The 72,089-nt window shown below is 34.5% G+C and overlaps 4 protein-coding genes across 4 annotated transcripts; 2 read left to right on the top strand and 2 right to left on the bottom strand.

The window, feature by feature from the left end:
• Positions 1-9,372: 9,372 nt before the first annotated feature.
• On the top strand, positions 9,373-14,331 carry LOC120637545. The gene is made up of 6 exons (XM_039909370.1): positions 9,373-9,397; positions 10,336-10,493; positions 10,928-11,050; positions 12,439-12,593; positions 13,159-13,215; positions 14,319-14,331. The coding sequence occupies exons 2-6, from the start codon at positions 10,356-10,358 to the stop codon at positions 14,329-14,331; spliced, it is 486 nt and encodes a 161-aa protein (XP_039765304.1). The 5' UTR covers positions 9,373-9,397; positions 10,336-10,355.
• A 4,527-nt stretch (positions 14,332-18,858) lies between these two features.
• LOC120637546 (gustatory receptor for sugar taste 64e-like) lies at positions 18,859-35,633 on the bottom strand. Its single transcript, XM_039909371.1, has 9 exons — positions 35,539-35,633; positions 34,570-34,688; positions 33,659-33,774; positions 26,242-26,367; positions 25,509-25,631; positions 23,977-24,125; positions 22,308-22,470; positions 21,735-21,821; positions 18,859-18,933 (listed from the first exon to the last, which is right to left on the bottom strand). The coding sequence occupies exons 1-9, from the start codon at positions 35,631-35,633 to the stop codon at positions 18,859-18,861; spliced, it is 1,053 nt and encodes a 350-aa protein (XP_039765305.1).
• Positions 35,634-38,830: 3,197 nt separating this feature from the next.
• On the bottom strand, positions 38,831-47,645 carry LOC120637547 (gustatory receptor for sugar taste 64a-like). The gene is made up of 9 exons (XM_039909372.1): positions 47,529-47,645; positions 45,613-45,799; positions 45,071-45,283; positions 43,339-43,443; positions 42,546-42,730; positions 41,089-41,252; positions 40,291-40,459; positions 39,447-39,536; positions 38,831-38,911 (listed from the first exon to the last, which is right to left on the bottom strand). The coding sequence occupies exons 1-9, from the start codon at positions 47,643-47,645 to the stop codon at positions 38,831-38,833; spliced, it is 1,311 nt and encodes a 436-aa protein (XP_039765306.1).
• Positions 47,646-53,128: 5,483 nt separating this feature from the next.
• On the top strand, positions 53,129-60,109 carry LOC120623271 (gustatory receptor for sugar taste 64a-like). The gene is made up of 8 exons (XM_039889192.1): positions 53,129-53,213; positions 53,579-53,782; positions 54,573-54,677; positions 56,413-56,597; positions 56,980-57,149; positions 57,842-58,007; positions 59,403-59,492; positions 60,056-60,109. The coding sequence occupies exons 1-8, from the start codon at positions 53,129-53,131 to the stop codon at positions 60,107-60,109; spliced, it is 1,059 nt and encodes a 352-aa protein (XP_039745126.1).
• Positions 60,110-72,089: the final 11,980 nt, after the last annotated feature.

The raw sequence follows: 72,089 nt of genomic DNA on the forward strand, positions 1-72,089 counted from the left end.
ATGATGAAAATCACAAAGATTTTTTTGTTATACAGACAAGGAATTTTTATTATTAATATTATACAAGGAATATACACATTTACTATGTAATAATATCCTTTTTAATGTACCCGAATATTTGATTAGTCGATGTAAACGACAAAATATGCGTGAAACACATAATGTTAACATCTATATATAAGTTTTCAGCTTCCATTTTCCCCAGTACCTACAATATGAGTACCACAAATCAAGAATAAATAGGCATCTTCTAGGCAAGGCGCTCCTTCTATGGATGCATCATCTCTAACCATCGGGCGTGATTGCAAAAATCAAAAAAATTCTCCTAATCGTAAAATAGCGGAAAGACATTTGGTCAAAAATATGGTCGTTGTGACAAACTCCACAGCTCAATAACATTTCAATGCACATTTACCATTAAAATGTTTGCCTCATAAAATATGTTTCGTATCCTTGCCGCTTCCAGAAGTTGTTAATCACAGGCGCAAATGTTATAATTTGAAAAAATAATTCGTGCTACTACAATATAATTGTACCTCCATTGTTCACTTTTTCTTTAATACTCTTTTGTCATATCAAGACATTTATCAAACAAAATGATTTTTCACATAAGTTTAAGTAATATCCATTTATATCTACTAATGTAAATACGATACGGTAATAAATTGCCGTGTGGTGACGGCAGATGAGAATACAGTTGTCACCACCCCTCTTCATCCCGCGGGTGTCGTACGAGGCGACTAAGAGAATATAATGGAGAGCGGGCAGCAGCGTCCTCTGTGCTACTACAACGATTTACTGCGATCACCATCCCGCCTGCCCAACATGGTGATTTTTTGCAAATCCTCTAGTTGGGAGAGGCCTTTAATCCAGCAGTGAACTGTGATAGAATTATGATGCGCATACCTACTAATATTATACCTATAAAATAAGTGTTTAAGGGGTAACAGGTAGGCGAGTTATAATTTTCCGATGATGTTTTTAATGTTAAACACACTTTTAGTTCGGAATCACTTTACTTCTAGATTTACAATATTGTTTAGAGCCGATAAGAAATACATTCGTTTTACATTGAGCGACACGACTGGTGCAAGAAATAATAGCAAACTGCAGGCGATTAGTGTGCCGGCTACCTACAAGCCAACGACGATGTCGTAAAACCAGTCGGGATATGTGCGTTTCAACGGCGAGATCGTTAGGTATGGACTATGGTTGAATTACACCGGTAGGTACGATCGTAAATGTAAGTTCGTGAATGTTGATATGTAATATGTATGTTCAAATTGTTATTGGTAAATTAAAATGAGGTGTTAAGTTATATAAGTATGTAAAGTATTTAGATTAATTATTAATATAATATAAGTATTTTGTTTATATATTGTTATCAGACCCTACAGTTGTAAGTACTTACCATCTTCAAAGCTATGCTGGGAGTAAGTATCATTCAGAAGAACTAGAGTTACCAACATTGCTCAAAGCGTCGCGAAGCTGAAGTAGCAATGGTGAGCACATAGCTCAAAGAACCGGGGTCCCAAGCACACTTGCATGGTAAGCGTTGGTCGACTCGCAATAATGTGGATTGATGTCCTCAAATGTGTCACTGGGTGCTGTTGGAAGCAAGCGATCCAGGACCGTGGATTGTTGGACACTACGAAAGACCTATGTCCAGCAAAGAAGTAGATATAATGGTGAAGAAAGTTTTTATTTGTGTCTTCTCCTATTATATAGTTTCAAAGGTAGCCAATTTAGTAGCAAACTCAACATTATTGCGACTGGATGGACTATATTAAATTCCCCTGCAAAATTCACCAGGTAAAGCAACGAACTCGGAAATGTTTAGTAATAAACCTACAAAGTAACCTAACTACAGCTCATAACTTGATAAAAGATTAAACTCTACAATGTTGCCTCGAGTAGGAAATTGCGCAGCGCGAATCATCCTGTTTCACAGATAACAAAAGGTTTTATAGTGAAATATTGTTACCTTACGTCACAGATTATAAAAATGTGCAGTGCATGTATCAGTAGGTGCAAGTTTGTGAGCTTACACACCCCGTAGCTTTTAGAGCCAGTATATTCTAGCACACATTTTTCTATAAAGGTCACAACCTTTACAAATATAACTGAACGTGTATGTTGGAGTACTAGTTTTAGCTAAGGACGTTTTATGGACTGGTGAGTGTATTATATTACTATTCCGGATACGTCACGGTCCGTTTTTGATACACCAAAGATGCAGTAAGTGTTGCGTTGTGGTCTTATAAGTGGCAATTACTTCGACACGGGTAATTTGGGAAGTTATAAATTTTGAGTTTTTTCTGGTCTGGCCTGGTGGAAGGCTTCGGCCATGACTCAAGCATCGATTAGGGATTAGCAAGGACTTGCTGCCAGGCGATTGTGCGTTCTGGTCCGTATTAACCGATTAGGGGTGTTATAACTATCTTATCCCTAATCGATTAGCTCGCTACCATCTGAGGCTGCATGATCAATTACCAGTTGAGGGCAAACTCGTAGTTAAATTAAACAAAAAAATTAAAAAAAAATCCCTTACACTGTGAGAATAAAAGCTTTTTACTGAATGTATATGTGCGGTAGGTACTGATAAAAAACAATTTCAAAAATGTTTGTCTATCTTTCCTATTAAAAGTTTTATTATTATTATTATTATTTAACTCTTTATTTGTACACCACAATGAAGTTAGGAAAATAAAAAAACAAAAGAAATACAAAGACAGAAGTAGAATACAAAAGGCGACCTTATCGCTAAATAGTAGTTTTATGTAGCAGTTCTAAGATTAAGGTTTGCACTGTTAAAAAAAAAATATAATTCGAGGTGTTTTTTTAAAACTTCCGCAAGGGTTGGAACGATTAGTGATAAACATTTCTATGGTAAAATTTACACGGACAAAGTCTTCAGCAACCAGTACTACTGATTAATAATGCAAGATGTTGGAAACATCATGAACTAAAAAGGTTAATTGAAACAAAATCATAAATATACCATTACTATTCCCACCTCTCATATCACAATATCAAAAATATTATCCTTTAATTACAACGTGATACAAAGGTGAAAGGCCCCTATCTTTTTCTTTCTCGAAATGATTTACAAACAAGTGTTACCCAGTGACATGAGATATCGCCGGACGACTTGTTTTATGTTAACTGTCATCAACTCACAAAAAACTCATCTCACCTTGGCACGAAAGGATAAAGATTTCCGAGGCTTATTCTAACAAATTGCTGTAAGGTTTTAAGAAAACCTCTGTCATATGTACCAATTTCTTCAACGCCAGACCAATTTAATGAAGGGGGAAGATAATCATGTTAATTTATGTGGAAGGACAAAGAAGCAGAAGAGGCTTTGTACTCATAAAGCAGGGTCGCTGCCCACTGCGCCAATTGGCCATACAAAACTAAGATCGGAAAAAAAAACTTTTTTTTTTATTTTGGAAAAAACTTTTTCTGTCTTTATTATTTGAAGCGGTAAGAATACACGTTCTGTGAAAATTTCAAACATCAATCAATTACAGTGCAGATACAGATAGGTAGACATTCTAAATAGTATTCAAAGGTATAACCCAGTTATTAAATACAAAGAGATTAATTTAAGTTCAAAGAACAATAAAATAATAATTATTAATAACATGAAATATATTGCAAATATATATGTATAGTAGGTATATTTTAGTGGTCGATATATAATATCGTATTTATGTTATATATCATATTTTGTGTGGTCAAGTAGCGTGATACAATAAATTTACTCAAATGCTATTAAACTGATCGTAAATGTCACGATTAAGTTGTAGTTATTTCTATTGTGAAGTATTTCTTCCAATATCTCGATAAATTTGAGTCATAAGAGCTCAAATGAATCTAAACTATATACTATAATATATAAACTGAATATTATATTGGAATAAACAAAACGCACAGTTTTTATAACATTTTGGACTCTCAGGCATGCCATGCATTTGCCTTCACCGTTACTAATTGTTTAAAAAGTTAGAACCGCGTTCTAGGATTCAAACTCGGTCTCCCGAAAGTAAAGCCGAAGTCCTAAGCACTAAGAAACGCACGAAGTCCTGGGCTATGTTTGTTGTGGGCTCTTCTTAGACCAGGGCGCGTTTGGAACCCTCGTAACTTTACGTTTGAGTTGGCGAATGAAGTTGATAACGTTCCATATGATAAAATTTTTATCTTGTTACGCCAAAGAAATACAACTTCTAACACGTGTACACAAGTACAAAAACGTGTGTGTACTTACCAATTTTATATACTCCTAATAGCGTGGCATCGTATCGAAACGCTTAACATTGTTTGGCGATACTTCTTAATCAGCCAAGAAAAGTCCATAGGAAATCCTAAAATTACAATGTCCAGTCCCAATTGCCCCTATCGAGCATCAAACTTGAGACCTCTCACATCTAAGACCGCAGCACTCACCACTGAACCAGTAAGGTTACGCTGAGTTTCTGGTGTAGCTGTGGAAATCATTAATTAGGACAGAGATTGGCTTATTCTAAAAAAAATATATTAAAGCATTGTTAAACTCGATGTAAGATAAATCAACCTGGAGAACGTGAGAAGAATTTTGAATGAGGGAGATCAAACAAATGAAGTCTTAAACTTTTAGACAGCTTAATTGAATTTTTAAAGTTAACTAGGTTCATAAAGAACGCCGGTGACCGAGGTCGAAGATTCTTAAATCCAGCGATTTAAGCAGGGACATATTTGAGCCCTGGGATTTGTAGAAGAGTGAACGATCTGAACCTTGTTTCGATTAAAGGTGACATTTTTTTCCAATAAACGGGCTTTCAATATCAAAACGAAATGGTTCACATGCCTATTTGCTATGTTCTGGTCTGAAGGGCGTGGTTACCTGTGTAATTACAGCATAACACCTATGCCTCAGCTGAACTAGTTTGGGCAGGAGACATTTTTCTACAAAGTGATAGGGTAACATTTTTATTCCCTAACAGTTTTACCAGCTGTTTTGCCTCGCGAGAGAAAAGGAGAAGTATCAAAAACTGACGGCCAACCTTCACTAGTTGGAGAGGCACCTAAATAGGAAGAAGTTTTACCTACTCTCCGAGCTGAAATAATGTACCTACTGACAAATGTCAAACGAGTGTCTTCTTTTCCTAATGGCCGTGCTTTCGCTTTTTGGTGGAGAAGTTAATTTTATCCCGTGTGAGTGGATATAATCCGCTAGCCGTGCAGGTTGATGGACACACGATGAACGGTAATATTATAATGGATCATGTCTACACTGTACCTTCTACATATCAAACATATTATTATTACACATACATAACATATATTATTATTATTTACTTTACAAATCTGATAAAATAAATAATAATAATTATAAATATACTACGACAATACACACATCGCCAGCTAGCCCCAAAGAAATAGTAGCTTGTGCTATGGGTACTAAGATTACTGATTTTTTTTTAATGAATAATATACAGAAATACTTATAATATACAGATAAACAGCCAGAAACTGAATAACATTCATGTAAATCACACTTACATTTTCCAGTTGTGAAAATCGAGCCCACAGCCTCAGAAAGCAGGGCCGCTGCTCACTACGCCAATTGGCCGTCAACAGTTCCTCGTAGAGTACCTCGTACTTAATAATTGAAAGAATTCTTTTAAAAAGGTACACCTGATTTTTTAAATTTTATTTACATCTTTTAAACTTCCGTTAACTTCTAAATTAAAATGTCCAATTGGAATTAATTAAAAAGTAATTTTTACTATACAAATACTTTGGATAATAAAACAACGTAATTGAATAATAATTAATAATGCGATACCAATGTAACCCTATTTTGTTTCTACCAGCAATCTAATACAATTTTTGAACACAAAATCTGCAACGTTATTTACGTTACTAGATATATTTCTGAGCAGACTTTTTAGTACTTTGTTTGACGATGCGTACTTTAATCATGTGATACTAATTATTAAGCATCATCAATAGTTTTCTCAGCGCACGCAAAATAATGGATTTTTAGACAAAATTTGGCTATATTGGATGACATTATTGCAATTTTCTTATGGATCACAAATTTATTGAAAATAAATTATAGCCAAGCTTCTTGATAGTTTAGCTCTCTTTTGGCGAAGAAATGGTTAAAATAGGTCTAATACGTACTTTCGGAGCCTATTACCCAATAATTCTGTTCCCAAGACAAATCTTTCCATTTTATATTATTACAAAAGATATAAAAGTATACATATACTTTGTATAGATATAGATTATGTTTGGATATGTCATATCTTTGGGGACTTAACGAAAAATTAACACGAAACCATTAAATAATCAAATCACTTTTGACGGACATAAATGTTGGCCACGTCCATATGATTTGTGTTTATTTAATAAGGTAAACCAAATATTGACCTACTTGTATATCGATAAACGGAGTCATTAGTCACACATCATAACTCACTGGTGACGTGTTATTTTCGAAAAGATAAACGGACTTTAGTTTAATTTCTGAAACTGTAATTTTTAAACGAAGGAAAGAGTTGAACTAAATGTATGTATTTTTACGTATTTTTTTGTTCAATATCTAAACTGATACACGCAATGAATCTGTGGCGGAGGCGATACGGGTTTAGCAATTATCGTGATACTTTTTGTAAATTATAGATTGAGATGGCATATTTCCCGCAGTATACTACCGCGGAGCGTCGGTAGTCAAAATAGTTTTCGAAATAGAGTAGAGTTAGAATAATCACAAATAGATCAATCCGATTATTGGGAGTCTTGTTGATATACGCACTGTCACTTGTTTTTCCACTTCATAGACAATGATCCTTCTACAAGCCATGACTCGCTATCCCACGACGGAACGGGACTCAACTCCACCCCAGATCATAGCAACGAACCTTGAAATCTATGTGTCTATTATGAGTAATACTTAATACTTTTAATTTCAGTTATGTAACAAAATGAGTGGTAAAGAAGTCCAGGAATTCTACGGCATCTTAAGGAAAACTTTCTTTGCCTCGAGATTGATTGGAGTTTTCCCTATAACTGGATTGTTAAACAGAAATGGAGAACTAACCAGGTACCTTTATTCCTGCAGTGGACTGTTATAGGATGCATGACTTGTTGTAGAGATAAGCGCGTTTCATTAAAGTAACAAAATCCTTTTCACCTTTATTGTTAATACAGTTTTTCTACATTTACTTTAAGATATTATTTTAAGCTTCAATTCAATATGTAATCCTACATAGTAGAAAACAAAGTCACTTTCTGCGTCTGTCTGTCTATCCGCAACATATTTTGATGCGGTTTTCACCATCACTTAAATATGTTATCATTAAGAGCTTACGTATATTTTGTTTTTTTGTAAGTAGAAACAAATAACGTTCATCAAAACAAGTTGACGAAAAATAAATCTACGTGGCAGTAACAGTTTCCGTCTCGTGAAGGGCTTTGGCCATGGCTAGGTACCACCCTACCTACAATGACGTGCCGCTAAGTAGTAAGCGTTCCGGTACGATTAAATAAGACGTATGGGTTTGATATATCTGCCGTACCCCTAATAGGGTAGCTCGTTACCATCTTAGACTGCTACCAGCAAGTGAGATTGCTGGTAGCTAAGCTAGCTAAGCTAAGTAACTAGTAAATAAAAAAAAACTTTTTTCTAATTAAGAACCGTGCGCAGCCGGGGCCCGGGTTACCAGTACCAAATAACAGCGCCTTTGTTTCAGATGCAGTTGGTTTACACCGTACACTCTGTACTACGTGGTAACAATAACATCAATAACTTGGTGTACTTTGGTACACTTGTACGATGCCATTACTTCTAATCGTGGATACAAACAGTACGGTAAGTTCAAAGCTTTTGTTTATTGAAACATAAAACGAATGACTTTACGAAAGATTATATTATGCTTTTGACAACACTTGATGAAAATTTAGGTATATATGATGGTACATACAATTTTTGGAATTATAAATTGGCAGGTAGAAAAGATGTTACCACCACAACTTCCCCTTTGACTGCAATCTCACCTGATGGTAAGGATGGTTCAGTCTATGGTGGTGCTAAAAGTACAAAACTTCAAACATACTTTTGCAATTTAAAATATTACGAAAGCATTGGTTTAAAGAAGGGATGAATTCATCAGAATTTTTAGATTTATTGAATTATATATGAATTGGTCTCTTACTAACGGGCGATGGAGGAAAAAAAGAAAGAAAGAAAAATTATTTTTACATTGCGCCACACATTACAATATTAACGACACCACGTATGGTATGTGTGGCACAGCCTAGAAAAAAGGTGCCAGCTCTGCATTGTGCTGCACCAGTTGGAGCATACAGCGCTGATTTTCAGTTGGCATGGCATTTTAATATTTTAATTTAATAATAAACTAAGCGAAAGTTATATAAGGAACAAAAAACACGCGAAGAAAAAACAAAAATTAAAAAAAAACAGCAATAAAACGAATACCACTAAACTAAATAAACCCACAACTATAAAAACAATAAATTGAAACTGACATATATTTATATAAACTTGAAAATAAAAACGTACATATATCAATAACTAATTAAGACACACAGTGTAAAAGGTAGATACATAATTTAAACGCACTACAGCTATATATATAATATTAAAATTAAATGTAATGTTTACATACTTTATCTAGAGAAAAGATGACTCCGCCACATGTTCTTAGAATTCCACCTGTTTGGCCAACAAATATTTTTTAATTTGGTTCTTTAACCCAAACTTGCTTTTAAAGATCTTGATTGGCGGAGTAATTATTCCAACATTTCGTGGCGGAGTACGTGAACGAGCCCGATGGAGATTGTAATGCCTGGAGTTTCACTACGTCATCAAATTAGGAATGAGGAGGTCCGTAGAAGAACCAGAGTTACCGATATTAGCTCAGAAAGTCGCGAAGCTGAAGTGGCAATGGGCGAGGCACATAGCACAGAGAACCGCTGGACGTTGGGGTGGGTTTTTGCAGCTGAAGCGACGGGGTGTGAAATATGTCCATTCTCTTTATGCCCCGAGTACTATAGGGCCTGTGCACCACGAGAAAATTATGTCGACCCATTATCTCGTCTATCTCTAAAAGACAAAAATGAGTTATGCATACTGATAATTATCTCGGAGCACGCATGCTCGCCTTACTGGTCGTTTATATATTCTGAATGTTTTTTACAGGTGGACTAATATTACAATGTATTGTAACTGTAGCTCTGATATATATCTTGAGATTAGCCTTACACTGGAGAAATATGATAAGCAGAATCAACCAACTGGAAAAACTGTTGCCACCTTTTAAGAATATTAACTTAGTTATGAACAACATTAACCGTCTAATGTTATATGTTACTATATTTGCAATACGTAAGCATATTTTTTTTATCAAAATTTACTATTAGAAAAATATTTTTTTTTACTTTTTTTATTTAATTTATTAGTAGACCATTTCAAACTCCAGCTGCAACGAAGAAATAAAGAAATAAGAAGAATTCGAACTACATCCTCATCATCATCTTCAAATTGAAGTTTCCCAATCTGAGACGTCCTAAACATGTCATTTACAATCCAAACGATCAAATCACGACCAACAATGTTCTTTAGTTAGTTAACAAACACGCAATGCCTGCACAGTGTCTTCGCCGGCGAAGAAGAATGCCCCGAAAATTACGTCGATCACGGGGGCGCGGCGTTCGGACTTAATTCTGGTCCTAATAGCCGTATTCTTCCAAGCATCGACCGAAGCTGCGGTCGACGTTTGGACGAGTGCGGTTGACACGAGGCACCCTTACGTTGACATCCCTCAACTCCTGTCGAGCTTTCGCGCTTGCTTCCTTCCCCCGGTGACAGTCCCGTGCCACCAGCGTTAAGGTCATTCTGTTCATATCTGCTACGATTTACCATACGTAGATGTCCAGCCTAACCAATATTATATGCGAAAGTGTGTATGTTTGTTAGTCCTTCTTTGACTAAGCAACCAGTCAGTTCGATTTTTGGCATAGAGTCAGTTGAAAGGACAGAGAATGACATAGGTAGCCATTTTTATCCCAGCACACCCTGTCTAAACAATCAATCAACTCATTTTCTTGGCATAGTGTCATGACTTCCTGATAGGTTAGCCCACTAATGCTGCATCTTAGACTGCATCAAAACAAAAAGATGGTGAAGACTTATTTATCCTAGAATAATATTTTCTGTTAGACCGCAATTACTAGTTAATTTCTAGGTTCGCCTTGCAATATATCTGGTGGAAAGCTTGCCTTGCAATAGCTTTTATTATAATACTAAAATGTTTTATGTTGCAGTGGAATATGCTATTTTATGCATGTTCACGTCTCGTGTCTCGTACTTGTGCTATAAAAAAAGAAATAAAGAGCTGACCATTGAAAAATACTTTCATGTTTTCTTCGGATGTTACATAGACATACTAAGTTTTAATTACTTCACGGCACTGTGGTTACTGGTAAATACTTATATTATATAAACAATACAATTTTTCATCATAATCATCATATCCCATTCATTGCCCCAATCGGCCGGCTATATGGGATACCCACCATATAGCCGGCCGATTGGGGCAGTGGGCACCGACCCTGCTTTGATCCAAGGCTGTGGTTTCGATTCCCACAACTGGAAAATGTTGTGTGATGAAAATAAATGTTATTCGGTGTCTGGGTGTTTATCTATATATTATAAGTGTTTTTGTATATTATTTATAAAAATATTCATCGGTCATTTTAGCACCCATAATCTACGCTTACTTCTAGCCTATCATCAGGCGGGATTTGTGTGTTGTCGTTATAATAAGTTTAAAAAGAATGACTGTCAGCGGAGCTCCCCAAACGATCTGCCGAGATAGCTCCAGCAGGGATATATTAAGAATGTTTCCATTTTTAGATAACGAAGTTTCAAGTGACGTTAGTGTCTTATAACATTGATGCCATGATCATCGCAGTTGCCCTTTATTTAATATACAGATTTCGGAACTTCAATCGGCTACTGAGGCTTAAAATTAAAAAGGTAAGGTAATAGTTGAGGATTGGCGATACAAAAGATCCAGTATTAAAAAATATAAAAAATTTAAAATTATGAATAAGCAAAGCATTTAAATACATTCGGTTAAAACAGCTAATTTTTTATTCTTCTTCTTCTTTTGATTTATGGCTTTTCGTAGTGCCAAAACAGCGCGATGTACTTTGCCAGTTTCAAGTAGCCAGGTTATATACAGCCTCTTTAGATTGTCGTTATACCAAAAAAATAAAAAACAGATAATGACAGTAATAAAAGATGTGAGATTGTTTATTTCGTCACTGCTAACTTGTTTCTTCTCATGTTGCTTTAATAATTTATTAGTCTTAAGACAATCTTTACATTGAGTGATAAAACTATTAACTTACTTTTAAATTTATGGAATATGACAATTATTTTATGTGGAGAGAAGAGCTTTTTAGAAAGACAAGCTGTTTTTATTTAACAGTTTTCTAATGGCCATTTACAATATTCAATCTATTCGTAATCTATAAATTTTTGACTTGGCAACGTTTTTATTTTCAAAATGAGTCCATTTATCAAATAATTACGTTCGTAAGCAACTTGTCAACATATTATAGATACATTGGATATAGAAAATGGATGTCAGACAAGTACAATAATGATACAAACCTTTGATAAATTATATCTGTTTTTCTTTTATTTTTTTATATTTGATATCAATAATTAATAAACTGTATAAGTCATGTCCGCGTGAAATAGTGCTAAGAATGCTAGCATATCTGATTAGGGAAGCATTGGTTAAAAACTAGATGAAAATATATAAGTAGCAAGGGCACTATTTATATTGTTACTATCGTAATGTGGGGTGAACCTTAGCTCAATAGACTGATAACCTATAGAAGGTGGCAGAAAGTTATGATAGTTGGGAACCGTGTTGAACGATGGAAGGCTTACATTTTAAAAGCTGGGATGTTTAAATCTGTGAATGTATATAATTAGGATTAGCGATTCTCTTATATAATTACAGTGAAATCAAAATGCATCCACGGATTTAAAGATCCTAGATTTAAAAAGCTATGATGTTTAAATCTGTGAATGTATAGAATTAGGATTAATGATTTTCTTTTATAATTACAGTGAAATCAAATTTTTATTAGTGTTTTTACCTACACTTGGAGGAATTATCAATGTTATAAATTTAAAATGCATATAAAATTTTTATTTTAATTTCGGCATCGACGGAAGCCGTAGCTTAATTGGAGAAAGCATAGAATCAGGCTCAATGATTTTCTTATATATTAACAGTATATTCAAAATGCATCGACAGGTGCAAACATCCTGCATTTTAGAAGCTGGGATGTTTAAATCTATGGATTCATAGAATCAGGCTTAATGATTTTCTTTTATAATTACAGTGTAATCAAAATACAAAATGGTCGGATTTACAAGCTCATTACACTCGCTTGACACGATTAGTAAAAATTATCGACGATGATATGAACCCTTTCGTCTTTGTTTCTTTCTCTTCGAGTCTAGTGTTTAATTGTAAGATGATATACGACTTTATACAGTAAGTTCTTACATTTTATGATACGTTGTAATATGATATACAAATGCAAGATAAGATTGTAAGATGATATACATTTTTATGCAGTAAGTTCTTCATTTTTTATATGCGTTGCCATATACGTTTTTATACAGTAATTTCTTTTTTTTTTTGTACGTACGACTTTACAACATCTAATTTTTCGCAGTCTGTGTCTCAACACAATACTAAAGTTTATCGCTATTGGATTACGGTGGTTATTTTTGTATCAAGACAGGTGCTGTCTTGATACAAAAATAACCACGAAATTTATAACTATATTGTAGACACATCTGATTGTATAATATTTAACTTTTTAGAGGATTCCTAATATTTTGTTTGTAATTTTTTTATGATATACGATTTTATATTTATACTGTATAAGTCGTGCCCGCGTGAAATAGTGCTAAGAATGCTAGCATATCTGATTAGGGAAGCATTGGTTAAAAAAAGATGAAAATATATAAGTAGCAAGGGCACTATTTATATTGTAATCAAAATACAAAATGGTCGGATTGTATTTTATATTTTTTTATTTGTTCTATTTCAGACGTCAAAAAAATTACACTGCCAACTCAAATAACCAAGATTGCGACATTGCGAACAGGTTTTTCTATGAATTATTTGTATTTTTTATATTCTTAAAATTCTTAAACTAATATCTTATACTAATATTTAGTCTTTGCAAAGATTACAAATAACATTATTTATTAGACATTATGAGCGTTATTGCCCCTTTGAATTGCTAGACTTAGCCGTTAAGCTAAATAAGCGCCAGCTCTTGGGTTCCCAGACGTAAGGACCAATTTTTGGGACACGTTAATAAAATTTTTCGTGTCCGAAGACCACGGGCCCAGAGTCTCAAACGCAAGCTCCGCAGAAACGTAGTCATTTCAAATAACGGAGTACATACGGCGCTTAAGCATTTGAGCAGATAAAACAGTATTAAACGCGAGCCACAGAGTAAATAAAAAGCTAATGTGTTCCAGCACCGACATTGTATCAATCATACATGGCATAAGTACTGCCATTTTTCGAGTGTTCAGAGCGCTGTCCGTTTCTATGCTGAGCTCACATCTCCACACTTTGAGCCGTGAACCTTTAAACGCCCTTCACTCTTTGCCTGCTTCGTCCTATAATTTGGAGGTTAGTGCATTATTTGTAACTTTAATAATAATAATTCTCATTGATAAAATATATTCTATATTACTTCTAATACAAATGTGTACAAAGTTTCATGAGGATCGGTTTAGTAGTTTTTGCGTGAAAGCGTAACAAACAAACTTACATTGACTGTTAGGGATAGGGATTTGTGAATGTAAGCAGTTTCGCAATGACCCGTTTTCATTTTCCTCGTCATAGTTTTCACGTCATTGGGTCAAACAAAAGCCAAAAACATTTGTTCATCCTGCGTCCACGGTGGCGTTCATTACAGCCGACAGCCAATAACAAGACGCGCAAGACTTGTGGTTGGTCGAAAGCAGAACGCAGCTCGTCAATGCGGTTATGCTCGTTAGGTTAGGTTAGGTTAGTTGGACAAACGTATTCTTTTCGTTTATTAGTTAAAGAAATTCACGTAGGCGTTTGTAGTGGCCAAAATTCTGTTCAATCGTAGATGAAAAAACGCAAGTATTTAGATATTTTTTTATGATTCTATGTAAGGGCACCTTTGCTGTAGAGTTTTTAAATGTGTGGTCTTATTTGTTCCAGTTCCAACGTTTAATGGATCAGGTGTATTATTCTAAAATATGTCTGAGTGGTCTTCAGTTCTTCTATGTCACTCGAGGAACTATTCTTACTGTAAGTTATATAATTTTCTACCTTCGCCTATATACTTAACACCTTTTTTTTTTATTTATAGGTAAGCGATGATGCAGCCTAAGGTGGAGCGCGCTTGCCTAGAAGATGCCTATTCACTCTTGATTTGAAGGTACTAATGTTGTAAGAACTGGGGAAAATGGAAGCTGGAAGAGCATTCCAGATCCCAGCGGTGCGAACCAGAAACGAAGATGCGAAGCGCTTCGTACGCGTCCGCGGTATATCGACCACGTAGGGATGCAGATCCTTCCGGTGCCTCGCGGTTCGATGGTAAAAAGGCGAGGGGGGAACTAGATCAAATAGTTCTTGAGCACACTCTCCGAAATATATCCTATAGAATACCGAAAGGCAGGCAACCTTGCGACGATGTTCCAAACTCTTAAGTTTTTTATTGGCTAGGTCACCGATGAGCCTTCTAGCACGGCGATCCACCGAATCCAGGGCATCAAGCTGATACTTGGCAGAGCCATCCCATAAATGGGAACAGTACTCATTGCACAAGTGCCTCCCTGTACCCTGACTTAACTTTAACTGAGGCGTAGGTGTTACGCCTCAGCATTACCTACCCTAAAATCTATTTATAATATATAACTCTTGAAAGAGGAGGATTTTGCCGTTTTATGCAATTTTCCTGCTGTATCCATACCCTGGTAAGAAACACAGTGCACGCCACTGCTTATAGACCCTGTTAAAATATTAAATCATAAGAAGCATATTTATTTAACCATACAAACTAATTCAAAACATTCGATTTGTTTACTTTAGACGACCCTATTAAAGACAAAATACCGACATGTGTATAGTTCCCACACTACGCGACGCGTACTTAATAAAGTGACAGGTGTCACTTGATTTAAATTTTTGCATTTATTACAATTAGGGTTAGGTTAGGGCTGTATCTGCTTTATTTCAGTAAAAACTAGGGCAGTGGTTTAAATAAACTATTCGCGTTTATTTATTTATTTAAACTCTTTATTTGAACACCACTACACAGTTAGGGAAATAAAGAACACAAAAACTGGAGTAGAATACAAAAGGCGGCCTTATCGCTTAAAAGCGATCTCTGCCAGGCAACCTTAGGATTAGGAGACAACAAGAGCGAGAAAAAATAGGTGGTGTAAAATTATTATAAACCTACATTCAAATAACTACATACGAATACATAAACAAAATAAACACAAATAAAAACATAAAATTATATAATAAAAACATAAAATTATATATATATATATATATATATATTCATATATATATATATTTATTAAATAAATATAAAAATAATAAACTAATATATATTATGAAAAGCTATATTAATGAATAGATGATATAAAAATAACGTTTCGGTTTTACAGATAAGTCTTAGAGACAGTAAATAATGTACCTCTAAAGCCTGTGAAGTATTACTTCGGTTTTTATTGACACGTTGTATTTAAACACGGCAAAAGCAATAAAAATAATTAGTTGGTAATTAAATTGACGGCTGATTAAAATCAAACACTATTTCTACTGTTACAGATGCTTTCAACTATAATCACCTACGAGCTCGTTTTGCTTCAGTTGCCAGTTATTTACTAATATTCATATTTGTGGGATGCCATCTTTAAAATGAAGTTAGACGGCCAGCATGCGAAAATCCTTCCTTTTTTTGATTGGTCTTACACTAGAAAGTAGATCTTGCACAGGTGTATCATTTGTGTCTTACTGCTATCCTTCTCCACGGTGAACATTGTGAAAAGGAAAGCATTACTTTAAGATCTGCCTGTTTATGAGGTTTTTAGAAGAAAAATTATTAGCACTTAGGTTTATTATTTAGAAATTATCGTAGCATAAATGTTGAATTTTAGCTACGATAATTTCTAAAGCCATCGCGAAGCTAAAGTGGCAATGAGCGGGGACTATAGCTCGGAGAACCGATGGACGTTGGGGTTCCAAGGTGTTAAAGTGGAAAACCCGCACCGCGTAGCGCAGCGTTGGTCGATCCCCAACCAGGTGGACAAACGACATCAAACGAGTCGCGGGAAGCCGAATCGTGGAGTCGGAGAAACGTCCTACAAAAGACCTATGTCCAGCAGTGGACGTCAGTCGATTGATGATGATGATGAACTTATAAAGCACTGTGCTGTGTGTTGATAGCAGGTCAGACCCTCCTCTGCCCACCAGTAGAACGGACGACCGGCGAAGTGGGCAGCAACCCTGCTTTCTGATTCCATGGCCGTGGGTTCGATTCCCACAACTGGGACATATTCGTGTGATGAACATGAATATTTTTCAGTGTATGGGTGTTTATCTGTATATTATAAGTATTTATGTATATTATTCATAATAACATTCATCAGGCATCTTAGTAACCATAACACAAGCTACGCTTAATTTGGGGCTTGATGGCGATGTGTGTATTGTCGTAGTATATTTATTATCTATTATTATTAGTGGCGATACGAGACAACTAAATAAATATAACGGAGAACTGCAGGTCCTTTGTGCTACTATGACCACCTTTTGCGATCACCCGTCTGCCCGGCGAGGCAATATTGGCTAACCCTTCCTATTGGAGAGATGTTTAGCTGTGGGCTGTTAGAGGCTATTGATGATTGTAAAACTATTATTGGAGGAATAGTCACGAGACATCATCGTGGAGGGGACGACGCGTAGTGGTGTTGTAGAGGCTATAAAAGGCGGTGTGCATTACACTCAGATTAACGTCGAACCGAGCCGAGGTCCGAGCCCTCGCAGGAGGCACCCTCGGGTCGACGTCTCCCACTCTCCCCCCGATGTCGTCGAGCCCTGGGGCTCTTCTCATGGCGAGCTTTCGCGCTCGCCCCACTCCCCCGGTGACGCCGTAGCAACCCCTCAGGTGGTTATCGGCAAGTGTCCATCCGAAAATCGAAATCCATTCGAGAGATTCTTCGGGTACCGTCAACTAGTTTAAGGGGAACCCCTGTCCGTTTGGAAAGTTAACCTGCGCATTTTGTTTTTTTTTGTAAATTAGATTTATAAATTGAATTTCTCTAAATAAGTAATCTGTTGAGTATTTTATTAGTTCTGTATAAATTCTTTCTTTAATTTCTATTAAAAATAAATAAGTGTGTGTAGTCGTGATTGTTTGTTTTTTTATTAAAATTTCACCTGTGGTTCCTAAAACTATTTATTTCTTTATTAAAAACCAGTTTACGTTGTGAAATAAAAGGTTTAATCATCACGAATACCAGCATAGAAGACGATCCGATTAGCTTTTTATGCACAAGAATAAAACAGTATAATTTAAAAATAACTTGGTTACGAACCAATCCCTATCCCTACTAATATTATAAATATCAATGTAAGTTTGTTTGTTACGCTTTCACGCAAAAACTACTTAACCTGATCCTTCTGTAACTTTGTACACATATTCTCAGAAGTGTTACAAGTATTATAGGATACTTTTTATCCCGACATTAAGCTCGGTGCCTTTGGGAGAGGGGATGACTGTTTGACGATTTTACACCATAACTCCAACAAATTATAACCGATTAAAATAATTATTTTCGTACTATAGAGGTTATAATATGTTTTTTATTTTGCCCAAACTTCGGTTGGAGATAGAGGATAGAACTCCTGAGCGGACAGCAGCAAACTTATCATTTAAGGCTTAGCGATACTGAATACTTAAATTTTTTTAGATCTACAACTAAATTTAATGCCACATCAAAAAACAAAATCAAACGCAAACAGAGTCGCAGGCAACAGCTAGTTTAATATAAAATTATCCTAATGTTTTAGTCCTTACGTAGTGTTTGTGGCTTTGTAGCTCTAAATTGTATTTATAGTTTCTTTGATGTCCAAATTACGTTTACGTAATTGAAGAAGAAGAAGAAGAAGAAACACTTTATTGCACGTATAACATACAGGAAAAGAAACAGTAAGGAGTATACAGTACACAATGTAGACATGCAAAGGCGGCCTTATTGCTAATTGAATTGCTAATTGAATTGTTGAATGGTATTGTTTTAGATCTTTTTTAGTGTTTGTAGAGTAGCTCTAAATTGTATTCATATTTAAATTATATTACACGTAATTTAAATGTTGAATGGTAATTTTTTGCCCATTGTTTAAAAATACTGCTTGATACTAATGATTGTTTTCTTTTACATCCATACTACCTGATATAACAAATGTGTATAACAAAAGTGTATGTTTGTTTATTTGTTTGTCGGTTACCAGCTCAACTTCTGCAACTATCTTGATGATGTTGGAAAAATACAACTTGCCGATTTCAGTAACACTCACGTTTCGTCTGGGATTTTATAAAAGGGGAAAAATAGGAGTGAATTTCTGCAAATTCTGAATGCAAATGGTGAATTTGCTGAATTTTACAGTTTAACAGCCATTTTCAGATAGTGCTTAATATTAACACACGGTGACTAAATAAAATAGAATGCATGACAGTTATAGTTTATTCAATTGCTTCATATGTTTTAACACTGAACTGCAATAGTACAAGCTCGTACTTTACTATGGTGCCGATGACCTGAAAGTAAATAATTTACGATTTAATTATTTAGGACTTTAGAAAACGATTTTATACATTCTTATATAAGAACTATTCTAATATAATAAAAAACGGTAATAGCCTAGTGGCTTGGGGCTTCGGCATCAATTTCTAGGGGGCGAGTTTGAATCCCAACACCTAACCTAAGCATTAGCTCGCACCACAGAATTAAGAACATACAGAATCCTCATTCAGCAATTATTGCAGTGCAGTACAGTGTCCAAAAACAGTAGACGCCCCTAGAACGTCTCACGTCACACCCGCGATATGTTGCTAGCTCAAAAACTTTCCCGTTTTCCTCATTTTATGGTAAACGTTTAGAATATTAGAAGTAAAATCACTACTGTCAACAGCTAAATTAATGAAAAGACTAACCACCTGTTTGAGAAACACTAGTGGTAGTGGAGTGGTTTTTGATACATGTTCTTAATTCTGTGGTTTGCACATGGCAATAAAATATCACTTGCTGTAACGGTGAAGGAATATAATATATATAAATTCTCCAAGCGTGTGAAGCCCACTAATCCGCACTGGGCTCCAGCGTTCTGGACTGCGGTTTAAACCCTTCTCATTCTGGTAGGAGACCCGTGGCCTGTAATAGGTTGATATGATGATGAATATTTTCTACTTTCTAGAAAACAATTTATTGATTAATATATAACCCTTTCCGTAAGGTAGGTAGGTTTGCAAAGGTACTATTTTATACTGCGAAACGGGAATACGTAAAATTTCCACTCGTAAGTTCGTAGTTACCTAGGTGTTTAAAAAAAGGATAACAAACAACTACAATAGATTAGAAAGAGTCCGCTAAGACCGTATATCCCTCGAGTGCATCTGCGTTGATTGCACGGAACACGATTGAGGGATTACGGCATCCTGCAGAGTGTTCGATTGGAAAACTCTTTTTATTTGTTTTTCTTATATCATTTATTTTTCTTCACTATACAGGATAATTTTGAAACCACTACGGATTTTTTTTTTGTGGTTCAGTATCGATAATATAACATATTTCCACAAAATTTTTCATATATTTTTTTCTACCATGTCCGAGCATTAAATAAGCAAATCATGTCTACTCGTAATAAGTCTACCTAAATTAATAATAGCCCACTACCATCTTAGGCTACATCATCACTTACCACCAGGTGAGATTGCAGTTATGGGCTACTTGTAGTGGATTAAAAAGAAAACCATCGTAATGTGTGGCATGGTAAGTAATGGGTTTTCCAATTTTAATTGTTTAAGTTATTATAATGCTCTTTTTTATGGAATGACCGCTGCGACAATAGGACCGAGTGCGAGAACGTTGATCGCAAGTTAACAGCTGAAAGCTATTGTAGGGTACCCATAATTATCTTTTCCGGGGACTAATCTTTTGTAACCAGTAATTTCAGTATTGTTAAGTTAAACATCCTGAAAAAAAGTATCCTGTATGAACCAATTAATGCCCAATGCTTAACATAGGTTTGTAGTAAAGATTTCCAATTCCATAGGGTTGTACATACGCTTGCATTCAGTGACTCCCTTTGACTCCATTAAATGGTGGGGTCTGGCAACGCTGCGATTTCCGTAGTAGGTAGAAGTCATTAGTCTAGAACCTTACGTTCGTTGAAAAACTAATTTCCAGAGATTCTCAGAGCTATGTTTCTCTGCCTTTGTCTGTTTCACATCAAAAAAGTAAAAGCAGCTTCTAGTTTTGCGTGACAACGCTTTTCTTTGTCAGGTCGGTTAGTGTAATAATAACCAGAAGAATACACGAAAAAGCGAGCGAATAATTACTATGGCAAACCACCTACAATTTATTAATAAAACTAATAAATGTACTTTCCCTTAAAGACTCGGTGACAGAGATTAACGTAAAACGCATTCTAAAAAAAATTGCCATGAATTAGACCTTACATAAAATATGTACACGCAGTGATATTGGAATACCTGTATAATGTATGCATTCGGAACAACGCCAAACCCCTCACAGTGCAGAATGACCTACATTGTATTAATTAGTGTGATACCTTTATTTCTACTGCTTTTTATAAGTTGAAATGATTTGTATAATGTGCGTTAATGTATTAATATTATTTAAACTAATTAGATATTAGGAATATACAGCATCCAAACAAACTGAGGTGAGTTTCAGGATCCGAAAAATATTAATTTTTAGTCGTTTGTGTATTAATAATAAAATATATATATAACGTGTAACAGAATTACGAAATAATATTGAAGGATGCATAGATATATTTCATAAGGAAATATTAAATCAAGTGAAACATATTTATATTTCCAAACGAATGTAAGTGCTTACTTATGGCAACCCTATTAAAGATAAAGGACCGACACGCGCATTGTACCTACGCTATTATTTCGGCGCGTACCCAATAAAGTGACGCGAGTCAAATGATTTTAATTTTGCATGTGATGTTAGGATTGTATCTGATTTCTTTCAGTAAAAACTTTGGCAGAGGTTTACTCAAAAACTATTAGCATTTCGGTTTCACAGATAAGTCTCAGAGACAGTACATAATATACCTCTAAAGCCTGTCAAGTATTATTTAAGTTTTCATTAACACGTTTTATATAAGAAGAAGCTGAAAAGCCATTATTAACCATTGATTGTTCGCCAGAGCCTAGGTTACACAGCATAACAGTTGCAGTTGGCAATTTAGAAGGCTGTTACTGTCTCTTTATAACCTCTACCCTCACCTATTTTCCTAAGCAAGTCTCAGTTCTAGATACATTTAGAATAGAGCAGATAATATTTCAAGAAAATAAAATATTACCGTCAGAATCATTCCTCTGGTTACATCAAAAAATAGTCCACTTAGAGCTGTCGTTGTGTATTTAGTTTGACGGATAAATCTTTGTACCTGAAAAAAAACAAAAAAAAAAAAACTATCTTAGTACTCATAGCCGCTTAATTTGGGGCTAGATGGCGATGTGTGTATTGTCATTGTATATTATTATATATTATCACTGTGATAAGCATGATTTTCTTTCCAGAAGTGTCGGCTATATAACAGACTTAACTCCGTAAATTTATGTGTGTGTGTGTGTGTATTGTCGTAGTATATTTAATTATTATATTATTTTTACCCTAATCGAGGAGTACTTACAGACTATACTAATTGCAGAATCAAGTTAAGGTTAATAAAGGTATTTTCATAATATCATTAAAATAATGTATTTGTATGCCAAATTAATGAAAATAAAACACAATTGATGAACCTTAAATGACCTAAGAGATTATTTACACATTAAAATATTAATAAAAAAACCAATTTCAATCCACCAATTAACGTTGTGGCCAATCAAGGCAAAAAAATCACCATGATGGATACCATGATAATACTCACCTCAATTGTATAGTCTGAAGTTGGTACATGTTGCAAAATGTAAAATGGTTTCAGAGCCACAGTATTCACGTTTGCAGCTAGTAGAGAAGTTAGAGTCGCCCTCACGAATAGGAACAAAGATGAGTAGCAATAGTAAAAGTAATATGGCAGGCTTTTATGTGCTCTAAAAGAAATACAATAGCAATTGAGGTATAAAATTTATATGAAATGAGTCCATTGTGCTGGGTAGGTGACGTCCGAGGTTAACTACAAGTTAGTATAAGAAAGATATCTCTATTACGGCTTACTGCGGTATTCTACCAGGATTGAATTTTTATTTATAATTACTAAAAAGCGTGATTTGTTCCCAGGTTTGACTAAGGCGTCTCCCAACATAAAGGTTTGGCCATAATCCTCACGCTGGGCAGACGGATTGGTGATCGGAGTAGATGGTATTTAAAGAAGAGATGACGGGATAAAGCAGTAGCTTGATCTGCGCTATTTTCCCTTAGTCGCCTCGTAGCACGACATCCGCGGGAAAAGGGAGGTGGTGACAATATTGTGTGTCTGTTGAAACCCATTTTTGATCTTTCATCAAGCCAATACAAAACGATTTATAGGTCCTAATAGGAAAATGTTAAAGTACGAAATATCTAACTGTCTCTTTTTTCAAAGGGCAAACATGTACGAGTATAAGTGAAATATGCGAGTTTAAAAGTTATTTTTTTTTTAATTTTTTTATTCTAAATTCTAACTAATTCAAATTAATTAGAGCATTTTTTTTTATTGTAGTTATTGTACTACTTTGTTTGATTTATTATCAATAAGGTTATAGTAGTCATATAATTCCATACATCGTCTTACTGGGCTCACTTTAAAAGCATGCAAAATACTATAAACAATATTGTACGAGTATAAGTAAGTAATGGCGTTGTACTAACATTTTTACTTTTTCGTGATGACAGTCCATAAGGCTAGGATTATTGCAGCTGAAATAATAAATGTAATTATTACTGATAATTACAGTAGCCAGTAGAATAAAACAAAAAAAGACTTGAATATACTCTATTAGTGGATTAAAAATATACTGATTGCAAATTATTATTTTTTTTATTGCCAAGTTACATCTTCAAAGTTATAAATTGTTTTCCGTTAAAATACGTCACTATAGTTTGTCTCGAAAAAAATGCATAGGGATATAAGAATTCTAGCTTTCATCCGCGGCTTTGCTCGCGTGTTAATACTTTGCCAGGAGGAATTAGACACCGACTATGAATACAGAGTAGTGCACTAAGGACGTTTGTGTAAAATATATTTTTTTCTATTAACCGGTAAGTACAAGAACAAAGTAAAAGTACAAGTAAAGGCTGTCTATATGCGAAAAATCAAGTCAATTGGTCGTAAAAATTAGAATATTCTTGTAAACCAATCTGCGAGTTTGATGTTTTTCAGAACCAAAAGTAACTTGTGTTACTCACCGTCCTTTCAATTAACTCTGCCAAAAATCAAGTCGATTGGTTACTTAAAATTAGGGCGCAAAGGAAGGGCAAACAAACAAACAAGAATATTTTCGTATTTAAAATATTATTTAGGATTTCTTTATTACTCCATAATATATAAACTATAGGTTCAAATATCAAGAAAAAGACCGCACGTAAAGGAGTAAAAAAATTCTAAAGAATAAACTTACTTGAGAAGAGAAAACAGTTGTACACATATAAAAAAGACGTTGGTGAAAAACGAGAGAAGTATTAAATAGCACATCTTAGAATCAACAGTCTGCACGAGTTGGACTAAATCTGAGTAATACAATCGTATTTCTTCCCATCGAATGATTTTCTGAAAAACAACAAAGACAAATTTATAAAAGTACAACCCTCACCTCCCACAATGTGAAGCGGTTTAGGCAGTAGTCCACCACGCTAGCCCAGTGCGGATTGGTGGACTCCACACACCTTTGAGAACATTATGGGAACTGGGTTTCGTTGACCGTTGAAGCAAGTGATATTTTAATTGCTTGAAAAGCACATAACTTCGAAAAGTTAGAAGTGCGTGCTGGGATTTGAACTCGTCCCCCCGAAAGTGAAGTCAAAGTCCTATCCATTTTGGGCTATCACCGTTTCGTACATAGTAAAATTTCTAATTTATATAAGTATTTATCAATTGTCTTCTTCGCAGTTTTATTATAGGGTTATATAACTCTAGTTTTTTGAAAAATTAAAGCCGATTTTCTTTATTTACTGTGTGGTGATGGTTTGGCCGATTTTCATCACGTTTTAATAAGTGGAGTAACTATTTAATCAAATTGAAATTAACTTTAATTAACTTTTACACTACACCGAACCCTTTTAAGCTTATTAAAAACAATAATGAACGTTCACTCCTAATGCAATAAACAGGGTGGCATTGCTGAGTTTCTTGCCGGATTCTTCTCGGTAGCATCTGCTTTCCGAACCGGTGGTAGAGTCACTACACACAGACAGACTTGACGTTTCAAAAGTGCTTATATTAAGCCTACTTGAAATAAATGAATTTTTAATTTTTAATTTTGAGGGTTAAAGAGATATACGTCATTAAAGTAAAGCTCTAGCTCTCACAGGATCCGTTTACAATGCTTATGCAAAAGTGTTTAGTTTCAAATCCGTGCCCATCAACTTGAGGCATTAATCCTCATGTGAAGTCATGTGCCTGTAATAACAAGAGATTTATGTCTTTATAGTATAATAGGACATTAGCTCTCACAGGATCTTTTTACAATGCTTATGCAAAAGTGTTTAGTTTCAAATCCGTGTCCATCAACTTGAGGTATCCGTACCGGTAACACCGGGTACCACGCCTTTTAGAAATAAGCTTGGCGGTAGTAGGTCCGTCCCAGGACGAGCTCTGTCACGAAAAGGTCTACTATACCATGTTTTACCAACCTACCCTCGTTTTTATGTTTATTTCTTGTTATGGAAGAGCGGTGTCTTCTGACACAGGGCTAGTAATACTGCGCTTAAAAGAAGGCTCCAGCTATTAGTAACAGTAATTTTATTTACCCAAATAAAATATTTTTTATTTTTTACTACTTCCAAGATGATATACTTATCGCTAACTTCGTGAAATACTTCCCTCCAATTTTACTATACTGATGGAATAGTTGTTATTTTGTACTCGGGCATGTGACATCTATATTACTTAAATATTATAATATAATAATAACAAATTATTATCGCAAGTTACCAGTCTTTGTTGATTTTCAATAAGTTTGTTTAAGTCTCTGAAGTACGAAGTCAAGTATAAGCTGACGCACATGGTCATAGCGTCCGTGAAGTTCCATAGAAATGTTGATTGAATGTTCATCACCTATTTAAATGAAACAATATTAATATCATCAATATTATCAGCTTATTAACTTCCTACTGATGGGCACGCCTCTTTTATAGGATTAGTGGTTTTATAATTTGAATTAGTGTTTTTACCTTTACTTGGAGGAATTATCAATTTGATAAATTTAAAATGCATATAAAAATTTTCGGAACCGACAGGATTTGAACCTGCGACTCTCTGGCAATCGCGGCCTAATTGCTTTCTCCAATTAAAGCCGGAGAGCTGTAGCTTAATCTTTTATTTATCTTAAGATTTATTTATCTTTTTTATATATTTTTTATTCTACTACATTAGCCTACTAAAATTAGCCTCTGACTGCAATCTGACCAGTTGTTAAGTGATGATGCAGTTCAACATGGTATTATGCATGGTAGTGTGCTAAGCTTTTAGGAAAATAGCTTTTGTATAAACACGATGTTAGCTCAAATATTTGACTTGACTTGACTTGACTGTTTCCGTAGTCACCTCGTACGACACCCGCGGGTACAGGTGACGTCACCATACAGCACCAAGAAACCTATTAAATTACTGAAAATATACATTAACGGAGAAGATACAAACAACACAAAACGAGTAGGTACTTTACCTCATACAGTATAGCTTTCCAATGGCTGTATGGTGTGAGTTCGAACACGAATGAGGCTGTTGATACAAAGTAGTGCTCCAACAAATTCAAGCTTAATTCATTATTTTCGTGACAGTTCATTATGAGCTGCATTTTGAAAACTAATGATGAAATGTGTTCCGCTGAAAAATAGAATTACTATAGGGATTCCATTATTCCAAAGATTTTTAAACTCCTCCATACAATTTAGTAATGCCATAAACTTACTATATTACAAATTTTACGGAGTTAGTTCTGTTATACAACGTGTAAATGAAAACCGACATTATTTACTATCTCTGAGGCTTATCTGTGCAAAAAAAGAAATCAGATAAAGCCCTATGTATAAATATAGAGCTTTATCTGATTTCTCTGGGCACATAACATGCAAAAGCAAAATCAAGTGACTCCTGTCCTTTATTAGGTGCGCATCGCGCACTATGCGCGTTGCAGTCTTTTAACTTCAATAGGTTTGTCACAAGTAAACACTTCGAATGTTTTGATTTAGTTTGTATGGAAATATAAATATTTCCATACAAACTAAATACTTTTGATTTAATATTTTTAGGTGATTCCATATATAGTTATGCACCCTTCAACAATATTTCGTAATTCCGTTACACGTTGTATAGCCGACACTTCTGGAAAGAAAATCATGCCACCTTACGCATGTTAAAAATTCATGTGAAAAGGGAGAGTAGTTGAGAGAGATTAAAACAGATGGATGGATTCTGTTAAAGAATTACAGTGATCAAAAACTGGTTGTTTTCGGCCGAAATAACTTGCAGTTCACCAATATTTAGTACGTGTTCAATTGTCTACTTGGAATGAGTAGATTTAAATATCTACTTATTCTACCACACCATTTGTACGGAATTAAAACAGCGCTATCTAGTGACAATACCGATTTTCATTATTGTCAGTTAGCGCTCTTTCAATTCCCTACAAATCGTGCGATAAAATAAGTCCGATCCTATATTTTACTGCACAATATACCCCGACCCCTCTTGTTACTTCCTTTGCTATACTTTTAAGGGTCGTTGTATTATTTTAAATAGCTTAATAGGTATTCTATCATAGCCAAGAATCACTATTGGAGGAGCCACCAGGAGTAATTTGAAAGATAGCTTTTCTCGAAAATTTATCAAATATTTTTTTCTTTCTTTTGAATGAATGAATGAATGAATACACTTTTATTGTACACCACAGAGAAAATTTACAGAGATACAAATACAACTGATCAATAAGGTAGAACGTACAATTTGGCGGCCTTATCGCTAAATAGCGATCTCTTCCAGGCAACCAAAGGCATACAAGAAAATGTTATAAGAAATAAGTAGGTGGTACAACGAACATAATTAAATATTAGGATTTAAAACTAAATTAACATAAAAAAACATAAAACATAGTATATACTAAACATAACATATTAAAGATATGTACAATAATATAAAATATATTCCATACATGTATACAAACATATAAACATACAAATACGCTACAATAAATACTTAATTAAAAAATAAATAAAAAAATAAAAATAAATAAATAAAATAAAAGAACCCTCAAATATATGTAGAAACCGAAATAAACAAAAAAGAATACAGTGATCATTCCCATCAATGCTTTTTAATTTAATTTAATATTTTCAATATGCCAATTCACTTTTGTGTTTCAATGTGGTTCCGGTTTCGTTATATAGAAATACTATATCCTTGTTGAATAAACCTTTTTACGCATAGGTCAGGAGTTTTTATTTTATTCTATAATGACTCGATTTTCTTTGTTAAAAAAATTGTAATGAAAACTGGATAAAATATTAAATTTCATTACAGTCGCTCGGCTGTTAAAACACGGACGTTCATCTCCTTTAATTAATTACAAAGTAGACTGAGGTGATAATGTTTAAAAGCTATTTATTACGTTGGAAAAATTAAGCTATATTATGGATATTAAAGTATGACACTTTCAATTTCAATGTGTCAATAGTGACCTTTCTTGTTTGAATCTGATCCGGCACATCAAGTTTAACAACTGACACCCCTGAAGCCAAGAATTTATCTCAAAGCTTTTTCCAGTCTTAAATCGAAGCTGGGATGCGTCATGGATGGATCTCTTTCTTGGAAGCCGTTTACGCGAATACGTAATCAATGTCTTACTAATTTTTAAAATTTGCAAGGTTTTGTTCCGGGCGGTTAATTCCCCTGCTGGCACGCCACAATTGCTGAACCAGCTTACAACAGTAATAATAATAATAATGAAAAAATATACTACGACGTTACACACGTCGCCATCTAGCCCCAAAGTAAGCGTAGCGTGTTATGGTTACTAAGACGACTGATTAATATTTTTATGAATAATACGAGTATACATAAATACTTAGAATATAACACCCAGACACTGAAAAACATTCATGCTCATCACACAGACATTTTCCAGTATCGAACCCACAATCGAGCCTTGGGCTCAGAAAGCAGGGTCGCTGCAAACTGCGCCAATCGGCCGTTAAAGTGCATAGACTATGAGCCCTACTACTAAGAGAAGAATCGAAGTTAGTTGATTCGTATGGTAAAGGTTAACCAAGAAAATTCAAAAAATTTTAGTTTAATCCTAGAAATGAAGTCCTCAAATATATGGCAACACTTAAGGTATTCAGTATCGTTAAGCCTTAAGTGAGGGGTTTTCTGCTGTCCGCTGAGGAGTTCTGTCGCCTATCTCCAACCAATTTCATCAGATCCACACGAAATTTAGACAATATTAAAATGATAGTATAACTTGTCCAGTTCAAACAGAATTATATAAATCAGAAAACATTTGACGGGGTTAGGGGGTAAAACCGTCAAACCTATTCCTATTATGAATTGTTACCTAAACCACTCAGTGACAAATATATGTACACCGGGGGCTAGTTTTGATTGTGTCATTAATAGCCTAAATGAAAAAAATCTAGATAGGCATACAAATGTTGTCTTATTGTTAGGGGACAGTTTAAATGTCAAAAAGCATCAGATTATAAGATGCATTGAAAAATTACTGCTTTTAAATAACAAAACTAAATGTAAGTTTGTAATGTGTGCCTTTCCTTATTGTGGCACTCTAAACTCAAAACAAAATGAACATATTTATAAATTAAACTTATTTTGACATTAATAAATTCACGTCATTATTTGTAATGACAAGAGATAAATTGTATCTGCCTAAAAAGTGTAAGCAGCAGATAGCGTTTTTACTAGCTTATAATTTAAATGATACTGTTACAACTGTTGTAACAAAGTCTATTGACACTTTTACAAATTGTACTTCAAGTACTTCTATTTCTATTACTGACGCTAGTACTATTAAGAAATTTTATAATGATTTAAACTAGTTAATAAGACAACGGAGGAGCTCTGCCATATGAACATTGTACACCAAAATATACAGAGCTTCACCGGCAAAGAATTAGAAATAGAGCTGTTTGTGGAGAAACTCAATGTACATATTCTGTGTATAACTGAGCACTGGCTCACTGCTTGTGTAAGTAGCAGTAAACATCGATAACTTTATATTGTCAAGTGCGTTCTTCAGAAGGACTGCAATTCACGGTGGATCTTTAATTTTTGTATGTAATAATATAATTTGTAAAGAACGAAAAGACATAGTTGGTCTTTCTGTTGAACGCATTGCAGAACTGTCTTGTGTGGAGCTGGAGCGATTTATAATAGTGAGTGTATACCGACCCCCTTCAGGTGATTTAAGCGATTTCGAGAATGTCATGGAGGATGTACTAAAGCGTTTGTGTCTTTCTACTAAAAATGTAATTGTATGTGGCGATTTCAATGTCGACATTTTACTAGAAAATGCAACAACTGCTAGATTGCCTAACTTATTTAAATGTTTTAATTTGTGTCACACTTTTAGTGAACCTACTAGAGTAACTGCAACTTCAGCATCCTGCTTAGATAATATTTTTTTCAATTGTGATATTTTAGATAAAAGAATAATTAATAATTTAAGGTCAGATCATTGTGGTCAACTTATTACTGTTTTAAATACTATCAATAAAAGCAGACAAATTATAAAGTGTAGGCCAATAACTAAGACTAAATTAATGCGATTCAAACGTGAAATTACTGCGAAAATCCCTGGTATTGCGTGCGAACATTTTCATCCGGACAGTCTTTATAGTGCACTATTTAATACTATAAACAACGAATTTAATAGAGTATTCAACTTTAAGCACATCAATGTCAGTAATAAATTAAAATTTAGTGACTGGGCTACTGTAGGTATATATAAAAGTAGGGAGAAGTTGTATGAGCTGTATGATGAAAAACAGTTTAATCATACTCCAACTTTCGTAGAACACGTAAAAAAATACTCTAAAATATTTAAGAATGTTTGCACTAATGCGAAATCGCTACACATTAAATATAGTATAATGAAATCTGATAACAAAATACAAACAACCTGGAAAATAGTTAATTACGAGTCAGGAAAAACTAAATCTCGTGATGTGGATTTTGAAATTATTGTTGATAACAATAAAGTGACGTCTGACAGGGAGGTTGCTAATACTTTCGAAAACTTCTTTCAGAATGTTCCCATTTTGTTAACAGATTCTCTAAGCTCTTCACCAATAGCAGCTCAGCGTATATTGAGAGATAATGTTAAAGAGTGCAATGTTTTATTTAATTTTAAACATATATCTGCAATAGATATTGTAAAGAATTTCAGGTTATTAAAGTTGAAAAAAACCGGTGATCTGTGGGGTATGTCGGTGATGGTCATTTCTAACATTATTGACGTTATTGCCCCTTATTTAGCTGTAATTTTTAATGAATGTGTTGATATGGGTATTTTTCCGAACCTAATGAAATGTAGTAAATTAATACCCCTTTTTAAATCCGGTCATAAAAATGACCTTAACAATTACAGGCCTATTTCAATCTTGCCAACTCTTAGTAAGGTCTTTGAAAAAATTATACTTTATCAACTTTTAAATCATTTTAATGTAAATAACTTACTTCATCCGGAGCAGTACGGCTTCACTAAAGGTCGTAGTACAACGGATGCAGGCGCAAGACTCATAAAGCATATTTACGATGCCTGGGAACGTTCGCAGAATGCCATTGGTGTTTTCTGTGATCTGTCCAAAGCATTCGATTGCGTTGAACTCAAAACGTTGTTATTAAAACTAAGCCACTATGGCATCAAAAACGTTGCACTCAATTTAATTGCCTCTTATCTAAGTGATAGAGTTCAAAGGGTATGCGTAAAAGACATAAAGTCTAAGGGATCATCTGCCTTAATGGGTGTCCCACAAGGCTCAATTTTGGGTCCCTTATTCTTATTTCTGGTGTATATAAATGATCTGCCACACCATGTCAGGGGCACTTGTGAGATTGTACTGTTCGCAGATGATACATCTCTCATTTTTAAGACTGATACAGAGATAATTTTGACGATGACGAGAAACAAAGATAATTTTGACGACGTAAACCGTGCTTTGTCACATGTGTCAGACTGGTTTACTGTTAATAACTTACTTTTAAATGCAAAAAAAAACCAAGTGTTTGGAATTTGTTTTGCCTAACGTAAAAAAAATTGATAAAAACATCATAATAAATGGAGAAACACTTGAAATAGAAAACTCCACTGTTTTTCTAGGAGTGACCTTAGATTGTAAGCTACAGTGGGGTACCCATATAGAAAGCCTAGCGAGTAAACTCAGCTCAGCTGCATATGCAATCAGGAAAATTAGACAGCTTACCGATGTTGAAACAGCTAGCCTTTTTTATTTCGCATACTTTCACAGTATTATGTCCTATGGGATCTTGCTGTGGGGAAAAGCTGCAGATATTGAAAGTATATTTATACTACAGAAAAGAGCCGTACGATCAATATATAAACTTGGATCACGCGAATTGCTTCGTGAAAAATTTAAACAAATAGGTTTTCTTACAGTAGCTTCGCAATACATTTATAATAATATAGTCTTTGTGAGGCAAAATATTACTCTTTATAAATCAAAAGCTGAAATTAACAATCGACTTACCAGAAACGGTCATAAATTAGTGATATCTGCATATCGTCTGCGAAAGGTGCAGAATTCCTTTGTGGGGTTGAGTATACGCTTTTACAACATGATTCCTAAGGAAATTCTTGACCTACCAATGCATACATTTAAAAAATGTGTAAAAACGCATCTAGTACAGCGAGGTTACTATACATTTGATGAATGCCTCAATGACAAGGTAGAATGGAAGCAGCCAGCCTCGCTCTCATCTCCCGCAAGATAGCAAAATGATTGTAAATGTTGATGTTGGAAAAGAGCAACTACTGAGTTTCTTGCCGGCTCTTCTCGGTAGAATCTGCTTTCCGAACCGGTGGTAGAGTCACACAAACATGCATACTTGACGTTTCAAAAGTGCTTATAAAGTAGGCCTACTTGAAATAAATGAATTTGAATTTGAAACACTTTCATCCCCGCTCCCTAATGAACTGAGCTGAATTTCAGGATAAAAGTAATCTTACGTTCTACCTCCCAGTATGAACTCAAATAAAACTTTGCACGATTTGTGCAAAGTTTTATTTGAATTCATTCAGTAAAAATCAGTAAAAATCTCTTTCTTTCGAAATTAGAGACACTGGAATTAGCGTTTAGGTTAGTAGTTATAAATAAAAAATTTAATATTTTTTATTATATAATATCATATATATCAACGTTTTTTTGGATATCACCTTTAAAGGGTGGTAAAATAAGGGAGGAAAGTTTTAATGTTTTTTTAAATTGAAAAATTTAGTAAAAAGGTTTATTTTAAAGCATTTATAAACGAATTAATCGTCCTATGTTTTTTAAATTAAAGACTCCGAAATGTGTTTATTGTAATACACCGCAATATATTAGTAGATATGAGTATAAACGCCAAGGTGAATTTTTCTGTCTACCGTATAAACTATTGAACCGATCTTAAGGAAATTTGCCTGTCTTTCTGGAGAAGGACATACGCACCAGTGGAAATCTTCTCAAGGTCACGGGATAACAGGAATTCTACGCAGACAAAGCCTCGGGCATCCTTGAATCCTTGAGGTACACACTACTAAATTTTAGGAGTTTTGAACAGTATTTTTTAAATTTTTGCTTTTATAAATCAGTTGTAATAGAATGAACTTGACAGTTTACATTTCTGTCTGATTTTGACCTGATAACGTTTAAATCATGGGACCGATTTTAAGGTTCTGGTGGACATAGGCGTATGCGAGCCCGGTTTTTTTTAATTTCAGGGCCAATCAATATTTCATCGCGGATGAGCAACAGCTATAGGTAAATAAGAAGGAAATACTTGCCTAATGAAAAAATCAACACCATATAAGCTATTCTGGTATACTTCTCAGGGCCATTGCTAGCTGAGCTTACATGAGTGACACGTTTTTCAATATATCCGGCTCGTTGAATAAGAGTAGGCCAATTTGAAGCAAGTTTCATTATGAAGAACGCAGTAACCATAGTGGTTGTGTAGAATACGAGGTCTTCTGGAAATAAATTTACGTTTATAATTTATTATTTCATTGGTTTAGATGAATACTAGTCCGTAGTGTATTTCAGGATAAAAATGTGGTGGAAGACCAGTGTATGAGATAAAGTTACCCAAATCCAATATCAATTGCATCAGTAGTTTTTGCGTGATGCGTGAACTGAGAAACAGACGGACAAAAAGTCAAAGACAAATAGTTTTGTCTCTCTATTTATATTATACACTTTTTAAATAAAGCGGTATGCTTTCCCAAGTGCTTTTTGGGGATAAAAATTTCTCATGTCCATTTTTTGTTTTCAAAAAATATTTTAATACATAACGTAATACTTGTGCTGTTGTACACTAATTTACTTGAGATAATCGTTGACACTAACAGTTTACCAATATTTAAAAACATGTTATTGAACATCTTCCTTATAAAACGATCTGTATTATCGCTCACTAACTTTTTCTTTAACCACCCGCAGAAATTTTTCTTTTGTATTTACTAATTCTAAAATGTTATTGAATTCTCGATGTAAGTGAATTATTGTGTTCTTTTTGAGAAATAAATAGATGTCTTTAAGCGGAATACTTTACGCCATCCTTACAAGATGCAAACGATTTTGGTATTAAATAGCATTAAGGTCGGTGCAGCAGTTGAACCGAATACAGGTAATAAGCAAACAGACACACAGAATTTAACATTTATACTTTTAGTACAGAGGGTTGCTACTCATAAAATTTCTTCGGCGTTTTCCCGTATAATATTTGTAATGTGAGCGAATTAAAAGACACTAAATATACAACTTACTCAAATGGTTGAAGCTTAAATCGTATGTGAAGAAGTGATAAGCGCTCGAAGCGGTCAACAAGAATTGCCCCAGAAGCGATATGCAATGGTAAATGGTGTATGTCGAGTTTAAATTGAACCTAGAATAAAAATAAGTGTTTCTTGAAGTTCATATATATATATATTTATAAGGGGACGACTGCCATTGCCAGACGGGTGATCAGTCATCTGTTAGGACCATTCCACCCTGTTCTCCATGTTTGAAACACAGGTCTACTGCTGTCCCAGTAGCATCCCCCTGAAACCTACCAGTCTTTGGTGAACCTAGCGATATCCCCTATAGATAGGTTTGTTAGGTCTTCTTCACTTATTCTATCCTTACCTTGTAGTCCCCATCTTACCAGCGCGTACATGGGGTACTCAGCTATGAAGTGAAAACTGGTTTCCACCTCACCGCACACTGGCACTCCTTGGAATAAGGTTTAGTCAAGTTATAGTTAAGAATACTGCTTTAGCTTTAAACAAGCCCTTTAAAATTGTCTCAAGGATTCAGGGAGAATTCTGTAACTACGTCATTTATAAGTCTATTAAGCTGGTTATAAAACATACATTGAAGTAAATATGTGGGTGACTGACTTTAGAGATCCTTTGTTGAGTCAACTCCTCTAACGTATTGGTAAATGTTGTGGTATCATTAGTGGGAGACGCTGAGCATGATTTCCAGCAGGAGAAATTTGAGATTAAGGGAATTTTCGTTGTTCAACCTTGAGCCGCACTGAAAGCTATCGTAGTTAAAGTGTGGTTAAAAATCTTTAGATCGCCAAATCGCATTCAATCAATCTCTCTCTCTCTCTCTCTCTCTTCTACATGGCGATTAAAGGTAACTTAACGTGCCAGACATATCTACGTGCAGTAGCTATGTTACTGGAAATAGCGTCACGTTAACCTTAGTAATGTTAATCTACGTTACTTTAACCTACGTCACGTTACCTTAATTCTGAACAACTTTTCTTATCCAGCCCTTCGACTGGAAACACTCCAGCCCAGCGACAAAGCCTCATCGGCTGACGAAGGCAGGCATGCATCTTGCATGCTGGCTCGTTTTTAACAATGTGTACCCTCATTTCTACAGAATTATATTAAAATTATACAAAGATACGCAAATTTAAACATTATGAACTAATATTATCATCATCATTTCAACCAATTGACGTCCACTGCTGGACATAGGTCTTTTATAGTGAGTTCCAAAATCAACGGTTTTGGGCCGCTTGCCTCCAGCGGCTCCTGCCTCACGTCATCTATTCACCTCGTTCAGGGCCGACCTACGCTGGTTACGCACCTTAAGACCCCATCGTCCTTGTTTCTCCGAGCTATGTGCCCTGCCAATTACCACTTCAGCTTCGCGACTCGCTTTCATCTCATAGAGATACTCACACTCCTAGCATAGCTCTTCCCAGCCAACTAATATAATATCGGGATATATTTCGGAGAGTGTGCTCAAGAACTATTTGATCTGGTACTTCCATCACCTTTCTACTTTCGAACTGCGAGGCACCGGGAGGCTCTGTCCCTAAGTGTTTGATGTTCCTTGGACTCATACGAAGCACTTCGCTTCTTTGTTTCTGAATACCGTAAAGATCTAGTATGTCTTTCCGGATTACTCATTTCCTACTACCTATAATATGAGTTCCTTACAATAAGGTGTGAAAAGACATTTTTTTATGCACGTTCCACTTTTCAAGTTTTTTCTGATTAAATACAGATATTTTTATTATTACTTAGGCCCATCAGATCTGGTTGTAGTCAAGTTCTAGTCTATATACGTATAAGCAGACGTTCCTATTTGAAAAAGCTTCTTCTTCTTCTAATGACATTCCTGACGCAGCGATGAGTGGATTCAATTGGGAGTTCCTGGGTTCAATCCCATGCGGAGGAAGTTTGGAAATTTGTAGTTCCATAATTTTCTCTGGTGTGGTCTAGTTGAAGGCTTTGTCCGTGGCTAGTTTCCACCTACCGACAAAGACGTGCCACCAAGCCATTTAGTGTTCCGGTGCGATGTCACTGCCGGGAATCGAACCAGGGACCTCCTACTTAAATTCACAGCGCTCACCATTGCGCCAGGGAGGTCGTCAAAATATATCTGTTATACGGTGTATGGTATAAGTGTATGGTGGTTATATTAAAATACAGGTTAGCCCGTTACCATATCAGACTACATAATCACTTACGAGCAAGTTATGCATTGAAGGGCTAACTTGTAGTGGAGTTAAACAAAATAGGCAAACTTGAACGTACCTTACACATCCAAGGGAAAGTGTTAGAATGTGTGAAATTATACTTACCATGTGAACGTAAATAGCCCTTTAACCTCTGCCACTTGTCAAGTACATTACAATGGTAAATATTTACATTTAATTTAATATCAAAAGTTGGCAAGATTTACACCGTACTTTAAATTACCAACCTTATCGCATTTGACTATAAGGTTCATTTCCATTCAATATCGTTTCACACTTCAGTAGATTAATTATTAATAAAACGGATTTCGATTGTAAATATCGAAGAATATTTGTCATCATCATCATTACACATGTCATCGGAGCGCTTAGCATAATGTTTCTTTAATATATAAAGTAAATAAAATAAAGTCATTACATTAATATAATTGGTTTATGCTGAGTTTCAGTAAATTTTAGGTTAGGAAAATTTTATTCTCATTTTTTTTTATACACTTTATTTGTACACAAAAAAAGAAAAAAAAATTTACATTTAAAAAGTAAGATACAAAAGGCGGCCTTATCACTTAATAACGATCTCTTCCAGGCAACCTTAAGATTAGAAAAACAAATAGAATCCGATGGGTGTATTATTATTAGGTACATACATACTTACGAATAATTACACTCTAATACTTATCCAGATTACACACATAAAATAATAATAATAATAATAAATATACAAAATTAACTTAAATATACAATATATACTATACCATACCATACATACTACTACTTAATACTTCTTTCTATTCTAAATCCTTTTGAGTTGAAGCTGCTGATGGAAGCGGCTATGGAACTCTCTCCCCTTTCAAATTAGGCGCGCGCAGTCACTACCGATTTTCAAGAAACTTCCTAAAAAACAATTTATGCCACCCTAATTAGTATTTTTTTTTTCTTCTGAGTATTTTTTCTTTGTGTAGGCTTATACTTTGTTTGATATAATTTATATATATAATATATATTTTATTTTATAAATCTTGTGTACAACCTAAAGACTGTGTTTTTTTTCCCTTTCCTTTGTTGGGTTGCCTGGCAGAGTTCGCTTTTTAGCGATAAGGCTGACCATGGTACCTTTGTTTTATTTAGTGTTCTTTTTGTTTATAATTTCATTTCATTTTCATTTTCATGACATACTTAAATATACCATAAATACTCGTATCTACTCAAGTAATAATAAATCACCTATTGTCGTCTTTATTGTTTAATGACCTTGACTGTCGTGTGCATATTGGAAGTGCATTCCACAGTTCAGTAGCTTGAACGAATGCCAATGCTTATAAAACTTTGTTTTATGAAACGGCATGCTCAAAGTCAGTGTACAACAAGAACGTAAAACTGAGTACACTCCAAGAAATTTAAATTTCTCGTTTAGGTAAGAAGGTGTTTTGGGGTTAAAAAACAGAGAACAGAAGAAGAGAACATTATATATCGGTGTGGAATATAACAAAGTGTGTACAGTTGCGTGCATAGAGGATATGCACAGGGTATGCAGATGATATAAAATGAAGAAAATCTCCAGTACAAGTTATAAAAAACTTAAGGATAGGCATTGTAAGAGTTATAAAAAGCCTACTGTGCATTCTCTCTATGCACGCCACTAAGTGTGTATAGTTCTGACAAGTAATTTCAGAAAAAAAGTTTATTTATTAAATTCTCGCGCGAAAGACGCGGTCTGCAATTTGTAATCTATATCGTCAGAAATTAACAATAATCAGTGTAATCCAAAATCTTGAGATGGCTGATTGAATTCAGCAACGCTACTAAATTATTCAATCTGTTGATTTGAGATTAGATTGATTACTGTAAATTCGGGCGTTTATCGACCTTATATGTTATACTATGAAACCACAATTACAAATACAAACAAATATAACTTCAAAAGGTTTCTTTTTGACATTTGAACATTCGAGAAATACTCTGTACCTACTGTCAAACTCAAACTTAACAAAACCTTAACCAAAAGCAGCTCGTATATTATAACAGAATTATTCTATTTCATTTTAATTGTTAGTTGCAGAACTTTGATCTGAGTTATCATACTGAACCAGTACTAACACGTATGTAACTATAGCTCCAGTCATCTGAAAATGTAAAAGAAATTTATATTTCAAGTTAGTACAACGTAAAATAAATTAATATTTCAAGTTTGGACACAAAACCCATTATAGAAAGTTTGAAAAACGCTAACGTTCTGCGTACTAAAATAGGAATATAAAATGAGAAATATTTTCCTACACGTGTATTCGGTCAAAGAATTAAGAACATACAGAAACCGTGTATACGACTAATATTGACCACAACCAAACACCACTTCACTCTAGAAGTGTTTCTCGAACAGGCGGTTGGTCACTTCACTCCATTTAGCAGTTGCCAGCAATTATTTTACCGCTAATGTTCTAAAGGTTTACCATAAAATGGGGAAAATGGGTAAAGTCGTGAGCTAGCAACATTTCGCTTGTGTGAAGTGAAGTGAAAACAGAGGTTAGCTTTGACCACTAAATGTTAGGGCATGGAATCCAATAACGGGTCCATGAGCGGTTTTCATGTGTCAGCATTGGTTAGATTAATGGACCGAAACTCGTTTGAAACTAGTTTTATAATAGAGAAAAAAATTACCTGTAAAACAACTGTCCTGTTTAAACTGAAAAATCCCATGCCACTTAAAGCTACATAATCTTTAACAAGCTGCCTCTGCAACCTCTCAATCTAAAACAAAAAGTATTGTGGACAATATATCTGAAATGGCCTTAGCCTTTTCTCATTGTGGGAGGAGACCCGTGCCCTGTCTTTAGTGGGCAGCCATGTTCTTTTCCGTTCCGTTTCGTTAACTTAAAACTAAAGCTACGAGTACATAAATAACAATAACGTGTATGATTATTCATCATCAGCATCACTTCAAGTGGTTGACGACCTATGCTGAACATATCCTGGGTCACTTGCTTCCAGCGGCTCTCAGCGACCAGTTTGATGACAACTGTCCACCCCGTTGGGGGTCGACCAACGCTGTGTTTAACGTTGCGGGGTAACCATTCTAACACCTTGGGACCCCAACGTCCATCGGTTCTCCGAGTTGTGTCCGTATCATCATAGTCCGTATCATTAGTCATCATATCCCACTACCGGCCACGCACTACAACGGCCACTACAACGCACGGATCTCGTCTCACAATAAGAAGGGGATAAGGCCGTAGTCCACCACGCTGGCCCAGTGCGGATTGGTGGACTTCACACACCTTTGAGAATATTTTGAAGAACTCTCAGCCGAGGTTTCCTCACTATGTTTTCCTTCACCGCGAGTTATATTTTAATTGCTTAAAACGCACCTACTCGTCGTTACTTGGAAAAATCCTCCCTCCGAAAGTGAAGTTGAAGTCCCATGGGCTACCACCGCTTCATCATTAGTATTCCACTGTTATGCAATACGTTGTGAAAAACTTTCAAGATAGATTTCCCCAATTACCTCTACATTGTAACACTTCGCATTGCATTCATATAAATATGGTAAAGCGAGTGTAGAGTGCTTGTTAACATCCGCAGCTGCCACCACCGCATACCCAGATCTTAGTATTAGCCAGATCAACGTTACTGCGTAAGTTGCTTCATTTAGCAGAGATTTCTCTTTTAGCTGCCTGGGAAAGGAATGAAAATAAATTTTGGTTACTATATACCTTATCTACAAAGCCAGTTGATGGCGTGGTCTTCGTCAACAGTGTTTATAATACAATTTTAAATATTCAATTGAAAATGAAATAAAATTTTAAAAATTTGATTTTAACTAAACTTAACTGCCATTATTATATTCATAATGACGAAAAATTTTACAAAAATTCACTGAATTTAGGACAAAGTACGCAGTGACAACGATTAACAACAATCAGTTTTAAAGCATGTACTAATGCAACAGAAAAAAGTTTATTTAAAACAAACATTTTAGATTTCAAGTACTTACATGATTACAATTAGTTCAAGTTGTATTTTGTTTAGGTTACATTAGTAAGAAAACTGAAAAATGTACCACTTTGTATGATGTCCTAGTAATCTCATCCCAACACACTCTGTATAGTTTAAAATAATAAAGGTAAAATACACTCGCACGCATAAGAACAGAAACTCTACACACACACACACACACACACACACTACCGTGTAACCATAAACATAATATATATAAACTCAATACTCGACAAATTTGGCTCAACTTAGGACTTCTTGGTCTGTACCTACTACACTATTCCCACCAAAAGATTTCTATACTTACGTGATCCCAAGAAACAGTTGCAGACAAATGAAATAGAAATTAAAGAACGAGGAGATAACAATGAGACCTCCCAATGATTTGTCAACTCTCCGCACCAACATTGATTGCTTTACGTATGCTTCACGTATCTTCCGCCATAAGTAGGCTTTTAAGAAATCACTATCCTAAAAATGGTTACATTTGTTAAATGGTTGAGTTGAGGCACGGGTCGTTAGCCCGTGATGGACGGATTGCCAATGTCATCATGATTATCATTATACTCAGTCTATTTACGTCTCACTGCTGGTCACAGGTCTCCTCTCAGGAGGGAGTTTTAGAGCGCTGCTCCAACGCGTGTTGGTATTTTTTAACGACTAACATTATTTAACTGATAACGTAACTGATGCTCTACAACGCTCGGTTTTTGACACCGCAAATTTCCTAACTTATAGCTAGTGCCAACATTTTTACAGAAAATACACAATACCTATCAAGTTTGGGCCCAATTCGGGACTCGGGACTTTGTGATCCGTAGTTGAACTCCGTATACTTGTACAAGTGAATCACTCTAGCGGGCTACCGGCGTACACTACTTAGGGCACAAGTTAGTTGTGCAAGACATATGCAAATGATCTTTGATATGTTACCGAGGCATTCTGCGTGCACGAGTTTTGTGTGATACCACGTCCCGTTGGAAATTGTACGTGGAAATTCCTGTTGGAAATTGAACGTACGGCAGCAGTTTTGAAACAAAGCGTATAATAGATCGCTAAGGTGGATCTCCCGTGAATGAGACGATTATGACATATTCGACGACTATTATCGATTTTTCCTTAACAATAACCATAGTGACTATTCCGAAGCTGAACTTTTTAAACAGTGTAAAGTTTTACCAGTGCAGGTACAGTTGAAATATTCAATTTTAAAAGGAAACTTTTTCAATAACATATACTGGAACAAAGTACAACATTCTGTATGCACGCGGGCCGTCAGTCGAGGCCGGTTATGCACTTCGGGCGCGTTCAATAGGTATGGCGAGCGCACGAACGTTTACCTAGTTCCTCGCCTTATTAATGAATTACCCACTGACGTACGAGACAATATTAATCCTCGTAATATTAAGAAAAAACTGAAATCTTTCTTTTTAAGTCACTTATGATCATTTTTATACACAACATGGTAAACTGGCTTTAATGTTCTGTAGTTAACGTACCTAGACTTAATTCTCTGTTAGCATATATTACAAACCTGGGTGTTTTTTTTTTGCTATTTTTTGATATATAATATTATAGCTAGCATCAAAAAAATATTATAATAGTATTTTTTTTTTGTAAACTTTATGTAAATAAATAAAATAAAATAATTAATTATTAATGTTTTTTAATTAATTAAAGTAATTTTAATTATTATAATCAACTCATTTTTATAATCAAACTTCTAATAAAACAAAATTCGATCGAATATTAAGACCTACTTACTTCACACCACTCTTTTTCGTGATTATTTCTTTCAGCCACTTTTGCAACACACTCGTTTAGTCGTCGATACCTCGAAGTCAAGCCCAAACTAGTTAATATTATAAGTAAATCCTGTAGATTCCATTGAATTGTTGCGACGATGCTCATAAATAAGAGAGGGACAGCAATCCAATCAGAGTATTCAACTGAGAAACAAAAGGTTATCTGTTTGAATATGATAAAAATATACTTGAAACAGGAAACATCTTTCATTCTCTATTCTGCCGTTTGTACGTAATCTATGTATTAAACTACAGATACTTTATAAATAGTAGTTTTATCAAAAAAATCGCAATAATGTTTATGCTTCTAATATGATAAATGCAAAAGTTTGTATGTATGGATTGATGGATGTTTGTTACTCTTTCATGCAAAAACTACTAAGCCAATGTGACTGAATTTTTGAATGGACATAGATTATACCCTGCATTGACACTAAGGTTTTTTATCCCGGGAAAAAGTACTGTTCCCGCAGGATTCGTAAAAACCATAAAAAACATGATTTCTGATTGATTGGATCGTTGGATTGGAATTCAAAGGAATGATGTAGATACTGTAGTTGGGAAGATCTGTTTGAAAGACTTGTGTTGAATATATTGAAGGAAAATCTTAAGGGAACCTTAGGACGACTGTGAATAATCAGAAATTCGAAATCTTAGACAGATTTCAGATATCAATGCAAAAATTCCATCATGTATCTTGTCAGTATTCAGATTCATAATTATTAATTTATCAAAATTAAAAAAAAACTTACATTCAAGTAGTAAAAACCCATGTGAAGTTAGTATATATTTACGTAAACATTGTGATGCTTCACACTGAAAATCCAGACTCGGTAGAACATTAAATATATGCTCAACTGAAAAGCAATAAATCAAAACGTACATCCATTTCAATCAAAAATATTTTAACAAAGAAAACCGTTAACTTAAATCAGTTTTAATACCCAGTAAATGAATATTTTCCACTGAGGCAATTTGTAGTGGTTTGCGAGTAAACTATAAAAATTACACGTGCCTTCCTAGCTACTGTAGCGTACGGTATTAAAAGTATGTATTAATTAATATGTTTTACTTTTCACCAACTTTAAAAGTCAAAAGTCAAAAGTCAAAAATATCTTTATTCAAGTAGGTGAATTATTAAAATTATTTATTTCTTTTTTATCTTTATTCTTTCTTTATTTAGGCCCATAGGTGGCACTTTTGATGCGTACATAAGAATTACGCGGTAGTGAGATGATGGCGATAACCACATTCGTAAACTTAAAACTAAAGCTACAAGAGTTCCAAACGCGTCCTGGTCTAAGAAGAAGCCCACAACAAACTTAGCCGGGTGTTTTTTTTTGTTATCTCACTATGTCATTTTAAATTATTAGAAGAGCAACCTGGTAAGAGCAATAATTTACACCCAAGCTTTTTTATCGTTTACGTAGTCCTTTATACTATAATAGGACTTTTCTATAAGCTTACGTTTAATACAAACTTTGAACTTTTTAAGAGACATCTCCAAGATGTCAATTGCTAGTTTATTGTAGAATTGTATGCAATTTCCTTTAAACGAATTATGAATTTTATGTAACCTAGTATATTGCACTGTAAGTTTATTCTTACTTCTAATGTTTAAATTATTGCAGTCACATTTTTTCTTAAATTTAGAAATGTTTTTATGAACGTACATTAACTTTTCAAATATGTACTAACTATACACTGTCATTATTTTAAAATCTTCAAATTTATCTCTCAATGTCTCACTTTGACCCATTTTGTAGATAGAACGAACAGCCCTCTTCTGCAGCACGAAAATAGTGCTAATATCAGCAGCATTACCCCAAAGTAAAATTCCGTATGACATAATGCTGTGAAAGTAACTAAAATATACCAGTCCTAGCAGTTTCTACGTCGGTCATATGGCGTATCTTCTTTACCGCATAGGTAGCAGAACTAAACCTGTTCGATAAATTATTTACATGAAGTTTAGAATCTAACGTTATTCCTAGAAAAACTGTCGTATCCTCCAGTTTCAGTTCCTCATTATTAAGTAGTACAATGGTTTTCACGTGTTTAACATTAGGTAAAGTGAATTTTATACACTCTTTTTTTCCGTTAAGAACCAAATTATTAGCTTCAAACCACTGAACCACTTTAGCGAGAGAGTTGTTTACGTCGTCAAAAGCTATCACGTCGATTTATTTTAAAAGTCAGTGATGTATCATCGGCAAACAGAACTATCCCTTGTTTATCCTTGGCAAGGTAAGGAAGGTCATTAATGTAAATAAGGAATAGAAATGGTCCTAATAATTAATCCTTGTGGGACACCTATTTTCACTTAAATCCAATACAAACAAACTCCTTTTTGAAGTCAATTAAGAAAGAAGATTCGATACACAAATTGAAAAAAAAGCGAATAAACATCAATCAAGTCAATTTGAAGAAGAATAATGAAATAATTAAAAGTAACAAGAGTTTTGGTATTTAATCGATACTTACTCGTTGTACTGACTGCTACAATTCCAATAATTATATGCATTCGCTTTTTCAAAGTAGGATCTGGGGGTACATATTTTAAGTTCAAGACCCATTCTATTGAGGCCCAATATTTGCATATGCTGGTCCATGAACGTGTCATTCTCCAGCACTGCAGTAGCCCTAACAACGAAGCAGTATAAAACATGGCTCCAGATAGTCTTGCTGAGACACTTCCTGTAATATGACATTATTAGTACCAGTCTTCAGGTCCATGTAAAAGTTTTTTTTTTATTTTTTTATCGCGTATCTACTGAGCGACGCGATGGCTCGCAGTACAGAATTACCTACACTGGATTTATTAGTGTACTACCTGCTATATACTGTATTGATTTTTAATGGTTAAAATATGATATTGGATATATTTAAACTTATGAGATTTTAGAGGAATGTGCAGCATCCAAATAAACTCATGTGAGTTTCAGGATGCGAAGAATAATAATTTTAGTAGTTTGTGTAATATAAATAAATAAATAATAATAAATAAATAAGATTGGATTACTTACTTTGTGCCGCTATATCAATAGCCCAACCCGCTAGTGCTTTTATAACTTTCCAGATGGCTTCCCCCTCTATGGCTAAATAAAGTGCCAGTAAGATAAGTCCCCAAAATTGCCACACTAAATGCTCCGAGCCAACGATGCCAATCCATCTTGACCACTGGAACACTTGCGTCATTGTATGTAAAAAATCCTGTTAATAAAAAACATTATTTGAATCTTACACAAGTCACTAGTCTAATATGAAAATAAATGGGTTATTGGGTTGCGAGACCACAGAATTAAGAACGTACAAAAACCGTATACACGACAAATTGAAGCATCAAAAAGCACTCCACTTAAGTAGTGCTTCTCAAACAGGCTGTTAGTCACTCCATGCCATTTAGCAGTTCACTGTAATTATTTTACCTCTAATGTTCTAAACGTTTATCGTAAAATAGAGAAAATGGGAAGAGTGAGCATGGTTCCGCGTGTGTGAAGTGAAATTTGCGCAGGGCGTTTTCACTGTGTTTGCACACAGTGCACTGCAATAAGGGCTGAATGTGGGTTCTGTATGCTCTCAATTCTGTGTGCGAGACACGGTTAGGACTTCATTCTTTTTCTAAAAGGTTGGTCTTCAATTGTTGCTAAAAATTGTAATCCAGGGAAGATCCCAGCTTGGAAAGAAATTTTGTAAACAGGTAGAATTTACGTGATTACAGAAATCCTGGTAGCCGGGAATGTTTTCATTGTATAAAATATGAAGAATCTTAATTCATATACTATCATCATACGTACGTATCTTTCATTACATGTAATGAAAGATACGTCAAGCGCCTTAATTTACCTGACTTTACAACGCACAAAGGTAGCCATCAACAAACAGTAAGGATCTGAAATACTGTCGGTCGTACGTCTGATCCCTCGTTGTAGTTCCCATCGGACTATAAGACTGAGGTAATAGTAAAGATTGCACCTGTGTTTGCGCATACATTTGTGCTTGTGCATGCACTATGGAAACCTCTTGAGTAATTATTAATTCTCTCAGAAGATTGCCTACCGTGGCAGAAATCAGTAAGCATAAAGTTGAGGTGTATCTTCATAAATACCTTCGTACAGCTATGGATATCATGTCTCGAGAGATATTAAAAACTTAGGAGACGTAAAATAAAAATTGTTAAATTAAAAAGTAAAATTGCACGTAATACTGTTGTGCACTTACGTATTTTCTTGTACTATTTTCCGTACTAGACGTTTCCCCAGTATATTCAGTAGTATTATACGAAAATATACGTAGATATTTTCGTAAACTATCACTCAATATACTCGTATTGGGGAGACGTCCTTTTTAAGTATGCGACTACATTATTTACAATGTTTCACATAGTGTATCTAAAAGCCACAGTGAGTCACCATTACTATATATAATTAGCATAAATGGAAATGAAAACATAATGAATAATAACTAAAAATAAAAAAAAACATTAATACGAAAGGATCGTATTAAGGTTTTCATTAGTATTTTTGAGTCTGTCAAACTATTGATTAGCGACTGCAGTTATCTTAGACAGTACAGTTTACTTTAATGTGTGAATTTTCGGCAAAATAACTACTATTTTGCCGAAAATAATAAAATATTATTATAGTTAATACCAGGTAGTTATACCTGGTAATAAAAAAGGATTAGAAGAAATATTGAGATATTATTCTAGATATGCATACGTGACAGGTTTCAGTTAAATAATCCGCGGTAGAATATGTGATATCCTAAATACAGTTATAACTAGTTAGGAGTCAGATACTCACCCACACCATGGCTAAATTACGACTTTTCGTCTGAATCTATTCGAATATTAGTGGTATGTAACCTTGTTTTTATACATATATATAAATAAATAAAAATAAAAAAAATATGATACAAAAAAAAAGATTTTTAAACTCACATCATGATATGGTTGATTGGGCAGTATGAGCTTATTGTTGAATTTTGATTTTTTCTGTTCCTCTTTCTTATTTGTGTGCAAAACATTCTTAAGTTTACGTAAAATTAATAAATACATAATGGAGTATTTTTTAACTGGTAATTCGTATAATTACACTAAACAAGCACTTTTACGGAGAGTAACGAAGGTTTCTACAGATAGTTCTTTCATACAATAAATAGTTAATCAATACACGAATACCATTTATAGATTACAATTTTCTATGAATTTTTGTTAAATTCTGTGGTTGTTTTGTACCAAAAAATATTTTACAAATAAAACAATACCATGTCATGTTAGTATTAACCTATTGGCACTGTACTGGTAAATGTTTTCAGAAGGAACATACAAATTTTTAGGAATAGCTTAAGGTAAAATCTATTAGCGTTCGATGGGATATCTACTAATTACTTGAAGATTACATTGATATAGTTGCATGTCACTGAAGTTCTATTAGCAGTTTCAAATAAAACAACAACACACGCGATTCAACATTTAGCTGCACATACTTATTCAATCATACATGGAAAGTGCCAGGTAAACAATAAGTGTGTTATAATATTTCACATTTTCCTGGTATTTTTAAACGCTCAAACAAAATACTACACGTAGGTATATTCCGTCAACAACAAATATATATTTTAATCTTGATCTGATAAAATGTTCAACTTAATAATGGGCCCACATTTATTTAGTTTCACAAGTCTAGGTGTCTGTCTATCTGTAATCAAAAATTGCAAGTAAAATTTACCTAGACAGATCCGTAAGGTGGCCATGGGAATTCTGCAACAAAACTACGTAAACCAATCGAATTTGGGTGCGATGATTTTCTTTTTCGATCATCATATGTGTATTATTTAAATTAATTTCAAGTGATAAAAGCCTAGTTAGTTAGGGGCTTAGGTCTCTCCGATGATGGTAGACCATCCTCCTACTCCTGCTCTCTCAAAAGAGAAGGATATAAAGCGGTGTACCCCTCGTCCCCTCGAAGACCCTCTACGGTGCTTAATAGCTGGTTCTCGGGTTTTAATGATAATCTACTTTCAAAAGTTCCCTTACAAGCAAACCTTTTTTCAAGCATTTTAATATATCCTTTCGTGCTTAAAGGGGTAACGTTTACTTTAAGTAGAAAAAAGAATGATGCCCGTCTTCACTAACGATGAACAAGGCAATGCTTCATTCTAGGACATTCCTAGGCATACATCAACCGTTCACCAATAGTTATCACCATATTTTTCCATAAACATCGCCTATATCATTAGGCAATAGATTTATGCAATATCTAGGTTTAGTAAAAACGAGCATGAGTCATATTAAAAAATACATTATATTAAAAAAGGGACATTTAATACAAGCAATAAATGAAGAAGTATAGGACCGGAAAATATAATATGGTGGTGTACATAGGCTGACAGTACCTATATTCATCTAAGCCACCTATGGACTTTTATTCTTATGTTCTTTAGTGAGCTTTTATTCTTATCTCAGGTGAGTACAAGCATTATCTAGGTACTGATCTCTTTATATAGCGGAGCCCATCACGTAAACTTACCTACTCACAAATACAACTGGAATCACGAATTATTTGATTGATTGAGAGAAAAAAGGTTTCTAAAATGATTAATACTAGTGTCGATTTCTTTCGCGTACTGAATTATTAATGTCTGTGTTTCTTGGAAAAGAAATTGCAATCTTGTTTTGTTGCCGACACGTAGAATAAATCGGTACTAACATTTCTTTTTTAAAGAAGAGACTTACGCATCAGGTTTGTGGACACAGGGTGACACTTTGTATGTCTTGTGCCTTGTATACCCAGCGAAGTGTTGCTCTGTTGATAGGTTTGTACAGTCAATTTTATAACTATAAAAAAATACCAAAAATTATTGATAAGATCGATCTATGTTATTTTCCCTTACTTAAATATTTTTTGTCCTACATTTTGAGCTTAAATGAAAATCGGGTCATTTTCCTTACCTAAGTATACACCCAGTAATGTATTTCAGCAACGTGGTGGCTCCAAGCTCCATATTTGTTATCCCTCAGTCCAACAGAGAAAGGTTTTGAACCTCTAACTACATTCTAGGTTGTAAGGAATGGTAGTATATTTAATATATATTTATTTAGTAAGGAAAATTTATATGTTTAATATAAAATCAAATCCTGTATGTGTGCGTCGAAAAAACGCCAAATTGAAAGTTTGAGAGAGACCGGTTTGAAAGTTTTAGTTTTCGTCCCCATGCAAAAGTGATTAAAAAAAAAATTAGAATGTAATAAATAAATATATACATTTGCGTAGAAGCAGGCATTAATTTTCAGGAGTCCATGATGTACAATGAACATAAAACATAATTTCTTGAATCCGCTAAAACCATCATATAACCGCATATGACGACCTCCCTGACGTAACGGTGAGCGCTGTGAATTTAAGTAGATTCCCGACAGGGGCTATTTGGAAATATATATTTCTGAATTTTCTCTGGTCTGGAGGCTTTGGCCGTGGCTATTTACCCTACCGACAAAGACGAACCGCTAAGCAATTTAGTGTTCCGGTGCGATGTCGCGAAGAAACCGACTCCGTTCTCCCTAACAGGTTAGCCCGCTACCATATTAGACTGCAGGTGGGCAGTCAAGGGCTAACTTATAGTGGAATTAAAAAAAAACAGTAAAATCTACAACGTACATTTTATACTTTAAACACCACACAGTTATTGCAAACTGTTCTCTCTCTCTCTCTATTCACGTTCCACTCTAACACCTGAGCATCAGCAGGTTAAAGCTGAACAAAAAAAGGGGCAATCGAAAAATTCAAAAATATTTCTCACTTCGGATCACTGAAATAAAAGACGTTATTTCTTTCAATTTTACGAACGAACCATTCACCATTTACCCGGTCATCTTGTCCATCATCATCATCACCATCATCGTCATATCAACGGGTCTCCCACACATGATAAGGGTGTAGGCCGTAGTCAACCACGCTGGCCCAGTGTGGATTGGCGGACATCTAGTCCATAATAAATGACAATTCAATGCGAAGCATGCTCTAATTTAAAACTAAAAACTTATGTACCTACAAAATAAAAAAAATAAAGTTCAAATTGCGAGCATGCAGGCAGTTGAAAACAGCTATCGTGATAATTGTTATAAATTTCAATGAGTTCAAACATTTGAAGCTATTCATTTAACATGTAGTGTTTACTGTGCACTACAAAACGCGAGCTATACGCTGTTAATATAACGTATTCTAACTGGAACTAGTAAATGGGGACATTTGTGAGTGCACGTAATTGCACTGTATTGAAATCATTAGTTTCTAACATTCAACAGCATAATATATTAATTGCAAAAAAAAAACTATTTTTAAACAATTTCAATTGACGATGCAACTCACTCAGTAACTAAAAGTGAGTAATTTACTGGGATAAAATTGACTAAGTACTTTTTTTTGGTAAACAGACGTATCAAGTTATTTATCTTACACAACTTCGACTAATGATATGTCTGCAAATGAAAAGTTCTCTAACGTCTATAGATTTATTATCACCTTGTTAATGTCAAATAAATTCCATACAATTTTTAATTAATAACTCTTATAACTATGCTCAGCAACTTGTCAGCGGATTACAGCGGATTAAATATAGAAAACGTATGTAAACCAAATAATTATTGTGTGGATTTTTCATAGCAAGTCGGTAAATTAAGTAAAACTGATACATTAGTTCAATGTAAACTTCTAGCGGGCGATTCTATACCATTAATTTATCACTGCGGAGCTATAATTTACATACTATAACATTATTGGATACAATAAACAGTCGTTCATGGCACTTTGTCACTCAAATATTGATGGCTCTAATAAAAGCTGTTAATTTTATGATTATCGATACATTGTGTATACTGAAAACATCTACAGTGAACAAAGGAAATCACCATGGAAAATGATGATAACATTGTTAACCATAATTCTCTATGGTGAAATTTATTTTTTATGTTAATCAAGGAAATAGTTTTTGGATCTATATATGCGTCAATTTATTTTAAAATTTCATTTGATTTCGCGGTGCCGGAATGTGCGACTGTGTGGTACGAATTCACTTATCATTTCGAACTTTCTGATATGGAATGAAGTTAAGTATACTTTTATTGTGTCTCAAGTGAAATAACCTATCTACTTAAATAAAACTAACTAAAACATCTTTGAAACTATTACAGTGAAGCATATTGCCTAAGATGCTGGCAGCATTACCCCTTTTAATGGCCACACTAATTCTTTGTCTAAGGTCAAGGCTCTCAGCTCTATCACCCTTTTATGACAATACTTTCAAACGAGAACGATCCCCGTTCCCTTGGGGTCAAAGTCCAGTTTACTCTAAAATGCACAAAAATTAAACTACTATCAAGGTTTTTATGTTTGCGGCTTCTGGCCTGCTCGGCACTGGTAGCAGCCGCACCCGCCATTGATAAGGTTGTCTGGATGTGTGATGTAGCTAGTGTATCAAAACACGTTACATCCTTACACCTTCCCATTCTCCAAGGAACGAGCGTCATACCATCAGGTTTCTTGCCATCGCTCCGCGCCAAATCAATGGGCTGTAACACAGGTGGCACGTGAGCGGTAACAAGCAATAATCGGACCTCGTCGAGGGTGCTATAGCGAGAGAATCGTCCAGCGTTTTTTGAATACGAGAGTTTATTTTGTGTCTCGAAAATTACTATATATTTATAATATTTTTCAAGAATTTCTAATGGTTCATCTAAACGGAATCTACCATATATTATGTCAAGACTTCAATGACGCGAGAATTTTAGAATCTGAGTTTTTTCTTAAAGTGTTAATTTAACTAAACTTTTAGGCAGAAATAAAAATGAAATCGATTTATAATGAAGAACGAAAAAATTTCGAAGAACTTTCAACATAACCGTGATGTAAGGAAATGTTATTATTTTTTACTATATTAATTGTTATTTTAGCAAGAAGAATAATAAGTTTCTAATAATGTTTGTGGTAATATTACGTATTCATTTATTTATTTCTATATGGGTAAAGCCTGAAATAAATGATTATTATTTTTATTATAAATGAATAAATTCTCAGCTAAGTGTTAATTTGGTCGTCTGATGTTTGTTTAAATACCATAGCATTTTACACGCTATTCAGCTGTTTTAAACTTAAAATGAATTAAATATAAAAATCTTATGTAGAGATATTCTATCTATAAACCCTTCTCAGTATGGGTGGAGACCCGTGCCCTATAGTGGGCCGGTAATAGGTTGATATTATAATGATGATTGCTCTAAATCGTTTAGTTTATGGAAGCTGCCTATATCAAGACGATATCAAGTTGACTTTTATTTGGACAAAGCGCGTTAAATATTTCATTAAATTAAAAAAAATGTGATTATCTTCTAAAATATTAAAAATATAAGTTTGTATTTCATTTACTTTATTTTTCTAGAATTTTTTGAACACCATATTATATATATTTAAAACGGCTCGATGGTTCGGCATTCCTACTTTTGGCGGAAATGTCGCTCTCTGCTGGGCTGTCATTTTGCTGGTCATGTTAAGCGTCATTGAAGTATTTGCTATCTGGAAACTGATTCGTGTTCTCACTGGAAGTACACTTATTTCGAACGGTAATAAATTTAAAATTTTAATGATTTTGCGGATATAATCGTGATTTAAATCTCCTTCAGCAACGTGTTCCATGAAAGACTATCTAATATACAAATAAATTATTATTTCATGTAAATAGCATCATTTTAATATACGATTTCGAAATAGTGTATGAAAGTTTATGAATTGGTACTCAGTGTTGGCTATAGTTAATTTTCAGAACGGACCTAATTTTAAAGAGTCTGTAACAAGAAGGCGTTGCAAGGAGTAATTATTAAGTTTACTTAAACAAGATTTTTAATTGCACAGGAAAGACTAAACTGATTTCGACGGAACTTTTTCGAGTCGAGTTCGATCGAGTTAATGCTAAAACATGTTTTTTTTAATCTAGGTACCCTTATAGGACGAGTGTCGGGATCGATATTCTATGGCAACGCGGTTTTATCACTAATACTTTGCTGGAGGGCTGTCAACACATGGAAAAAGCTATCCATCAATTGGTTAAGAGTAGAAACAAAAGGACTGCTCCTGTCACCTGATTTCAGTATCAAAAGAAAGATTACTTTTGTTGTTAGTTTTATCACGTTATGTGCCATTAGTAAGTTATTTTCATTCTATTCATATTCTGTCTCTGCTCTTTACTTATTAAAATAACTGAAATATTATGTTATAAATTACGCATTCATTAATATTTGTAATGATGATGATGTTGATAGTTGTAAAAATTGGAAACTTTGACATTTGCAAAAAACAGTTTTTTTTCTCGCGAAAATGGTATATATATATACAACGTGTAACCGAATAATGAAGTAAAGTTGAAGGATGCATAAGTATATTTCATAAGGAATCACTCTGTAGAAATATGAAATCAAAAAGGGGAAATTTTTTTTCCATATAAACCAATTAACATTCAAAGTGTTTGCTTATCACAACCCTATTGAAGATAAAAGACAACACGCGCATTGTGCCTACGCTACGCGACGCGTACCTGATAAAGTGACAGGAGTCACATGATTTTAATTTTGCATGTGATGTTAGGGTTGTATCTGATTTTATTCTGTAAAAACTATGGCAGTGGTTTACTCAAAAATATTAGGTTTTCGGTTTCAATAATATGTCTCAGAGACGGTAAATAATGTACCTCTAAAACACACGCTTTAGAGGTACATATTTAATTCGGGATTATTTCTGTTTTCATTGACACGTTGTATATAATATATACCATCTACGCAAAATATAATCCTTATACTACTTACGATAACTAATTCCTAATTTCTACATATTTTAATATACAGTAGATAGACATTTATTTAATACAATGTGGATCTACTCATTTTGTTAATTTTTATAATGTCAATAAATTTATTCGTTTGTTTTTGGAATTCCAGTTGAACACACTTTAAGTATGATAGCGGCTACCGGCCTTGATTGTCCTCCTGAAAAATACTTCGAACAGTACATTTTATCTTCGCATGGCTTTTTATTACATACTTGTAAGATAACTAATTCTTAAAGCGGTAAACTATAAATCTTAACTATAGTACTATTAAAAGTCGACCTCGAGTAAGATGCTTGACCAGCTGAATTTTTTTTTTATTAAACTTCTTATTTTATTGCAATCACATCGATTGTTAGTGATGATGTGATCGTAGGTAAATCACTCTTTCTTAGAAGATTTATTGTTTTATTCTTATTGTATAGAAGCAGGCGTTACTTTGCGGAAATCCATGATATATTATCAAAATTAAGCTTAATTTGCTACGTTTCGCTCCGAAACCGGAGCATCATCAGGAGATGTTGACTTTACAATGAATAATTGCGTAGAGGGTGTATTGCCGAGGATCTGTGTGGTGTGGAGTATAAGGATTGAAGAAATTATAAATTACACCACACAGATTCTCCTGCTTTTCGCGGAGTATTAAGCTTAATTTTGATAATGTTTTATTCTTTATTTATACACCACCAAAAGAAAAAGACATGGACACAAAAAGAACAAACCTAAAAAGTAGGATCCAAAAGGCGGCCTTAACGCTTAGTACCAATCATCTCAAGGCAACCTTAGGGAAAAAAGGGGAAAGCGAACGGTGTATTATTATTGCATACATACTTATAAATAATGACACACTAGTTCATATCCAGACTACACAAATAATATAAAATTAATAATAAATAAGTTAATAAATACTTAAATATGAGTAAATATAAATCACCTAATGCCGTCTTTATTCCTCAAGATAATGGGCTTCAACAGCATGTTTGAATATATCTAGTGACATTGACTGTCTTATGCTTATTGGGAGTGCAATCCACAGTTCAGTAGCTTGAACAGTGAACGAATGCTTATAAAACTTTAGATTTATGAAACGGCATTTTTAAAGTCAGCGTAAGACAAGAACGTAAATCAGACTGCACTCCAAGAAATTTAAATTTTTCCTTTAGGAAGATGCCTATTCACTCTTGGTTACAAACGAAAGGATAATCACATCATATGCATCGAAGAAGACGGTACTGCTTTGCTTTGCGTATTATAAAGGAATATGCATTTTGTTCGTGTTCCTGGGATGTATACTATATATATATATCTTTACATTACTCGGCCAGCAGGAAAGTTTGCATACGCCGATATTTTTAAACATATTTGATGCTAGTTAGGTACATTAAAACTTTGGTTATTATTCACATCAATTCAGTTTGCATGCTGTTAATACCTAGTTGTATGCTTGTAGAAACTTCGAATTTCTTTTATTATTAGTTTGTTTACTGTTTAACAATTACTATCTCTATCCAAAAATTGACATCGTTGCTCTGTTGCAGCGTTATTGATACACAAAACCTGCTTTCTGAGTTTGGATTCAGAAAGCAGGGTTTGTGTATCAATAACGCTGTGTGTGGGCCGTGGGTTCGATTCCAACAACTGGACAATGTTTGTGTGATGAACATGAACGTTTTGTCAGAGTCAGGTTGTTTATCTATATATTATAAGAATTTACGTATATTATTGATAAAAATTATTCATCAGTTATTGTAGTACACATAACGCTTACTAGATGGTGATGTGAGTATTGTCGTAGTATATTTATAATATTAGTATGGATTATATGTTTACAATGGTGGGTTTCATAAAATATATTAATTGCCTTATCACTCTCTTTATAGTTCAGCAAACTTCTAAGTGTGATCTAAAAGCAGATGTGACTAGATATATTAATTTGCCTTTTCTATTCCCAGGGGAATACACACTCTGGATTGCGATACCGATATTTATTCTGAGCAAATCGGCAACAATACTGTGGAATTTCCAAGACTTGATCATCATTTTGATAAGTATGGGATTAGCTTCCCGGTACCACAGGCTGAATTCTTTCGTCAAACATGTTGTAAGATATGAGAAACGTGACGGGAATATGGAAAAGGTCAGCCCTTGGTTTATATTGTGGTTAGAGTAAATAGAGGCTCTATAAATCCCGTGCGTAGCCTTGGATAGTCCAGTAGTAATGTTTAATATCCACTTATCATGACTTTCTGTGATGCCTTCATTTTAACTTCACAATTTTAACTTTGCTAAAGTTCTAACGTTCGTGTTCTTTTTAAAAGAAGATGACTTACTTATTATTGTTAATGGGATAAATTTATTTTTTGACTAGTTCAGTCAGACTTCAATCTCACCATCATGTCAACCAATGACGACATAGAAATTTTGTAGGGACTTCCAAATATCTTGTGTCGCTTGTGAAACGTCGGGAGTGTGAAATGAGATCCATAATAATTTACATTATAAAGAACATTGTTTTACAGTTCAAAACGGAAATCTACTATCAGTTAAACGTTTGGAGAAACATCAGAGAGGCGTACGCCAACCAGTCTGCCCTGGTCCGGCAGGTTGACGAGGAGTTGGGTGCTTTGCTTCTACTATCAAACCTAAACAACATGTATTTCATCTGCTTACAACTCTACCTTGGATTAAGGTATTTTTTATATGCTCGTACTTACTAATAAACCGAAGCGGTGAGAGCGCATTGGGCAAGGGCTCGATTTTCCTTTCGGTGGGCCGAGTTCGAATCCCAGCACGCACCTCTAACTTTTCTAAGTTATGTGCGTTTTAGTTAATTAAAATATCTCTTGCTTCACCGATGAAGGAAAACATCGTGAGGAAACCTGCATGCCTAAGAGCTCTCCATAATTCTCTTAAAGGTGTGTGGAGTCATCAGTCAACATATAAATTATGTAGGACATAATTAAAGTTCTCATTACTACCTGCAAAAAAGGAAGGAATTGGAAATATATCTAACTACCATAGTTAAGTTGCAATAGCAGCTTTTGTGTATTACAATTTTATCAGATTGCCTGTAAAAACCAAAGTGGGTTACATTAGTATCGCATTTATTCTTATTTAAATTTATAGTTTTATCATCAAGGATTTTTATGAAGCAGTATAATACTTTTTAATTTATTTAATCGGACAATTAATGTAGAAGCAGGCACGAGTTTAATAAATTTAAGGACTACAATCATAAAAATTTTTAAATACTACACCCAATTTGTTTTACAAGAATCTACACACCCAACTTAAAATATGCTTTAAATCAAAAACAAACGCGGAAGAAGTTTCGGGTAGCAGCTATAATATGTATAATAAATTAACGCGAATTTGTTACAGGAAAGTAGACGGTGTACTGATTAATCGTGTATACTACTTTTATTCACTGGGATGGCTCATGGTCCGAGCAGTCAGCGTGGTGTTAGCAGCTGCTGATGTGAATCTGCATTCAAAGAGAGCTCTTCCGTATTTGTACTCCTGTCCCAGCTCATCTTATAATATTGAGGTTTATCAATGGAAATGTTATCATCTATTTCAACGCATAAATGCGAATTAAAAGATAGCGCATTGGGTACAAGCTCGACTTTACTTTCTGGGAGACGAGTTCGAATCCCAGCACGCACCTCTAACTTTACTAAGTTATATGCGTTTTAAGTAATTAAAATATCATTTGCTTCGACGGTAAAGGAAAACATCGTGGGGAAACCTGCATGCCTGTGAGACTACATAATGTTCTCAAAGGTGTGTGTAGTCACCAATCCGCACTGGGCCAGCGTGGTGGATACGGCATTACCCCTTCTCATTGTGAGAGGAAATCCGTGGTCTGTAGTGGACCGGTTATGGGTCGATATGATGATGATGATGATAAAAAAAAAAATAATAAATAGTGTTTACAATATAAGACAAGTAAGAAAAAATGGAGTGTATCTCAATGTGCGGTAGAACTGCTTTCTTTAACTACGACGAAGTAAAATGACATAATAGCAGTGTAGTGGTGGAATGTTCTTAGTTCAGTAGTTCACGTTTGGTCTACGTAGAAGGCTGAGCCTATACAGTACGAGCATGGTCCATGATCAAAAAGACATTTATTAAAAATCGCGCTTCTCCAATACGATAAAGTGTAGTGATCGCCTTTTGTACATAATATATTTTAGTGTTTCTACCATGCAATAAAGATTTTCAAATAAATAAATAAAGAGTTGTAAAGATGGAGATGTAAAAATAGTGTGTAACATTACCAGTAATCAACCCATTACCAGTTACCATATCCTCTCCAATTGGCCCAGCCACCAGGCGCATGGTTGGAGACCAGTAGTGGGGTTTTTGCCTGTACGAGTCCGACATAACCACCATACCGTCGCGTGGTGCGGTGGTATCCTAAGGATTTACCCACGAAAAAAAAGGTTTCCTCCCCGATAACAGAGAAGGGAGCTATATGCTCCACGCTGCTCTGATGTCCTTTTTACTCTTATGATTATAATATTATAAAAATTTCTTCCCAACTTTGAGAGACACTTAATTTTTTCTTACTTGTCTTATATTATAAACAATCTTTTCATTAAGTTCGACTCGTTTTAGAATTTAGAAACATTACGCGTATGTGAAGAAAGACGTTCGCGGGGCGTTTTCACTGATATTGGACACGCATGCAAAAATGGCTGAATGTAGGTTCCGTATGTTCTTAGTTGTATGCCCGGGACATAAGAATGGTGATTTCTCAAACAACTCATTCCATGGAAATAATAAGATTTGCCAGCGTGGCATGACCTCAAGAAGCTTTAATATTGATCTTTCGCTTAAACATTCTTAAGCAATTTAACTGAAAACGTATTTTAAATTCATCAGGTACTTACTTTGTTACACGAAGAGTCTTTGTTTAAAATTCAGCATCTAATTACAGATCAGACGTCTAAAGAATCAATTAACTCACGATCACATCGCTTTGAGTGCAATGGGGTTCTTTTATTTGGATCGACAGAAACTATTGCAGGTTTGTTTTACGACGGTAAATTTTAAAAGTCTGTAAAAATCGATAGATCTAAAATCTTGTTCGACCTCTCACCATGTTACAAAAGGCGGCGACTTCCAATGCGATTAATTTCTGTTACGTATTTAGGTACATAGTTTTTCCTGCCGTTTCGGTGTTTTGCTTAATTTTTTATCGAATGGAAAGTGTTTTGAAAATTATGTATATTTTATCAAGTTTTAAAATACTTTTAAGAATTTTGATAATTTTAACTTCTTTGGACATAGTGTTTATGTTAGTAGGTTTGATTGCCGTATCAGGCGAAAGATAGGTACCAGCTCTGAGTAAGAGAATACTTTTTTTATCACTGTGCATCAGTGTGTGTGTAACTACGAGCTATTACTAGTGAGAGATTTCTACGATGTTTGCTTTTAAAATAATAACTATATGAACCATGAGAATCGACGATGGTCAGATCTGTCATTTCGTTTAATTTTAAAAATTCTTTATTTAAAATGATGATTTTTCTGTTTTATTTTTAAAATATTATTTATTATGCGTGTTTAATATTCTGTAATTTCTTACAGGTTGCTGCAGCTATTGTGAAATATGAACTAATTTTAATACAATATGACAAATAAAATTTCGTCAACCCATTTATATATAGTTTTAACGCATTTATACCCATTTTTAAACCCAGCGTTGGTCGTCTCCCGACGAAATGGACAGATGACATCAAGCGAGTCCCTTGAAGCCGCTGGAAGCAAGCAGCGCATGATCTTAGATTTCGGAACTCCGTACAAAAAACCTATGTCCAGCAGTGGACGTCAGTCGGTTAAAGCGACGATAACAATAATGATACCTCGTGTTAAGTAGAACCTGCGTTATATTACCTTAACTAAAAAGCATAATGCTTCGATGGTCTAGCCTTTCAAACTCAGGATTAGTAGTACCTATTGGTACAGACAAAAAATTAAAACATGTTAAAAAATTCGCAGTACCAGTTTGTAGTAACAGAATAGTGACTTTCCACCCCCTTGCTCCGGAAGCTACGTAAAGGGTATTTCTCGGTGCGATGTCACATGTAGATATTTTTTGCCGGCCGAGTGGCGCAGTGGGCAGCGACCCTGCTTTCTGAGTCCAAGGTCGTGGGTTCGATTCCCACAACTGGAAAATGTTTGTGTGATGAACATGAATGTTTTTCAGTGTCTGGGTGTTTATCTGTATATTATAAGTATTCATGTGTATAGCATAGGCTAGATGGTGATGTGTGTATTGTCGTAGTATATTTATTTATATTTATATTTATTGTTGGAAAAATCTACCTTAATGTACCTTCATCGTCAAAATGGAGAGCTCGAGTTTACTTTCGGAGGCCGAGTTCGAATCCCAGCACGCACCTCTTACTTAAGTTATGCACGTTTTAAGTAATAAAAATATCACTTGCTTCAACGGTAAAAGAAAAACCAGTGAGGAAACCTGCATGTTATCAAAGGTGTGTGAAGTCCACCAATCCGTGGGATTCTCATTGTGGGATAAGACCTGTGGCGTGTAGTTAGCTGGTAATAAGTTGGCATGATGCTGATGATGATCGTCAAAATCCATGAGAATCGAATGAATTGGCACCTCTCGTCGAACATCCACGCAAAGAGCCACAATAGTTGCTTGAGTGTTTGCAAGACTCTAGACGTGTACTTACACATTTCTTAAGCATAGATCAACGGGTACATACCACGATAATATTTTAATACTAACACATCTTCGCACCTGTACTTAAATTTCGTAACCTACCTACTTATCTCAGACAACCTTGAGTAAAGTACTTGTACAAATGCTATGGCGGTGTATCTGAGACACTCAGCTCCTTTTTTAACTAATTAACATAAATTATAACTTTAAAACAAGCACCTGGACTTAGGGCCTCATTTAATTAGAGACAACATTATGGTCCTGAATCTCTTGCAAGATAAATGCCAGCCAAATTAGACAATGTATCTTCCAAACTCGCGAAATTAAACAAAACAAAAGGACCCCGGCATAAAAAGGCACAGTTTCCAAACTCCCGCGGAAATTGTAATTACTGCTTTCAACCTTTTTTAATAATATTGTACTCTATTGTTCACGATTTTCATAAATGAAGGTACATTTCTATGAAAAAAGAAGAGAATACAGCTCCTCCAAAATTTACAACAATCAGTTCAAAAAAACAAGAGATAAATCTTTTTTTTTTGTCAACGTGCATAGATAGTGTATTTTGGAAGATCTGTGGCTGTTAGCCATAATATGAAAAATTAAATTACTTTGTACAGATGTGCGTTTACCGCAGATTGTAACCAACCGGCGGTTTTATACGCAAGGATTATATATTATTATTATAACGTAATGTTATCGTTACAAATATTATAAATGTGTGTGTTATTATTGTTTGTTCTCTTTTTAAGCCCTAACTATTTTAGTTTTGCTCTAGAGTAGAAACGTCGGAGAGTAAAATGGGTTTTCTATCCCAGGAAAACAACCGGTTCCCATAGGATTTGTAAAAAAACCGCAGCAAACGCATACAAAGAATACAGCTAGTATTTTTTTGCTTTAAGAACCGCGTCTTAATTGACGTAACAATGCGACCTAAGTGATGCCTAGAGCAAATGACGCGATCGAGAGTTACATATTTACTATGAACATAATTTAAGTTTTCCAAATGAGAAAGAGTAGCCGGGGTGATAATAAGAAACTTGATGGTGTGAAGCTGGTTCCCTGGGACGGGGACGTGGGTTATTTTTTCGGATTGTATGGAACTGATCAACCGTAATAATTATAATAGCATAACGCAGAGTTGTTGTCGTGCCTTTTGTTGGAATGAGGCTCTGCCAGGAATATTTGGAACCCGAGAAGGAAGAAGCGAATGGATCGTAAGTCTGAAGGTGCCTTATGTTTCGGACGTTGATTCGTCCGCACGCGTTCGAGGCAATTTTCATAATATATCATAAATAATTAACACGGTTGTAAAACTATGTTATTTTCGTATACAGAATTTTTTGTAATATTCCACTTTATTCCCAGACACTGTGATAAAATCATCTCCAAATCCAACCATGCTCTGGTAAAATCACAAATCTGTTTCACATACATTGTAATATAGGATATATTACAATGTAATAAAATATATTTAAGTTATTTTCTAAAATTTTTTTCCTCTCTTCACCATTCCCTTACTACAACCACACATCAGTTTTTTGCACATAGATTGTTAAATTTCCTATATAGCAGATTAATTTCTTTCAGGTTAAGAATAATATGTGTCCAATGTCCCATTGAGTTCCCAGAGCGGCAATTTCATATCATTTCATCAATGCGTATAACGTATATAATTTCGCGTATAACGTATTTTATATTATAAGACTGAGATCGGCTTGGCATCAAATTTTATATAACCAAACAAAATATTACCGTCGTTCAGTGCTCGAAAAGAAATAGTAAGATTTGTGGCGATAATAACTAATAACCGTTTTGTTTATAACTTATTTCTAAATATTATGTAACATGCCTTTGCATTCTTTTTCATTATAATAAATATTAAGCTATTATTTAAATGTTCGGGTACATCTTTACGTATTTCGGAACGCTTCTCTTAAGTCAGTGGTGTCAGTGACATGATCAGCTGTGATGAGATATATCCATCAAACTAAAAACACGAGCACTAAATATGCTAAAAAAGGGGACTTCCAACTCTGCCCTCCCCTATTATATGAAGCTTAAAAGCTAAAAATATTTAAATTTAATATATTATGCGGAGCACTTGCATACTCAGTGTGGTTGAAGTTGGAGCAGACTTCGAATTACTTGAAAATTCTTGAGCACTCCGCTCAGAACATTAAACAGTTTCATATTTGTTTTAATGTTCTTGCACAGATTTTAAACACGAATAAGAATTTTGCTACTTTGGAAGCATTGAAAAACTTAATTCTTTATATAAGTCATTTCGAAAAGAAATAACCGCCGCCTACGAAAAGTCAATTTAAAAATGGTTTTGAGTTAATCCGTTCCTGCTACACGTATTAACTTGGGATCATAGTATGTAGTAGCTTGAACGGAAACTAAAACAAATCGGACTAGTAGATCTTTAGATACTCTCTTCAGTTTTGTAATAAATAAAGATTTTCTTGGTTAATCAACATTTCTTAAAAATAGATCAACAGGTACACAACATGATAATATTATGGGATTTGTCGATATTTCATGGCCGCTTGGCGCAGTGGGCAGAAACCCTGCTATAATTGTAAAGCTAAACAATTATTCATTGTAGTCAACATCTCCTGAGGATGCTCCAGTTTCGGAGCGAAACGTACGTAGAGGTTACATTGCCAAAGATCTGTTTGATGTGGAGTATAAAGATTAAAGAAATTATAAATAACACTATACAGATAGATTCTCCTGCTTTTCGCGGATTATAACAAATTAAACTTAATTTTCATAACAAATCATGGAATTCTGCAAAGTAACGCCTGCTTCTATCCGATAGCGGCCCTGCTTTCTGAGTCCAAGGCCGTGGTTTGGATTACCACAATTGGAAAATGTTTGTGTGATGAATTACCTATGCTATGATTTCTGTCACAATTTAATAATCGTGCGAATAAAAATGATTTTATTATTATTACCTGTAATATAAGTATTTATGTATATTATTCATAAAAATATTTATCAGTCATCTTAGTACCCATAACACAAGCACCCTTACTTTGCGGCTAGGTGGCGATGTGTGTATTATCGTAGTATAATTATTTATTTATTTGTTATTTATTTCGACCCAGTTGCATCGATCGTGATCACGACGGGAGGTGCGGGATATTGACATCACGCACCATCTCGTTGTATGTCACTGGCAGTGTCTTTCGTGTTCTTTTTGTTAGTATTTCATGAACTGTTCGGCATACTACACTGAACCATGCAACTGGGTCGAATAATAAACAAATCCCATCAAATTATTGCAGTTTTCTAATATTGATAAAGATATAGCATACTATTCATATAATTATTTACTTATTCCTACATACGTGAGTTAAGGATTTACGTTTCTCCGGCAGCTTATTGGGAGTTTCAATATCATTGAAACGAGTCCCTGGAGCCGCAATTTCAGGACCTTGCTCGCGTATTACGTATTTTATATTATGAGACTGAGATCGGCTTGGCATCAAATTTTATATAACCAAACAAAATATTACAGTTACACGTTCAGTGCTCGAAAAGAAATAGTAAGATTTGTGGCGATAATAACTAATAACAGTTTTGTTTATAACTTATTTCTAAATATTATGTAACATGCCTTTGCTTTATTTTACATTATAATAAATATTAAGCTATTATTTAAATGTTCGGGTACATCTTTACGTATTTCGGAACGTTTCTCTTATGTCAGTGGTGACAGTGACATGATCAGCTGTGATGAGATATGCAACACGGGTGATTTTTCAAACTCAAACTGTTAACCGCTATACTTAATTGTAATAATTTTCTGAGATTTAAAATGCTTGTGGCTTAACATTCCCATGCTGGGAGCTACGGTGGGATACGAAGTTGCCTTGCCCTTAGATCACCTGTTAGCAGAGATAAATTGCAGCTGCGGCAGGCACAACACTGAAACCCTTGACTGCCTGGAACTTGATGCTGGCCTACCACAAAAGGAGAGTGCGGTACCGAAATACAGTCGGGCTTAGACTGGCCTAGACCTACGCCCTGTTTTAAATATTATTAGTGCAAATAAACCTGATTTATAAAATTTTGTCCGTATTCTTTATTTTACTAAAGATGAAAGAAAAACGTGACAGTTATATTTGGATTATACATGGTTACTCACAAATTTAATGAATTCGGCAGTGTCTGTTTGTTTGGGTATTAGTTTGTCTATTCGGCTTAGCCGTTGAACCTATCTTGGTGAAATTAGGCGCTCATGTAGAATTTATCCGGAAAAAATGCTGGTTAAAGTTATCAGCATTTTTTGTTGTTACCTATGCATCGGTTAATTTATCTTGGTTAATTTAGCATCGAAAAATCCATCCTGGTTACGGTTATAGGATACATTTTATCCCGGAGTAATGGTGGGTTCCTGCGAATTCTTAAAAACCAAAAAACAGGCATCTCCCAGGCAGGAGGCAAGGGTTTTTTTGTTATCACCCTCTCACAGTCAAACAAATATTTAGCTATGAAGCTCGAGCAATACACACCCAAGTTTTTTTATTAATTATGTAATCCTTAATATTATAAAAGATTTTTCTATAACCTTATGTTTTCTATAATCTTTGAACTTTTTAAAAACATCTCAAAGATTACTTCTGGTAATTTTTTAGACAACAAAAATCTATTTCCCTTGGAACTAATTTTATGAAGCGTAGTAAACTGCACTATTTTTATTTTGTAAATTAATATTGCGACAGTCCATTTTCTTTTTAACTTTTGTTATATTATATTCAGATAAATAACATTTTTAAATATGTATTAATTATGCACCGTCACTATTAATTTCTTTAAATTTATCTCTTAAAGAATATACCAAGCATCTTGCGGAAATCAGCAAAGCGACATAAGGTACAGATAATAATAAATTTTTTTTTTTTTTTTTTGACTGAGTCCATGGCCGTGGGTTCGATTCCCACAACTGGAAGATCTTGTGTGATGAACATGAATGCTTTTCGGTGTCTGGGTGTTTATCTGTATATTATAAGTATTTATGTATATTATTCATAAAAATGGTCAACAGTCATCTTAGTACCCATAGGCCATAACACAAGCAACGCTTACTTTGGGGCTAGATGGCGATATGTTTATTGTCGTAGTATATTTATTTATTTTTATTTTAAAAACTTAAGGATAGGCATTGTACGAGTTATGAAAAGCCTACGCTTATGTATTTATAACTCGTACTGGAGATTTTCTTCATTTTGTATAATCTGCATACTCTGTGCATACCCTCTATGCACGCCAGTGCTATTTGCATTTAAACAGTAGGTAACCTACTCATATTGTTTTAACTATAGGTACATGCTGTATGCAATGTTTCATTGTTAAGCAAACTTCAGTATTCAAATCGAAACACAAATGGCATAGTTTTATTTCACGTTCAAACGTTTTATTTCCAAACAGTAATTAATTAATTGTTTGCGGGAAATTACAAAGTTTTTCTGTGGTTTTTCTCGTTAGTTTTATATGTTATTGATCCGTACGTATAAACTACTGCTCGTGTAAAAGTATCTACAAACAAGTACAAACAGTACAGTTATGACAAGAACACATAATGAAGCCGTACCTACTTGTAAACGTAAATTTTTAAATAAATAGTAAAGTTTATCAGACCTCCCTGGCGCATTGGTGAGCACTGTGAGTTTAAGTAGGAGGTCCCGGGTCCGATTCGATTCAGATTTTGTCTGGTCTGGTCTGGTGGAAGACTACGGCGGTGGCTAGTTACCATGCTACCAACAAAGACATGCCGCTAAGCGATTAAGTGTTCGTCGTCGCGTAGAAACCCCTTAGGGGTGTGACTACCATACTCCCTAACAGGTTAGCCTGCTACCATTTTAGACTGCAAACTTACCACTAGCCAAGATTGCAGTCAAGGGCTAAAACTTGTAGTGAAATAAAAAAATTGGTTGCCTGTAAAGTCGGTATACGGGCGAAAGTTTTACGTGACAACGACTTTGAGTGGTAAAATAATTTTAATGTGAATATTCATTCGTATAGTAGGAAGAAGGATGAAATAATAGTAAAAATTTAAAACATTTATTTATACAAAGAATTATATTTAAAACATTAATTTATACAAAGAATCTCGCACTGAATTTCATATTAACAAAATTTTATTTTCACCTTTACACATACATACGTATTTATATACAAATATACATACAATAACTTGCAATACATTTGCGTACAATGAAACAGCGTTTACTACAAAGGGACGCGTGCCTTTCACTTTTTATGTCTGTCTCTCTCGCTCTTAGGCGGGCGCGTGCCTCTCACTCGCTCTCATTGTGAGCGCATAACGTGAGCGAAGCGTAACGCAGTTTCTTGAAGTGTCACCCGGCAAACCAATTTATAAGACGTTGTCACGTCAAAATAAAAAATAAAAATTGCTGCATTCGGATTTTTTTTGTATTAAATGTAGAGAAATACAAATTTCATATAAAGATACCTATATGGTAAAAGTGCCTTCAAAGTAATAAATTAAGCAACGATTGATTAGAGTAATGATTATCTCTTAGTAAGAAAAGTTTATAGTATATATGTACTTATTTAATACTTATCTTTGAATTGATAAGAAAAACAACTACTTATTTATTTAATACCAAATATTAAAATTAACGTGGACATTAGGACAACTTATCTCTAAAGAGACTTCTTCTAAAACCCTTCTAGTCCAAGGTCGTGGTTTCGATTCCCAAAACTGGAAAATGTTTGTGTGATGAACATCTATGTTTTTCAGTGTCTGGCTGTTCATCTATATATTATAAGTATTTATGTATATTATTCATAAAATTATTCATCAGTTATCTTAGTAACCATAACACAAGCTACGCTTACTTTGGGACTAGATCATGATGTGTTTATTGTTGTAGTATATTTATTTATTTATAATTATTATAGTTTATAAGTATTATAGGTAATTCCTTAAAACCTACATATACATCATGGTCATCATCAGGCAACCGGCCTGCTACAGGGCAAGAGTCTCCTACCAAAATAAAAAGGGGGCCGTAGTCTACCACGCTGGCCAAGTGCCGGTTGGTTGACTTCACACGCCATTGAGAACATCACGAAACACTCTTAGGTATGCAGGTTTAGCCTAAGATCTGAGGGGGGGGAGGGGGTGCAAAATGTCCTGATCCGTGATAGCGCGGGAGCCCAACGTCAGTTGGGGTGGTTGGTGTCTACCAACCACCCCGGGAGTACAACAAACAACGGGTTCCCCAGGCGTCTAACAAAGTCAACAAGAGAGACATGCCGTGGTGGTTTTTAGTTCGGGTATACCCCCTTTAGAGGGGGAGTCCTACATAACATCCATCCTGCCCAAGGGTTGGAGGTAGCAATAAATCTTTACCACCATGCCAAAAAAAGGTATGCATTTCCTCAAAATGTTTTCCTTTACCTTTTAAAACAAGTGATATTTAAATCGCTTGAATTAAGTATGCACATAGCTCCGAAAAGTCAGTGGTGCGTGCCAGGGCTCAAACACTGTCTCTATGTAGGGAGAGCCGATGACTTACCCACTAAGCTATCACCGCTTCCCTTATTTATACATATTAAAGTATTATAGGTAATTACCTACTTATGCTCTAAGTATAAATATGTAAACAGTAGGTAATTGGAAGCTTTTATCAACACACTAGATACCATTAGCATTTTGCACGAAATCGGAAAATTTTTGCGTGTGATAGGTATTTCAAGGTTAGAATTGAAATAGAGCTGAACCATAGCACTATCGATTTTTGTATGATTTGCGATTTCTGTAGGGATGTATAGAATAGAATAGAAAAACTTGAATGCAACACAAAACAATAGGAAAACACAAGGAAATTAGTAATAGTACTTAGTGCTGGGGTGCAGAGGCGGCCTTATCACTAAAAGTGATCTTTTAAAGGCAACCTGAGCGTGACGTTTATTCTGAGGTTTTGTATAATTGCTTGGCGGCACTCTTTGTTGGTGGTAACTAGCCGCGATCGAATAACAGGCCAGAGTTTTTGTAATAATTGCAACCCTAACCTTTTAACTTACGGTACCTTTTCTTTCTTTCTTTCAATAGTATTTTTTTTTATTGCTTTGTCTTTGGTGTACAATAAAGTGTATTTATTTGATTGATTGTCAGACTTGATGGTCCAACTGCTCTTTGGTGGAAAACTAAGGCCGATAAACAATTTTCAATTTAATTTTATTTATTTGCTGATACAGGTAAATAGGTGTTTCAGGAAAAAAATATATGCAGATCTTAACTATACCACGCCAAATTGGTATGCAAATTGTTTTCAGGCTAGTGTTTAAAATTTTAATTTTTTACTACTAGGTACAATTAAGATATTGGCAATTACAATGTTTATAATAACACAATAAAATTAATAAAATAATAAATTACAATTAAGTTTAAATGGGCACATGTCAAAGAATACAAATAAATTAATAATTACTAACAAATGTCATTTTAAATATTCATCAATAGTATAAAAAGAATGTCTATTTAAATATTGAAATAACTTATCTTTTAAACATTTCACAGCGGCACTTCGCAGGGCATGGAACACATCCGGCCACTCACCGCCCTGTGTCCATCGACCTGCGTTGTTAAGCCTCGTGTGCCTTATTAGGGGCAACCATGCCCTACAGATCGGAACACAGCATTGCATCAATGCTGATTACGGGCAGCCTTGCGGTTGTCCTTCCCCAAACAACAGTGGCGTGCATAGAGGGTATGCACAGGGTATGCAGATGATATAAAATGAAGAAAGACATTTTATATCACCTGCATACCCTCTATGCACGTGCTAAAAAAATATAGAAAATGGAAGGCCAAGGTATTCAGATATTCACTTCAATACCCACAATGTTCAGGATGGCACTTAGATCTTTCATTAATTAACAGTATTATTGAAGCTAAATACCTAGTTTCTTATATTAAAGTATTCATTTTATAAAAGACATCATTAAAGCCCACCAACCTGCTTTAGAGCAGTGTTGTGGGTCTGTACTCTATAAACCTGACTTCCCAAGGAGTGAAATAAAACAACTGGACTGACTCTAATACTGTATATTAAGCTTCTCTATAATTCATATTACTTGTTACCTTCAAATGACTCTACTACCAGTTCGGAATGCTGTCTTCGGCAGAGAAGACCACTGGCAAGAAACTCTACCGTTGCTCTTTTATTCAATCAATTAAAACAACTTATAAACACAATTACAACATCATCATTACAACGTCATATGTAATAACGCTAGGCCCTTTGATACAAGACATATTTTAAGACAGGTCAAACATAACTACTATTATCACTTATAACATCAGGACTTTTGGAACAAGTTGTTTGTATAGAGCAACCTCTGCTACATAAACTGTCGGTATAAAGTTATGCTAGGGCTCCATATATGATACCTAAATAAACCAAGGGATGAGATATACTTATCTGATGTAACATCAGGTACAACCATAGTACCAACAACTTTTAACGACTCCATCACCAGTACATACGACTTGTTTCGCCACAACAATATTTCGTTAAGTGTATCGTTTCCATTATAAATCATCTCAACCCTATTTGTAACGTTCTATCCACAATACTTTACTTAATCTCCTTTTTTCAATTCATTACTTTAAATCTGTCCTAACTTTTTTCTTTGCCGCCAATCTAACTTGTCAAACTCGCGTCTCCCGCCATAGATCCTATACTTTTATTTGACAGTCTACTAAAAGTCCATTATTCTATTTTCAATACATTATCAATGAGTATACAAACTATGATTTGTTGATATATTTAATATAATCATCGTGTTTATCATAGATAAAGTGCTGTAATTCCCTATTTCCTAACACGGCCATTCTGACAAGTACTTCGTTCTCGAAGTACATAGGGTTATTCTTTTTAGGTATATGTATTGTATCATAAGTCTTTAGGTTCAAAGAACATCCTTATAAGTACATCATCTTATGTACACCTCTATAAAATTAGTTCATGGTATATAAGCATAAAAAATCATCAAATCAGTTACATTCTGTATACACTTTTATCAATAAACTGTAAACAATATTTTATCAAAAGATAGGCATAATCATAACATTTTATAATTAAAGTGAAAGAGATCAAAAAAAATTTTCATTAAAATTCCACACCATTTAACATATTACAACAATATAATACTTCTAATAAAGTAAAATGATTAATTTTCAACAATGTAAATCAAAAATACTCATTTTCTATTATCTTGTACATTTTAACATGTACAATCACAATCCAAATATTTCCATCTCAATATAAATCTCAAAACAATTTATCCTTTTGCCTCCAGTCCAACTTTATCAAAATATCCACACAGGTAATTGTATTTCCCATCAATTCTGTCATTGACATTGTTAGTCTCATTTAGTCACAGATGCAATCGGTACAGTCTAATAGTCAAACCAATATATACCAAAACACCAACACCCACTGGTGATATCAACAACATCATCACTCTCAAGTGATATCAATAACATCATCACCCACTGGTGATATCAACAACATCATCACTCTCAAGTGATATCAATAACATCATCACCCACTAGTGATATCCACATAATCATCTCTCAAGTGATATCAATAACAACATCACCCACTGGTGATATTCATATTTTTTCCACTGTCCAAGTCAAGTAATATATAAGATAAATATAAAACAATTAATATAAAAACGCTAAGATGGAATTATTTCTATTAGTTTACATCTTTTTTTTTTTATCATCTCATCATAAAAGCCAAGGTATATTCAATGTTTGTTCAATTGTTATTTCTATTATTCAATGTTTTATTTCAATCTAAACATCAATTAAACCACCTGTTTAACAGAATCATTTATCATGCAAGGACTCTTAAAATTTCACATAAAATTTGATAA

This window comes from Pararge aegeria, chromosome 4 (assembly GCF_905163445.1).
Source record: "Pararge aegeria chromosome 4, ilParAegt1.1, whole genome shotgun sequence".
NCBI lineage: Eukaryota > Metazoa > Arthropoda > Insecta > Lepidoptera > Nymphalidae > Pararge > Pararge aegeria.

What these genes read in the sequence shown, in the direction of transcription:
- LOC120637545 (XM_039909370.1), top strand. Translation starts at nt 10,356, where the DNA reads ATGTTCACGTCTCGTGTCTCGTACTTGTGCTATAAAAAAAGAAATAAA. An exon ending in TCACGGCACTGTGGTTACTG is followed by an intron (nt 10,494 to 10,927) that starts GTAAATACTTAT and finishes TTCCATTTTTAG; the next exon opens with ATAACGAAGTTTCAAGTGAC. An exon ending in TGAGGCTTAAAATTAAAAAG is followed by an intron (nt 11,051 to 12,438) that starts GTAAGGTAATAG and finishes TTATAATTACAG; the next exon opens with TGTAATCAAAATACAAAATG.
- LOC120623271 (XM_039889192.1), top strand. Translation starts at nt 53,129, where the DNA reads ATGTTAAGCGTCATTGAAGTATTTGCTATCTGGAAACTGATTCGTGTT. An exon ending in TGGCTTTTTATTACATACTT is followed by an intron (nt 54,678 to 56,412) that starts GTAAGATAACTA and finishes TTCTATTCCCAG; the next exon opens with GGGAATACACACTCTGGATT. An exon ending in ATCGACAGAAACTATTGCAG is followed by an intron (nt 59,493 to 60,055) that starts GTTTGTTTTACG and finishes AATTTCTTACAG; the next exon opens with GTTGCTGCAGCTATTGTGAA.
- LOC120637547 (XM_039909372.1), bottom strand. Translation starts at nt 47,645, where the DNA reads ATGTATTTATTAATTTTACGTAAACTTAAGAATGTTTTGCACACAAAT. An exon ending in TATTGATATAGCGGCACAAA is followed by an intron (nt 45,284 to 45,612) that starts GTAAGTAATCCA and finishes GTCATATTACAG; the next exon opens with GAAGTGTCTCAGCAAGACTA. An exon ending in ACGAAAAAGAGTGGTGTGAA is followed by an intron (nt 41,253 to 42,545) that starts GTAAGTAGGTCT and finishes AACCATTTTTAG; the next exon opens with GATAGTGATTTCTTAAAAGC.
- LOC120637546 (XM_039909371.1), bottom strand. Translation starts at nt 35,633, where the DNA reads ATGCATGCCTGCCTTCGTCAGCCGATGAGGCTTTGTCGCTGGGCTGGA. An exon ending in AAAAGTTGTTCAGAATTAAG is followed by an intron (nt 34,689 to 35,538) that starts GTAACGTGACGT and finishes TTTTTATTCTAG; the next exon opens with GTTCAATTTAAACTCGACAT. An exon ending in TTGAAAATCAACAAAGACTG is followed by an intron (nt 24,126 to 25,508) that starts GTAACTTGCGAT and finishes GTTGTTTTTCAG; the next exon opens with AAAATCATTCGATGGGAAGA.